Consider the following 70,770-nt stretch of genomic DNA (forward strand, 5'->3'; position numbering starts at 1 on the left):
AACAATTTGAAATCTGCCAGTTATCCCTCCACAACAATTAATGAAGCTGGCACCTCAAGGAAAAAATAAATAAATAAAATGCAGTGTCATTTTTATCCTAAGCTCATTTTAACTTGTTTTAAAATAGAACAATAACATATCACAGCACAATTAACGATTTCTCTGAAGACAAGACAGAAATAAATGCTACATAATCTGGCAAAACACACATTTTTAGTTCTAAATAATGACGAAGTGCATGTTTGAATTTGAAATGCTCTTCGCTCTCGGTACTGTAAACGTTAAACTAGCGGTGTAGAAAAGTCCTGGCTAGCTGAGTTTTCCTCGTCGTTGACGGAAGCTGACTAAACAGATCTGTCGGCAACATTAACAGGAGTGAAGAAATTACCTATTTTAGGTATATACTTTAAATTTTCTATGTTTCTGATGTCCTTTCCTTTTTTAATTTCCGCTTCGCGCTCCCACTTGGCTTCTCCATGACGTAACCCGCTCCGGCGTAATATTTGACCCGCGTCATGCGGACTGACCAATGAGGAGAGGGTCTTAACTTGAGGCCCTCTCTTCATTGGTCAGTCCGCATGAGACTGACTCTCAACCGCTCTCAACTCATGTTCAAACAAAGTCATAGGCAACGCAGCGTATCTCTGTGCAGCGCAAAAGCCCGTGTTGACAGTTTGTTTTATAAAGCAGGGAGATTACCAGATACAGTATTTTGCTCGTGCCCTTGCTGCCCTGGGCCCTTTAGAGCTCTTGGGCCCCTGGGCAATTGCCCAGTTGCCCGTATGGTTAATCCGGCCCTGGGGGTGCTCCGATCACGATCGGCCGATCGTCAATGCGCATCTCGTCAGTAAAGCTGGTTCTCTAATCAGCAGTAAATTCCCTCAGGTGCATGATTTCACATAGAGCAGATGTTACTACACAGAGCCGTTGTTAACTGAGAAGATGCACAAATAAACGCTGAAAAAGAAGTGGATCGCAGTTTTTCGAATAATTTTATATGTGCTCAATAAGAAAATCTATAAGAAATGAAGACAATTGTAAGAAAAATAGTTGTATTCAATAAGAAAAAAAAATCTATTTCTTACATTGTAAGAAAGTTCATAAGAAATGTAATGTTATAGAAATGTAATTTCTGTGAAAACCAGATGACATCCAACAGTACAGCAAATGCTAATGTAAGTCATCAGTCCATGGTGTGCAACTATGTAAACATTTACTGTGGTGTTGATTGCAAATGAATGATTGTCCGTTGTGTTTATTCACAGTCTTCTTTCTCAGTGGATGTTAGTTCAGTGTTTACAGTTCTGGAATTACTTTTTGTAAAGCAGTTTCTCCTCTGAATGTTCTCCTTTGAGAGTTTTTGTAAAAGTGATGTGTGATCTCAGCAGTGTCGGCTGGGGTGTGGCTGTGAATTAAAACAATTTTGGCATTTCTGTGTTCCATGTAACACTAAAATGTCACACCAACGGTTGCTGTGATGCAGAAATGAGATTCTCAATGCTGATCTTGTTCATTCACAGCCTTCTTCATCAGTGAACTCAGAAGCTGAAGTGATCTACAGCTCTGTGAAAATATACCCAAGGCTGTGAGTTCTTAACAAGAGGTGCTACTTCTGCTCCCTCTAAATGAAGTTATGAAAAAATGAAAGTCAATCATGGTTAATTAATAGTAAATCTACTTTACAGTTTCAGTTTTAAACAGTGTGAAGTTTTGGTGCTTAACATATGTACCTATAGATGTAAGTGTGACAGTGTTCTTTTTAAAAAAATATACTGTAAGCTAGTTGCCAATACTGTGAAAACAAAATAATTCAAGCCTTACAGTATGTAGTTATGAAGTACATTTTTTAAGCACATCTGCATATTACAGGTATATTCCAAAAATTAATTCATGACCAATCAACACTTGTATTCATTTTTTAAATCCAAATTAGGGCCACATAGCCTAACGTTTAGGCTTACATATAGTTAATTTATATTTTTGTTAGTTGTCATTTTAATTATTTTATTTTTGTAATTGAATTTTAAAAAAATTATTCATTTTAATTGTGCATTGTAAAAAGCCAATGCATGAAATTGTTTATATAGTTTGTATTGTTTTCTTAATGTTATCCACATTTTGTTTGTGGCGCCACCTGCTGGTGAATTTTAACCCCCAATGCAAGAGCGACATCATTTTTGTGCATTTCAATACATTTTTACAAAAAATTAAAAAAAATATATATTTTTCAAAACACACAATTAGTCCAGCTTTTATGATCTCTAAACATGTCCAAGAATTGTGGTATTGTCAATGTCACTTTTTAAAGGCGTCATATGATGCAATCTATTTTTTTCCTTACTCTTTGGATTGTTACAAGCTCTTGGTGCATGAAGAATATCTGTAAAGTTACAAAGAATAAAGTCTCAAATCCAAAGAGATCTTCTTCAAACACGCCTCCACATCTCTATGTCACTATGTGGAAATATTTATGTAATGCAGCCCAAATGTTCACGCAAAGAAAGAAGGCATGGTTTCAGTAACCAGAGTTAGTGTTGAAGTAGCCATGTCAGGAGATGCTGTGGGTATCTAGGTGAAAGCAAAATCACTTTATTTGGCCTTCTGAAAGTAGATGCATTTAGGAATCTTTAAGATTACTTACAAAAGAAAAGCAACGCATTTTATGTAAGACCGTTTCGTGAACCTAGGAGAGGAGGTCATCATATGACGCTTTGATGCGAGACCCCCCAAGTGAATGCAGGTAAAATAAATAAATAAATAATAATAATAATAGATATCACCCCACTTCTTTAGTCGATTGATTACATTAAGAATTACAGACATTTTTGGAAAAACTACTTTAGAGTCCTGTTATATTCGTTCTCATTTAACTCTGAATTCATTCATTTTTAATGTCCATTTATAAGTGTAGGCTATGGGATGTTTAACCGCAGCTCGCCCTGTAACATGTTTCTTTATCGCTTTAATGTGCCAAAAACTTTAAGCAGTCCAGCCTATATACTAAATTACACTATACAGTCAAATATAATTAATATCAACCATAGACAGAATTCTTACTTTTTTTTTTTTCTTTTTTTTTTTTTTTTTGGCATTCTTGCGCCTTTGTTACGTCACAATTCTATTTAGAACGTGTTGACTATTTAAAGGCGTGAAAATCGCTTATTTTGTAGATTGAAGTTTAGGAGTAGGACTATCCCATTATTATCGAGTCTCAAACGCTTTTATAATGGGAAATTCAAGTTTACGACCACAAACAGCGATTGATAAGGAGTCTGGGCACGAGCCCTGTGTGTTACTCAAATACACCTCCAACACGGCGGAGAACCATCAGACTCATCCGCACGATGAGGTTCCTGTTGGGGCTTCTGCCGCTGAGATTGATGGAGGGAGAGAGGCGAAAAAGAGGAAGAAGAGTTTCTGGAAGTGGCCCGCTCTCCGCTTGTTTCGCCGAGGAAATGCAAAATACGACCTGGCCCAGGCTGAGAAGAACTACCGGGAACCGGGATCATGTGGGAGATTTACCGATGGTACAATCAGATAAAGATGTTCGGATGAAGTATTGTTCAATTAATGTTTGATTATAAAAATAAAAAAAATCGTCAAAAACACTGTTACAACAATGCTGTCATTAGAGTAACAGTTTAAATATCATATATGAAAATGTAAAATATTTTTGACCAGAGCATGTGATAATAACTTTATAAGGTGTCATTACCAAACCTGTCAATATGTTAGAATTTTAACAAATCCATTTACGTTGATTATTAAAAAAGTTTCATTTAACATATGAAGTAAAAAAAACTTAAATCTTAAACCTAAATCAAGGACCACCCAAATTTTTATGCTCATTTATTTGATTTTATTCATATAATTGCTCCAGCTTCCGAAGTCTGGCCTGCTGCTGAGGAACAGCTGGAGCAGGATGTGCTGGAACCGGGTAAGAAGAATGAACCTATGAGAATTGCAAAATGTTGTTGTAAATTATATAATAATATAATAATTAAATAAAATAGTATTTTATATTACATAAAATTGTTTCTTTTAATAGATGACATTCGTAGGCGTTATAAAATCGGTGAGAAGCTGGGTCAAGGACGATTTGGCTTTGTGTGCCAGGGGAGTCGCTGCAAGGATGGACTTGAGGTCTTCTTATTTATTTATTTTTTACTTTTAAAACATTGCTTTTCTGTTCAGGACTCATGGCTGGAGTGATATGGCCTCTGTGCACATGCTTATTGTTACATTTTGTTTTGTTGATCAGGTGGCTGTGAAGTTTTCAGTGAAGGGACCGAATATGCCATATATCAGAGTGGTGGGTAATTATAATAAATTCATGGTAATCACAGATTACAAATGAGTTTTGATCAGACAAACTGTTTTGATTTTTGGACTGTAAGTTATTATTTGGGAAGCCATCTCAGTGTCATTTTCTTTCTTTTAGCCTGGTCATCCTGAAAGCCTCCCGATGGAAATTGGCCTGATGCTCATGGCCAATACTGGCCCCAACGTTCCTCAAGTCATTAAACCTGCTGGACTGGCAGGACGACACAGACCATTACATCATGGTCATGGAGCGGCCTTCACCTTGCATGGACCTGTCTAGCTTCATCAAGCTCCACGGAGGAAGCCTCGATGAAGCAATGGCACGACAAGTCATGCAACAGGTGATTGATGCTGCTATCGTTTGCAGCAAGCGCGGTGTCTTCCATCGGGACATCAAACTGGAGAACCTGCTGCTGAACCGGGACACCATGGAAGTTAAATTGATTGACTTCAAGTGTGCTGCGCTTATGAAGAAATTTGCCTACGAATTATTTTGTGGTGTGTGTTTGAACATCTTGTGTAATCAACTCTGCAATGCATCCTGTATATAGTCAACATGTTGTGAAAGTGCATTAAATAACAGACAACATCTCTTTCCTCCAGGCACAAGAGCATACTGTCCACCAGAGGTCAATGTGAAGGGCAGGTACCATGCAAAACCGATGACGGTGTGGTCATTGGGTGTCCTACTGTTTAAAATGGTGTGCGGATATTATCCCACAGACCTCGACCTGCACTTGATCAGTGAGAAAAACTGGACCAGACCTGAGCTGTCAAGAGGTGAGATTTTCATCAAAGAACAAAGGAGGACAATTTGTGTTCTAAATCACACAAAAGTATTTAGAAAGTAATCAATAAATAATCAAACGTCTCTCTCATCTTTTTGCACAGAATGCTGCCAGATGATTTGCGCTTGTCTGGAGCCTGAGCCACAGCAGAGACTCAATCTGGAGAAGATGCGTCTCCATGACTGGTTTAAGGTACTGAGCCTAAGATTAGCTTTTTTGTTTTGTTTTGTTTTTCATTTTTGGTTTTATCATAGAGTCACCATAAACAAAACAATGAAAAAAAAAAACATAATGTGTTTAGACAAATAATGCTGATTTATCATTTGTTTCAGGTCCTGGAGTAAGACCACAAGAACATCAGAAGACAACTCCTGTCACAACCTTATTGACAATTTTACAACAAATAATTATTTTTATATGTGCACAATAAGAAAATCTATAAGAAAGTATATTCAATAAGAAAAAAAAAATCTATAAAAAATTAAGACTATTGTAAGAAAGTTCATAAGAAATGTAATGTTATAGAAATGTAAGCTATTTGTTTGCATGTTATTTAAAGATTGTAAGAAAATTCATAAAATATAATAAATATTGTAATAATTTCTATAAAAGTTTAAGGAGTTTTATTAGAAAATGTATTTATAATAAATTTATATTGCACTGTTCCTTTGTGGCTCCTGTAAAAGTCATTTCTATCTCTTTTGTATCTGCTATGGCCCTGTGCTCAGGCCGACTATCTACTGCCATCTTTAACAATTCAAAATGATTTCATTTAATGAAATGAGCTGAGATATTTAAAAACTATACGTTACACAATTGTAATATGTTCACCTAGAGATCAACGCTCCCTGAGCAGCAGTTTTGTTGTTGTTGTTTTCAGAATGTCTTGTTGTTGTGCATGTCTACCATGTTTAGTGAATATTATACATTGTATTCGCAAGATTAGTCATTATGGGTCACACTCAAAAGTCTTATGAGCCTATATCCCCACATCTGGTAGATTTCAGCAGAATTCAGGTTCTGCAGAGTCTCTGTCTCCCTCTTTTGGTGATTTTTTTGGATGTTACAGTCCTGTAATGGGCAAATGATGTGGGTTGAGCTACTTAGTGGAGGCAGGTGTTTCAGGTTAATTAGAAACTATAAAAATCCTCAGATTCAGGAGGAGGGTGTGAAAAGATTTTGTCTGCTTGTCCTGATGAAAGCATGAGAGTAGCATTATTAAGAGAGTTGGATTGTGTGTTTCTGAAGAACAAAAGCATGAAAAGGCAAAGTGGGAGAAAATGCTTCCCTTTGTTCTTTTGAATTTTTATTTCTTTCCATTCTCCTTTGAGAGTTCAAAGACCCAATCTCTTGTGTTATATGTATTTTGGCTTTTCTTAAGCATAGAAACACTTATTTTGATGGGTCCCAAATTTCAGTGTCCTTCAGTATGAAAAGCTATCCTTTAAGTGTGTTTAATGCCAGAACAAATACATGCACCCTTTATGAACCTGACTAGTTAAAAGAAACAGTATTTCAGCATAATTTGGTTCAGTGCTGCAAATTTGTCAAATATTAAATTAATTTCAGCTACAGTATAAGCAGCTCTTTTTATTAAAATTCATTTCTGCTATAAGCAGCTCTAAAAAGGACAAGTGTCATTATTCAGTTTAAGTCAATTCAATATTGATTCAGTTTCCAATTCAATTCCAAATCAGTTTCACTGCAGTTTAATTGATGAATATTGAATATTAATGAATATTAATTCTTTTTTAAACCTGACTGATTTCTCTAAAAGGCAAATTAAGTATGTAAAAAACAGAGGTCTTGATACTGAGCCATGCAGCACTCCATTAATACAAACATTAGCCTAATTAACTGAGTAGTCCTGATCTAGGTGTTTGAAAATACTCCTAGAGAAAAAACTACTGCCATAGAAAAATAGAGAAAACAACCATTTTTGTCATTAGACTTTTGCAAAACCATGTACATGATCAGATACACTGTACATGGCCAGTTAATACTAACACACGTCATCATATTTGGACTCAGTGAATTATTTTAATATGTATCTCTAAACTTCTGTATATGTTCTGTTCTGTCCAGTTCATATTCACATCAAACAAACCTACAGTAGATACAGGTGCATCTCAGTAAATTATAATGTCTTGGAAAAGTTCACTTACTTCATTTATTCAACTCAATTTTTGAAACTCATGTATTAAATAAATTCAATGCACACAGACTGAAGTAGTTTAAGTCTTTGGTTCTTTTAATTGTGATGCTGTTGGCACATATTTAACAAAAACCCACCAATCCACTCAAGAAATTAGAATATGGTGACATGCCAATCAGCTAATCAGCTCAAAACACCTGCAAAGGTTTCCTGAGCCTTCAAAATGGTCTCTCAGTTCGGTTCACTAGGCTACACAATCATGGGGAAGACTGCTGATCTGACATTTGTCCAGAAGACAATCATTGACATCCTTCACAAGGAGGGTAAACCACAAACATCCATTGCCAAAGAAGCTGGCTGTTCACAGAGTGCTGTATCCAAGCATGTTAACAGAAAGTTGAGTGGATGGAAAAAGTGTGGAAGAAAAAGATACACAACCAACTGAGAGAACCGCAGCCTCATGAGGACTGTCAAGCAAAATCAATTCAAGAATTTGAGTGAACTTCACAAGGAATGGACTGAGGCTGGGGTCAAGGCATCAAGACGTGTCAAGGAATTTGCTGAACCACAGACAATGTCAAGGGCGTCTTTACCAGGGCGAAGGAGAGGAAGAAGTGGACTGTTGCCCATTGCTCAAAAGTCCTCTTTTCAGATGAGAGCAAGTTTTGTATTTCCTTTGGAAACCAAGGTCCTAGAGTCTGGAGGACGGGTGGAGAAGCTCATAGCCCAAGTTGCTTGAAGACCAGTGTTAAGTTTTCACAGTCTGTGATGATTTGGGGTGCAATGTCATCTGCTGGTGTTGGTCCAATGTGTGTGTGTTTTTTTTTAAATTCATTGCATCTGTTAACCAGGAAATTTTGTAGCACTTCATGCTTCCTTCTGCTGTCCAGCATTTTGAAGATGCTGATTTCATTTTCCAGCAGGTTTTGGCACCTACCCACACTGCCAAAAGCTCCATAAGTTGGTTAAATGACTATGGTGTTGCTGTGTTGACTGGCCAGCAAACTCACCAGACCTGAACCCCAGAGAGAATCTATGAGCTATTGTCAAGAGGAAGATGAGAACAAGAGACCAAACAATGCAGATGAGCTGAAGGCCACTGTCAAAGAAACCTGGGCTTCCAGACCACCTCAGCAGTGCCACAAACTGACCACCTCCATGCCACGCTGAACTGAGGCAGTAATTAAAGCAAAAGAAGCCCCTACAAAGGATTGAGTACATGTACAGTGAATGAACATATTGTACTTTCCAGAAGACCAACAATTTACTAAGTGGTATTTTTTTTTTTTATTATTATTATCGGTCTAATGGAGTATTCTAATTTGTTGAGATTGACTGTGTTTTTGTTACATGTGAGTCAAACCCATCACGATTAAAAGAACTAAAGACTTAAACTACTTCAGTCTGTGTGCATTGAATTAATTTAATACAAGAGTTTCACAACTTGAGTTGAATTACTGAAATGAACTTCTCCACAACATTCTAATTTATTGACATGCACCTATATATATATTTGATGTCCCTTTTTTATTATGAATGACGGGTCATGCCATTGTTTTGAACATGTTTGATATCTGGTATATTCTTGTGCACATTTACACAAATGCTCTTGTGTCAGACCATTACTGCAATAAGGATATGATCTAGCAGACTGTGTGCACAGAATTTGTCTGTTAGGTCTCTGCTAACTTCAGTTTTTTTACTTCAGTAAATACAGTAACAGGAACTGCCTTTTTTTATCTGGCAGGAAGTGAAATGTTCATTTCAGGTTCTGTCTTGTACTCATTCAGACCGTCACATGGCTCGTCCTCTGATTCTCTTTGGTGTTTTACTTTACACCGCAGGTAAGACACAGAAAATACATTCTACCCTGAAAAAAATGGTTTTACAGTTGTTTTTATAAACTACCCTGTTTTTCCGCTGTTGTAACTTTGTATATTTTGTTAGTTTTACATCCTAAGAACACAACAGGGTCCATAAATAGAACTGTTTAGAGTGTGGTTAAGTTTATATACAGCTGCGTAAGACGTCAATACAGAGAAAATTCAGTTTCACATAGCACAAGGACCTTTCAACAGCTTTTACAAATTTTTCAGTAACCACAAAATTGCAACACTGTTTTTTGGACATATGGGAAAAATTTCAAAAAACATTTAATAATTCAGAGAATACTTGATACATAAACCTTTATTAATTTATGTGTTTATTTGTTAGTGTTTCAGTCTGTCTTACTGAAGATCAGAATCTTTTTATATTAATATACAACAAATATTATCACATGTATAACTATTATAAATATTATCAATTATATCATAACTTTTTTAATATATATTTACAAAATGTTATTTTTTATTTGGAACCCAAAAGAATTTTGGTGGTGATAAGTGTGTGTGTGTGTGTGTGTGTGTGTGTGTGTGTGTGTGTGTGTGTTGCAGGAACTTTGAGCATGAAGACATTGGATCGTGTAACTGTAAGAGAAGGAGGAAGCATTACAATCCCCTGTCTGTATGACAATCAGTATAAACAAAACACAAAATACTGGTGTGAAGGTTATTTTTGGAATTATTGCAAAATTACAGCAAGTACAAATGCTATAGGGAAATGGACAATTACTGATTATCCAGCAGACAGTATTTTTACTGTGAAACTCCACAATCTGAAATCCTCAGACTCTGGATATTATTGGTGTGCTATTATCGGAAATCATGCAGAACCAGATGACAGAAAATATTTGTATGTAACTGTTAAAAAAGGTAAATACATTGTTTGTGGTGCATTAACATTATTTGTCAAATTTCTACCACATTATTTTGTTTAATATAGAATATTTTTGCTGTCTGCGTTCAGCTCCTGATGTGTTTGTGGTGAACAGCAGTGTATCTGGACATGAAGGTGGTGATATCAGTGTTCAGTGTTTCTACAGTTCTGGATACAAGAATGAAGTCAAACAGTGGTGCAGATATAAAGATCAGAGCTGTTACACAGTGGGGAGGACTAACACATCCCAGAATTCATCAGTCCAGATCAGTGATGATGGGAGAAAATCCTTCACTGTGCTGATGACTGGACTGAGACTCACTGATTCTGGCTGGTACTACTGCTCTGCTGGAGATCTGCAGGCTCCTGTTCAACTCCTTGTTCAGAGAGACAATGAAAGTAAAAGTATGTGTAAGTCCAGTTATACTTTGAAAGATTTTTTTCTTTTCATTTACATTAGACTTAATGCCTTTATTTATATTTGAAATGTGTTCTTTATATTTATAATATTAATTTAAATATTTTATTTATTTATTTTTGCTTTTTTTGTCTTCTGATCTCAGCTGAAAGTGATGATGCTGGTCAATTTCCGTAAGTAAATCCTAAATTTATCAAGTCAGATTGCCAGGGATATCAGTAAACATAATCTCATATTTAGTTAAAGGTAAAAATATTAACCTGATTAAAAAGCAACTTAATTACTATAATATTCACATTTTTAACCCATTCATATATTTAATTTTTTATAACAGCTCTACATGCAAAAACCAAACAGCAAGCAAAGATTCAGAGGACAGCAAGTGCTCCCCTAATGACCCGTCTGACCAGATGGACTGGATTTTTCTCCTCCTCTATACTGCTGTGCCGCTACTTCTATTACTGATGCTGGTTTTAGTAATCTGGAGGCTTGTACAAAAACACAGTCAGTTCTTACACGCATATATTTAATTAATGCACCATTTTGCTGCTAAAAGCCTCAAAATACAATTTCAAAAGATTTATCGCACCAATGTCACATTACATTGGTGAAAAATCCCATGAATATCACTTTTTTTCCCCTCTGATTTGTATTTTATTTTGAAAAGGGGAACTTTTTAGGTTTCTTGTGGTTTTATAATACATTTCTTCCTGTTTTAAGATGGGGCTTTGACCAAACGAGGACCAGACATCTGTTCAGTGGTATGTGTCTAGGCCTTAAAATGGCCATGTCTGAATAAAGACCCGTTCTCACCAAGACGAAAGAAGTTCACACCACAACTATAAAGACAACCAAGCATTGACTAAAAGGATAAAAACACATCGACAGCCAAGTTTTGCCAAGTCTGTGGTTTTAGTGTGGAATTGTGGTAATTTTAAGCTGTTGGCACTGGTTGTTTTTTAGTCTGCAGGTTAAAGCCATCTCAAACGTGAATTCAATGAAAGGGACCCCAACAGAAGGGAAAACATAGGAAAATAGAAAACTTGATTGGGCTACTTTTGATTATCAATTGGGGGATTTTCCCCCACAAACCTGGCAATCCTTAACTGCAGGCACACACTTACAATAAACAGACCGTTATTGTGCATTGGAGTGTGAACGTTAATATAGCTATCGTTCTTGGTGTTAACTGGCCTGTGCACTGTTACTTAACACTCATTCCATCTAAATAATATGTTATTGAAGTTGTGTTTTCTCGCTTTCGCAGGCAGAAGGTCAAAAGGCTGTCACGTATGACACTGTGGTCTTCAAGAAAGCAAAAAAACATGAACCAAACCAGGTTTCAATTGTAAGTAAGCATACATTGCTGATACTACTAATGCACAAAAAAAAAAAAACATATTTCTTAATGCAAGACTATGATGCAATCCATTTATACTCGAGTGGTGGTCTCATGAAATTCATCTCATTCTTTCTTTTTTCAGAGCCACTCTCCTGAACAATTTGAAGTGATCTACAGCACTCTAAACCTTCACCAATAACACATTATCTCTGGCCATTGAAATTCTGAATATTACAATCTGCAGTAATGGCATCTTCGCCTGTTTTACATCATGCAGTTTCTTTTAAAGCTGCAAAGGACGCCACGAGACAGAAAAAGAGGAACCTTCAGAACACATTTTAGAGTTTAAGTGTTGCATGTGGGTCATGGTTCACCAGATTATTATTTTGCTATTAAGATTTTTGCCACATCTTTAAAAGTGTCACCTATTTTTTGTTAAGTGGTAAAAGTTCTTCTGCTGTTCTACTTTTATTCTTAGTCAATGTGAGAAGCAAAACTGAAACATCTTTGCCACATGACAGAATGACACAATGAGTTCAGGTCAGCTTTTAGGTCAATGATTAGTTAGACCACTTCAGAGAAACCTGAAAAAATATGCTCATTTTAAATCTAATTACTTAGTATTTGTTTTTGCATAAATAACTGTTCTGTTTTGTGTTTTGAGCTACTTAATACCTTAGCATTATTATTGTTGATTGTGTAAGATTTAGTTGTAAAACTGTCATTTGTAGTTTAGAAAATATTTAATGGCTTTTCCAGTGAATGTATTATAAATGTTATTACATTAAAAAAAATCTATATGGCTCTCATTCAGTGTAATTGTATGCCATTTATCTATCCCTATATATACATATAAAGAGATAGTTAATGATATGACATTTTAGGGTTATTAGTTAACTAAAATTAATGTACTAAATGTACTAAAGTAACTCAAATTAAAACTGAAATAACAATGAATGAAAACGTTACGTATTTATCCATGTTTCCCTGAGAAGTGAACGAGACACTGTGCTCTCTAGCGGTCACTATTGGGGACATCTTCAGTGTGACTGGTGTCTGAAGCATGTTTCTAAACACAACAATAATCTTTGTTTCAATTCTTCACATGAAGCTTTCGTCTGAATCATGGCAAGACATCGAGAGGACACAGTGTGTCGTTCCCTTCTCAGGGAACCATGGTTAAGTAACCTGAGACATTCCCTTTCAAGGGAACATCGGACTGCGTCCTCTAGGGGTCGCTATTAGGAAAAGTATTCTCACGCCGCGATGCTGAGGGGAGTGCGTGCCAAGCACTATGGTGAGGACTAAATGCCAGCTCTACCAGGTCATGGGAATTATGGGTCCTGAACCGTGGGGAGCTGATGGCTGTCCCTCTTTCCTTAAAAAAGAGACAAACAAGAGCAGAGCCTTTTCATTGGAAAACACTCGCAATGCGTGCAGATTGTCCCCTCAAGGACATTGTGTGTGTGTTCTTTGTCCAAACAAAAGACGCAAAGATTATGTGTTTCATCAGGTGTCAAATAACGAGGACAAGGATCTTCTTCTTACTTCTCACTTCCTAGACGTCTTACTAGAATGCACTATTCAAACAAAACAGTTCTCCCGGCACCATTTAATACTGTGGTCACACACTGGTAATGGCGTTATAGCTTATATTATTTATGTGTTAAGATGTATGCTTCAGACACTGGTCATGCTGAATGAAGACTTCCCCCATAGCGACCGCAAGAGGATGCAGTTCAATGTTTCCTCGAAAGGGAACTATACAGAGTAATAACTAAGAACTAATATTAAGTAGAAACAAATAATCAAAAACTTGACAAAATCAACAAAATGACTAAAACTTGAACTAAAATAAAAACCAAAATATTATTATTAACTCAATTGTTAAAACTAGTAATATATCAGTGATTCTAAAATAACGCTGAATGTTTATAGTGAATCGAAAGCAGCTTTTGAAACTTGATGACAATCACACTTCCACTCTTTTCCTTTGAAAAACACTAACAAATCTCAAATAAAGGCATCATTTATTTGGATAAAATAGGTTGTAATTTGATAGACATTTGACAGAAATACATAAACTGTAGTATTGTTGAGCAGAAGCGTTACATCTTGAGATGTTCCCACAAGCTGAAATGAATGCTTTTATACAGTTTACCCTGATGTGATCACTTCAGAGGAAAAAAGCCAAGAGGAAACATTACTCACACTCTCAAAAACAATATTGTTATATGAAAGAAACTGGCATATCTATTAACTTACAAAAGCTAGCTGTGAATGTGGATTCCTGTTTGTTTGTTCACAGTGTTGTTCCAACAGAGGTCAAGAGTAGGAGAGCAAACGAGCCTCAGACTGGAAATAGATGCGACTACTTCATTTGTATCAAGTCTGTAGTGAACAAACCTTCTATCTGCTTTTGGTTCTTGTTTATACAGCAGGTTTCATTTTCTTCTGCTGCCTGCCAACCACACATAAATACACACAGGAATGCACCAGAAAGAAAGGATACTTGAAATATGTAGACAGCATTTGCAAAAAGGACATTAAGCTATTCACACTGTCTGACACATAACACTGGACACAGGGACATCCCGACAAATGCTGTTTGCTGCTGTCCTCACAGTCTCTGTCCAAGAGGTCAAACTCTCAGACTGACCTCAGACTGGATCACTTCATTTCACTGTACAAGACAAAAAATATCTATTTTTGGTAGTTTCGTGTAGCCTCTTCTTTTAAAAGAAGGTAACAGCTCTCGTTTCATAAGAATTAGCTTTCAGCAAAAACCAGCACTGTTGTAATGAAGGAATAGTTCATGCAAAAATGAAAATCCTGTCATTTATTCACCTTGATGTTGTTCCAAACAAAGGCGGCAACATAAATCATCATTATCTGTCATAGTGAGTGATGAATACTGGGTTGTTAAAAAAAAGTACGTTTAAAAAAAAATGTTTTTTAAAGAATGTCACCATGGCTGCAGTCATTTTATAAACAATCCAGTAAAAACATACTATCTTGAAACATTATTATTTAAAATAACTGTTTTCTATTTGAATATAGCATCATTACTCCACTCTTTAGTGTCACGTGATCCTTTATCATTCAAATATGCTGATTTGGTGTTCAATAAATATTTCTTATTATTATCAATGTTGAAAACAGCTGTGCTGCTTAAAAATAAATCATCATTTGTGATTCTATAAAAAAAACAATCATGCAGAAAATGCAAACGGTAACCATTTTTGGATGAACTATTCCCTAAAACCTACTGTGTGCAATCCCAGAGACGATTATATGTAATCATTCATTATAATTTCCCAAAGAAAATAAACACTGATTTATTTTTTATTTTTTATATTTCTCTGCTCATTTGGGCTTCACAATATACACGCTTAGAAAATAAAGGTTCCCAAAGGTGTTTTTGTAGCAATGCAATTGAAGAAACACTTTTGGTTCCCCAAAGAACTTTCAGTTAACAATTCTCAAATTTGTTTTTTTCTTTGTGTGAAGAAAATGTTAATAATCTAAAGAAACATTTTCCACTATAAAGAAACTTTTGTGGAATGATTGTTAAAGGGTCTTAATGGAACCATAGATGCAACAAATGTACCCTTTTTTAAAGAGTAAATCTTTCCATCGTACAAAATGGTGAATAGAGGTTCTTTATATTATCAGAATCTTCTTCACACCAAGAAAAAACTTTTTTTTTTTCATAAAACCGTTCACTGACAGGCTCTTTTGGGGAATCAAAAATAGTTTTTTCTTTTGTAGCAATACTGACTCACCCACTGACATAACTTTGGGTACCAATCGGACAACATTTTTGCAAATCCATTTGGTGACACCGAAACTACACACTGCCGCTTTTTAAGTCTGTTTTACGTTCAATGCTTTTCACCAAAAATACATTTGTGCTCTGAGAACAAAAGGAAATCCAGCAGGATAACATCCAATGGCAAGAACCTGTAAGTCTATCCAGGGATCCAGTTTAGCAGTGGATTTCATAAGCGATCTGAGTGTCAAACAGCAAGCTTTGGTTCATGAACAACCCTTCGGGATCAAGCGGAGGGCCTTCGCCTCCTTCTGCAGGAGGCCTGCGGGGTCCGATCCCTGGTGCCCGTTCTGGGGACAGCATGCACTCACTGGCTTTTAGCGTCGACCCCTGCTGGTTGCAGGACTGCGGAGAAGGCAGCACAGGTCTGGCGCGGTTTAACACATACATCTCGTGGCCACGTTCATCTCGGTACTCTTCAAGTTGAGCGAACGTGGTGGGACCGTCTGAGTAGTCGTTGACATAGAGGATACTTTCCTCTTTGCTGGCACCATATCCATCTTCCTCTTTCTGCCGTTGGCGGTGGCGACTGTAAATCATGCAGAGAAGCAACAATGCCGTCAACGCCAAAAGAGAAATTCCCACAGCGATGGCAGTCTGGGTCGCGGTTCCCAGCGCATTGAAGTCCATGCTTTCAAGTTCATAAAGCGGCTCCTGACTCACGTCCACCGAGGAAGGGTGATAGTAAGATGAGGAATGCAGTCGAGGCCAGATTTCTGAACGGGACGAAGACAAAGACACGTTTACTGACAGGTGAAAAGTCACCCGAGCCGCTCCACCAGGATTCCAGGCCTCACATTCATAGCGTCCAGCATGAGCCACCGTGATGTTGCTGAGAAACAGCATCCCGCTTCCTGTATCAGGATCGAAGCTTTCCCGGTCGCCTCCATCGTCGGTTCCTCCTCGGATCGGGCCACGACTCGCCGGCCCTCCTTTTCCACCAGGCCTGGCCGTTACCAACCTCCCACCGGTCTTGGTGTCTCCATCCATCCCGACCTCTTGCACCAGACCTCTTGGAGACAGCTGGGCTTTTCCATGGGACGCTTTCCTCCAGGTGACTTGTGGCTGTGGGTATCCAGAAGCCTGGCAGGATACACGTAAACTCTCCCCCAAACGAACCGTCAGGTGGCTGGGCTCCAGTTGCACTACGGGCGGGATACAAACAAGGCTGTTCGCAGGAACCTCGACCAGACTGAGATGGGAGAGACGCGGAGGTTCGGTGCACAGCATCCGGCGCTCAGCTGAGCTTAATAACCTCTGACCCTCTTCATTTATCCAGCCGCGCAGCCAGTGCAGAGCGCAGTCGCAGCGCCACGGGTTATCTGTAAGAGCGAATTCAATATAAGCATTATTAAATATTTATCCAAAATACTGTTGAGTAGAAATATTTTAACAAATGTAAATATCACTATGGTACGTTTGCAGGACATGCAACTCATACAACACCACAGGACTGAATTAGAGTGAAGGATAGGATCATGAATATTCATTAATTTACTTAACTGGGTAGAGCTACTAATGGAAACTTTACTTAATTGATATTCATTGGACAATCTCACCTTAGAAAAATCTAAGCAGCACATAACTTAAAGGGACAGTTCATGCAATTATGAAAATTAAGTCATTATTTGCTCAAAACAATCATGTACAATATTAGACTTTACTGACAGAATATCTTTTTTGTTCTGCATAAGAAAGAAAGTCATACAGGTTTGGAACAAATTGAGAGAAAACCCTCTTTTAGTTAAAAGTCTCTAGTTGCTGAACATAGGAGAAACAAACTAGATTTTATAGATATTACACCTACACTAGCATTTAATTTTTGGCAAAAGGTTTCTGAAAGAAGTCTCTTATAGTTGGTTGAATTATTTATAATAAAAAAAACAGCAATATTCTGAAATTTTATTAAAATTTTACATAAATGTTTTCTATTTAAATGTATTTCAAAATGTAAATTATTTATTCATTTTTAGCATTATTATTCCAGTCTTCAGTGTCAAATGATCCTTCAGAAATCACTCTGATATTTTCTATCAGTTTAATGTGTCCTTGCTGAATAAAAGTACTAATTCTTATTAAATTTTTTAAAGGTGTAAGGTGTGATTTCAGTTATTATTATTATTTGTTTTTTAGCATTGTGAATCTTTTTCTTACCTGTGACCCTCAGCACTTGCAGGCTGACGAGGGGTTTGAGTGAAGCGGGGCTCAGGGTCCTCAGGTTGTTCCTGCTCAGGTCCAGAAGAGCCAGAGAGGACAGACCCACCAGAGCTTGATCTCCCAACACCTCCACTGAATTCTCCTGCAGATGCAGCTCCTGCAACCGCTGCAATCAACAAGCGTGAATGCGGCATCATAAAAACACACTTTGTAAAGCAATCTAGCATAATGCAGACTCATCTATTTTCAGTTCTGTGTCTCCATCAAATCAGCATATTGTTGGAAAAAAAACTATTAATTTAGCCCTTTTATAAGTTTTTGTATTGATTTTCTTTCATTTCCATTTCTCTTCTACTCTCATGAAATGTGCATTTTTTGCCGAAACATTATGTAAAGGTTTTGCAAGTGTATAGAACATCAAAAAAAAAAAAAAAAAAAAAAAAATGAAACAGCAATATTGCATCAGCAACATGCTATGTGTGTATATATATATATATATATATATATATATATATATATATATATATATATATATATATATATATATATATATATTATGATTTACGATGTTAATAACTGAAAAGGTCCATTAAATTAAGTTCTTAAAATCTTGTGATATATTGCATTCAGTCCAAATAAAATGTCAACCTATGTATTTGCAAACCCCAGGCAACCAATAGTGAGCATCTGGGGCAATTTAAGGATAAAAGGTTATTGTTTTGATTGATTTTGACTAATTTATTTATTATCATGGTATTATCAAGCATTATCATGGTATTGGACATGCAAGCTAAAATATGAAGACTTGACAAAATATACAGAAACAGACATAATGGTGAAACAAGGGTAAATATTGGTGGAAGTTTGTGCAAGGTGGCAGATTTGGATGAAATGTTTGGTTTCAGTCTATGCAACGAACTTGGGGAGTTTTATCTCGACAGTTAAGCTAAGCTAAACTTAAAGTTAAAAGTATTCCTAATAACTAGGCCTAGTGGTGCTCTGATTGATCAGCTTCTTAATCACTTTGGGAAGTCTGATCCTAAGCTGCCTTCAATGCTCCTATAACCTTTTTGGGAATGTAAAAAAATGTGGAAATGTATATTTTGAAAGTCAGAATGGTGCAGACAGTCCTTCTACCTGCAGTCCCCGGAAGGTGTAGTCCTCCAGTCGGGTGATCTGGTTTCCTGCGAGGTAGAGTATGCGCAGGTGGTCCAGGCCGTGGAACACGTCAGCTGTGATCAGGTGGATGCGGTTTCCGTTAAGCGCGAGCTCCAGGAGCAGGCCCAGGTTTCTGAAGGCCCCGGCCTCCAGCGTGGAGATGCTGTTATTCTGCAGGTAGAGGTAGTGCAGCTGGCCGAGATCAGATAGATCCTGCTGACGGATCTGTCCAATAGCATTGTCCTGTAGAAAGATGGTCTGGACAGGACGCAGAGTGCACGGGCAAAACATTAGTACACTAACAAAAGAGAGAGTGACTGATGTGGCTAACTTTATAAACCACCATAAAAGAATTTGAAGCAGACAGGATTTCTTACAGATAGCTTTAAAATAGCTAGTTAAATAGATAGTTAGTCAATTCTGGGCAGACTATCTTCGAGCCTTTAACACGCAAACAAGTCAATTAGCAGCAACAGAAAGGCATTAATGGGCTTTCACAAGAGCAAAAAAGGCCTGTCTTCGCTCATTTAACTATATTAATGATGCAGCATATAACACTGATTAATTTTCTAATTGATTTCTATCAAGCTATTGACTGTGATCACGGGTCGAGCCGAAGCAAATTTCTTGTGAAGCATAGGTTACAAAGTCAATTGAGCAATTCATGTGAGACAGCTCATGAATATTCACGAGCTGCAGTAATGTTAATGATTTGACTGGAGCAGATAGAGAAATGCATACAGGGTCCACCGGGTGACGCTGGCCATGAGTCACTGATGTAGTGAATGATTCCCAGCACTATCTGGAGTCATGATCTAGAGTTTTAATCTCAGGTTTGCTGTGTTATGGGTCAAGGTGTAGATACAAATAAAAGGAGACATCATTTATCATTTAGGGTGACCGGATGACCGTGATAAAAAATTGCAAAAGTAGTACAAATATCCCTCTCTTATATATGGCAGAGATCAGATGTGACCTAGTGTGATTTAATGTAATGTTTTCATTCTCATTTTGTTTTCAAAAGTTTGTAAAGAACTAATTGTATATAAAGAAACACTGATTAATCATCATGCACAATATGAACAAAATGAATGTCAACTTTATGATAACCTGATAAATCATTGTTGAAGTTTGAAGTTTTCTCACATAAAAGCAAAATAATTTTTAAACATTTTAACATTATGACTGATCATGCTGCTCAAAAAACAATAAATAAATATTATATTTATAATTTTTCTGGTATTTATAGTTGTTATATATATTCTGATTATTAGAATATTAATAGGAAATATTATTATTTATTTATTTCAATAAAAAGAATTCAAAAATTATATTATTATTATTATTATACCAAAACCACACACAAAAATGTATTCTAATTATTTTAATGTTTATTAAAAATATAATTATTTATATTATTAATTGCTTTTTCATTAAAATATTTGTTTATGCATGTACACTGCAAAATATAATAAATGGCTAGGTTATAAAATGATGCCTTTCACTCTTAAAATTAAAGTTTTCAAAAGAGGTTTTCACAAGGATGCCAAGAAATAACCAATTTTTACTTCTAAATAAACTTTCAGTGAAAGTTTTCATTTGAGTTTCAAATTTTTCTTAGTATGAAGAACATTTTAAAAATCTAAATAACTTTTTTTTCGCACTATGAAACTTTTGTGGAATTAAAAGATTCCATTAATGTTGAATATTCTATTTTATACCAAATATGCTAATACAGAACCTTACAGATTCTATTTTTTTTTTTTTTTATAGTTTTTTTTTCTATGAGTTGGGACATGTCAAGGGACATGTTTGTCCCCAATACAGTATTTTGAAAATAAAGGACCTACAAAGATCCACAATCATTTGTGCGACTGACCTGTGTCCCGTGTGTGATGCCCTGAGGGATCTCTTTGAGCCCAATGGATCCACATTCGACTGTCAAACTATAGCAGCGGCACCCAGAAGGACAACCAATAGAAGACACGCACATCTGGGCCAACATCAGCACCAGCACCGCAGAGAGCTGAGGAGGATTCATCTCAGAAAGAACTGGGAAAACAGGAAAGAGGGAATTATAGAAAAGAGGCGGCAACACTAGGGCAAAGAGAGGAAAGAGACAAGAAGAAAGAGAGAAACGGATTGAAGTTAAACAAGCGGAACAATTTTCCAAAAGAGAAAGAGAGAGAGACCAAAAAGACAGCTAGTTGTTAAAGAGCACATGCACGTGTGAGCTAATCGTATCTGTAATGCATGAGAATCATGCTCAAGTGGATCGGAAAATTGAATCCTGTCGAGCAGAGAGGGAAGTAAGCGTAGAATCAACATATAAGGAGAGAAAATAATGTCTGAAAGATGGATAGCTCTAGCTCCTGCCTGCTGGTCCCTACTGAACTGTCTCTTAGGAAGAATCTGTGGTGAGCTTCGGTTAATTAAACATTAGGCTTGAGGTGCACATGATCGCTGCCTCCAGCATGTGTCTTCTGTGTTGAGAGAGTATGAAATACAACACCAAACACTGACCGGCGCGCTCTACACGCTTCTCCAGGGAGAGCAGATCAAACCCTCGGCCTGCTCCACTCGCCTCATCCAGTGCAAATCCCCAGCTTTTCATTAAGACATGGATTATTAGAGTTATGAACAAAGACGTGTATTTTGGCCCCCTGGTCCCAGATTTACAGCGTACTGGAGAAGATGTACTTCAGGGCTGGACTGTATAACTGTATGTACTGCTACAATTGTTAGAAAATCTACCTGGTTGTATATATTAATACATATTCTGTACATTATATAACACCTAAGATTCATATATTATGATCTTTTCTGTTAGTTTTTGTTCATAATAAAATTACATATTAAATCCTGGATATTTAATAGTCTGTACACATTTATTTCTCTTAAGCTCATTAAAGCTTGATCAAAATACAGTAACACTGTAAAATTGTGAAATATTATTACAATGTAAAAGCGCTATTTTTCTTTAGAATTTATTTTGAAATGTAATTTACTCCTGTGATTCAAAGCTGAATTTTCAGCATCATTCCTCCAGTCTTCAGTGTCACAGAAATCATTTTAATATGCTGATTTACTCAAGAAATACTTCTTATGATTAGCAATGTTGAAAATAAGTGTGCAGATTAATATTTTTTTGAAAACACTGACACTTTTTCCTAAATTCTTTGAAAAATATTCTTTGAAAAATAATTATAAAAATGAATACTTTGAAGTAAAATGTAAAAAACATCAGAAATACTGTATAAGCAGATGCATTTGTTAGATTTTTTATCATTTTACTTAACTAATACTTTTTATTAATTATTTTTATTTTTATTAATTTTAAACCTTTATATAATATATGTGTTGTATAAAAACATTTTATATAAATAAATCAAATACATAATATTACATAACAAACTGCTTACAATGACATCTGAATATCAAATATGCTCTGATTCACTGTGATTTTGTTGCTGTGTAACATTTTCAGTGTGGACAGTCAAATTACTTGTTGCTGGAAACGTAAAATGTGTTTCAAACCTGAGTTTTAATTAAATTAATGCATTTAGCAGACCTTTTTATCCAAAGCAACTTACAGTGCATTCAGGTTAAATTTTTTAACCTAACATGTGTTCCCTGGGAATTGAACCCACAACCTTTTGCAATGCTAATGCAATGCTCTACCACTGAGCCATAGGAAAACAAGGAAAAGCCAGTCAGGAAAATGTTTACCTCTCTGTACCTGCCAGCAAAACATCCTATGTGCTTTTCCGAAACTACAACTACAACTCTTTCTTTCTTTAGCTGCTGTGTTCTAGACCAAATTCAGAGAGAGAGTCAGAGCCTCATTCAAACCCTGAGAAGTCTCCCAGAACGGATCGATACAGAGTGGTTCTAGGTCATCTGTATCTGAGCGTAGAGACTCACAGACGCCTCAGATACAGGGCAGTGACTGAAGAAGATTTAGAGGTCCAAAGATCAAACGCAACATGAGGTGATTTGGAAATGCAGCTTTAAGATACGAGCTCTGAAACGAATGCATCTAGAGCACCTAAACAATGTTCAAACTTTAAATATGAAACGACATCTCATTTTAAAAAAAAGACATAATATTGCACAAAGAAAGAAAGATTGTCTCCGTGGGGACAGATAAGAAAGAATTGTTTCATTTGGCTTTGATGTTGATGTGATACATTTGGGCTGTTCTTTGCTTAAATGTGTCACTGAGTGATGAACCATGAGCAAATGTGAATATTTTATGCCTGTTGCTTAATTTAGAGAGTATTTGAGAGGACAGCGAGCTCGATTAATGCAACATGACCCACATAAGCCTTTTTATCTGCTCACAGCATGAAGGAGAAAGACAGGATAAACATCAGTAGAGAAATGACAGTCTATTCAAGTCCACTGTCCTGCACTCAAACGCTATTCTCCTGTCGCTGGAGAAAGAGAATGGAAATCACAATGGATATTCGTTCTGAATGAGTTTAGCTTTCAGCGTCTTTCTTTTGCTACGTGTGTCGCCTCACAAACATCTGCAAGCCAAAGGAAGCAGCTGTGAAGTGTTGAAAAGGCGATGTTCTGTGAGATACGGCGCTCTCTTACATGTGCGTCTGGGTTCTGAACTGATTTTGCCAGATGAGATCCTTTAAAAGCACAGGGAACATCTAGAGAGTTTAATATTTAGAAGCTCCACATTGTTTTATTGTGAGACCTTGTGCTTGGAATACACTGCATTTCCTTCCAAGAACAGCAGAGTGTGTTGAGAATGGAAAATAGAGGAATGATGGATGGGTTTTGAAGTTTCAACATATTTCATATCTCAGACAGATGGATAGATAGACAGACAGACCGACATGAAACAGGATATTCAATGAGAGAAAAATGGAGCCAGAGACTGCATTCAAATCTAAAATAAATTGAATCATGAAAAATGGGAATTAAATACCATAGGTGGTTAGAGTATGGAAAAATAAATAATTTGTGACATCGAAGATGTCAAGGTTGGACTGTTAGGATACGCCATGTGGGGAAAAAAGAACTTTTCTCCATTGATACAGTTAATTTGACTAATTTTATTTATTTTTATTTTTTAAATGCATGCAACATATAATCTTACATTTAGTAGAAAATAAAAATAATAAGAAGAAGAAAATAATAAAGTAATATAAATATAATAGAAAATAATATGTAAGGATGAATTCATTAATTAATGGGTAAGTAATTTGGCAATTATTATTAGTATTATTTTTATTATTTGCAAGCAACGTAAATCTTGCTTTTAGTAGAGGATTTAAAACTAAAATAAAACAATATGAAATCTAATAAAACAAGATAATAAAATAAAATGTATGAATTAATTAATAAATAAATTATTGACTTGAAAAACATAAAATACAATAAAAAAATAAAAAGTATGAATAAATTAGTTTATTATTATTATTATTATTATTATTATTATTATTATTATTATTATTATTATGCAACATAAATCTTGCCTCTAGTGGGGGATTTAGAAAATAAAATGTATGAATGAATGAAAGAAAGAATGAATGAATGAATGCATAAATAAATAAATAAATAAATGCTTAAACAAAAATAAACAAAAACTTCACACAACAAAATAATAATTTAATACTAAATAATTAATTAATTAATAAACATAAAATAAAAAGTCTAATTTAAAAATACTTGCAAACTTTATTTCTTATGTGGAACACACATGGAGAAATGTTATCTTTCAAGCTTCATAAAAGACAAAAAGCACCAAAAAAAGTGTCCTAAAAGTAATCCAGATGACTTGTGTGCAATATTTCAAGTCTTCCAAAGCCACTTGATTCATGATGCTTTGAGAAGCCATTACTTATATAATTATTCATTGATCCTTCCCTCCAGTGAACGGTTAAACACAGCGAGCTGGATGATTTCTCTGATTTTAGGCTCACTTAAAAAGTCATTTTGAGTGAAAAAGAGTTTCTGTGATTCACACTGTTTTGCAACAAATTCAGTCCATCAGTTTCTCAAACAACTTCAAACTAGAAAAGCAAAAGAGTGTCATTCTTCACCAGACAGCTTCTGTAGGGCTTTTCTAGATGATGAACAGCAAGAATGTCAGGTTGCTTTAGAGATATTTTCTCCAGTCATGAGCCTGGTTATAATTCAGTGTCCTCTGGATGAGCTATAAGGCCTGTACAGGTCTGACTAATACACTCTGGTTTATAGTTTGTAGTGATGCTGAATGGAGGGATGTCTGATTCTGTGAGCAGGCAGTGCTTTGTTTGCTTTTGTCTGAGAGCACCTTGGAGGGTTTAACATCTACAGTGCTGTATGTAACCGTGTAATGAGTGATTCGTGAAAAGGCACTTCTTTCAGGACTCTGGCCCTGAACGATAGCGTTTAGACAGACGACTGTCCTTTGTGCTAGGAAAGCTGTACTTTAAATGCCTGAATAAGAAAATGTGAGCTCAGTGAAGGACAATTGAATGCAAACTGTAGATCTGTTAGTTTTCTCTACTCCCTTTTCATAGTAAATCTAAGAATTAATCCCAAAAACATGAAAACCAAAAGACAACTAACTGTTAATAAAATTGCATTATACAACAATATGAAAAGGAGAAAAAACAATAAATAAAATTAAGAATATTTTTTTTATCCTATTTCATTTTAAGACCAATAAATCGTGTTTTGCATTGTGATATTATTTTAATGAATATTACTAATTGTTGTTATCAATAATGATAATTATTATTATAATGGTAGTAATAAATATGAATAATAATAAGAAATACTACTGCTATTTCTTTTAAAGGAATATCACAATTTTTCATTCAGTTTAAATTTAAACTGACAGCTTCGAGTGTTGGGACTGACCTATATCATCAATACAAATCACACCTGACACGAGCATTCATCAGCATCACCCTGCACTTGCACATCTCTAAACGAGTGAAACTGAGTCTAAATAAGAACATATGAAGTAATCAGATTCAGCGTGTCAGAAACAGACAAAAAAAGAGAAAGTGTGAGTGAGAGAGCAAACAGACAGCGATGCCCTCCGGCCGTGCCTCCAATGTTGTCATGGAAACAATAGCACAGGGCTTGGATTCTGAAGGCAAGGCCTGCAGGCAATATTACGAGCGAGAGCAGTGTTCAGCACTCAGGAACAAGACAGAGACAAAGAAACAAAGGACGAGTGAGATTAATAAAGGGGGAAAAGTGAATAAGAAGAAAGAAAGAAAGAAATACATTCATTAAATGCTTGGAATGGGCCAATTTTCATCTGCCTTGAGTCAAATATGCCATAAGCATCAGTAATATATGTAGGCTACATGATGCGGAAAATGCAAGAGAAGTAATTGTAATGTAGTAATGTAGTAATTTTGTGGTGCAATTTTGTCATTTTAGAACTTTGGGTTTGTTTGTGTGTGTGTGTGTGTGTGTCTGTGTGTGTGTTGAGACACAAAAGGATGTAAACTGTTATGCTATGCTATGTCACCTGAGTCTTGTTTCTCTGTGATTGTGTGTTTTGGTAATCATAGCAGGCGAGGGCAGTAATCAGAGATGCAAACACACTTCCACCCCATAGTCTTTTATCATTTCTCATCAGAAGTGAACTCACAGAGTCCCAGCGAGCCGCCAAACCCTCACCTACTGTCTCTGAATCAATTCAAGGCCTGTGCATTTCTGTAGCATTTGCTGGCACGTCACCAATTTACCCAGAGGCTCTGAATTTTGGATGGTCCAAATGAATAGACACATCTCCTTATTATTTAATCGCAGTAGCGTGTTCAGATGCGGTTTGCTCTGATTGATTTTTCTAGTCTCTAAGCACAGATCAATATATGTGTGTGTGTGTGTGTGTGTGTGTGTGTGTGTGTGTGTGTGTGTGTGTGTGTGTGTGTGTGTGTGTGTGTGTGTGTGTGAGCAACACTGTCCAGTGATTTTAAAAAGTTTTAAGATGCAAATCATCGGTGGGACCCTAAGATAGAATCTCATGAAAACAGGTCTAGTTTGCATCTAAACCCAAAGTCATGAGAAATAATATTTTTGCATACAGGAAATAAAGCCTATTTGGCATTGTGGCATTATTTTCATGAATCTTAAACTAAGCACATTTCCCCTGAAATTCTCATTACCATGATACATCTAGGCGTTGTTTTTTATATGTAATTCTCATTATTCTTTTTAATGACTCACATTAGATTCTTGTGACTGTAATACAGTATTTTCGTCGTACAAAACAAATTGCAGTAACAGATTTTTTTTTTATCTACACAAATTAAAGGCAGTGAAAAAAACATTATTACACAATGTAGTAAAATTATTATCATATATATATATTGAATTGTTTTGCATTGCACTCATAAAAATAAGACTTATTTGCATTACAGTAATAAGAACAAGGAGAGAAAAAATATGGACAACTTAATGTCAAAATAATGTTGTAATACTGTGATGACCTAAAGTTTTATTTAAAAAAATAAGATAAAATACCCCAAAATTATCTGACCCCTATTTATCTGATATTGTGTGATTATTTTTATGAGTATTAAATTGGTAGTAATTATAAAATTAATTATTAAATTAAGCACATTTCCTCTGAAATTCTCATTACCCTAATGTACCCAGACATTGTGCTTTGTTATTCTCATTCTGTATAATGATTCTCAATACTGTAATACAGTATTTTTATTTTTTGCATTACAGTTATAAAAAAATGAGGCTTATTTGTTCTACAGTAATGAGAACAGTAATAAAGAAAGATTAAATGAATTAGATTCTCATTACTGCTATTTTTTTCTGTGTAGGAGGAAAGCAAACTGCAGTTTTTTAATCAGCACTAAATTAAAAACAAAATAATTGCATAATGTATTATTATTATTATTATTATTATTGTATTTTCCCCCATTTTTTATTACATTTATTTGGCATTACAGTAACAAGAACTGGCACAGACCTAATTAATTGGCAAGAAAATAATGTAGTAATGCTTTAATAGATCTAAAATAAGCTTCATTTATTGCTAAATATATCAACACACACTATATTTCAGGGTCCCACGCAAAGTTCTTCATACATGTTGGGTGTTGTAGCATTACAAGGATCCACACGTGTGCAGTGCCTCACTAGCTGATTGTATCGATTGCTGCTCTGTTATTCACTGCACGCTCATGTGCGTGTGACACTGGGTGCTTCAATACTGGACTTTCAGCTTTCAGTCAGTCCAGTCAGACAAGCCTGAAAAGAGCCCAGCGTCATCACTGAATCACCTGTAGCTCAGTTTCCGGCTCTGAGCTCAATGCCATTAATAGCTGTCTGAAGAACCAGAAGGAAACTGCATCTCATCATCTAATATGCCTTTTAAACAATATTACCTACAATCCACAGCATATTTTCAAAACACTTGCTCAAAATAAATTCAGTATTAAATTGCAGTACACAGAAGTAGCTCATGCTAATACTGATCCAGAGCATGCATATATATATATAAGTAACTACTTGTTATATATATATATATATATATATATATATATATATATATATATATAAATAACAAGTAGTTACTTATTTCAGTAGTAAATAAAACAAATAGTTTATACACCAATTTTTTATTTATGTAATTAAATGTAATTTTAAACACACACACACACACACACATATATATGTGTATATATATATATATATATATATATATATATATATATATATATATATATATATATATGCAATGTTAGCTCAAAGCATGAACAGTGCAGAACAAGTTGGTGGTTTGACCAAAATTTTCTGTCCAGGCAGATAAATCAGTCTATCTCTAAATTAGGCAGTTTGTTATCTTTTCATTTTCCAGTTCCATGACAAATTTCTGACACATGGATTTCCTGTGCGCTTGTCATATTCAGAGTCTGACAGTGGCGTCTGTTGCAAAACAACAGACATATTGCATTGCATGCACTCAAACTGGCATTGTATATATGCTAGTGAGTTAGCACTAAGCCCTTACCAATGCTAGGTAGGAAGGAACATCAAAACACACAATAAGAAAGACTTGAATGCTTCGTTTGTGGAATATGTTGCTCTTTGTTTTCTTGAATCTTTTCCAAATTAGTACAAAATGATTCTTACTTATGACATCAAATAACTCATACCATATTACACATACCATATTACACATCAAGCAAATGCTTTCCTTGTCTCCTTCTCCGTGTGGATGGATGTTCACTGCACTGAATGGCCTTAATTATGCTGATTTTACAGTACTGCACAACATAGTAAAATGTTCAATATGAGAGACATATTAAAAGTGATGAATCAAAACAATAGACGCAGTGAGTGCATTTACTTCAGTTTGTTGCAGGTAGAAATACACACTGTTTTGAAAGCATGAGGAGAAACAGAAGTGCACGTGTTGTGAATTCAATTAGACAAAAGTGTTTTAAAAGTGTCAGGATGCATGTGTACCTATAGGAATAATACAGATAGAGGATCTTACCTCCAGTCCGTGGACTCGGTGCGGTGCTGTGTGCTGTGTGCGGTGCTGAAGAGCTGCGCTCGTGGTCTTTATACAGACTGAATTCAGATGCACATGAATGAAATATCAATCCACTTCTGGACGGCGAACAAAGCGGCATTTAAGCTGCGATCCGAAAGGCCACCGCTCCGTCCTGCCATCCTCACAGCAGCGATGCTGGAATATACCTCTGTCACATCACATACCGCACAAAAATACCAAATCAATATCAGCCGAGCCTGAAGCTCTTACCGATACGAGTCTAACGAAGCAAAAACACGTTTGGTTCCCCTGTAAAACAGGATAAGAAGCTTTCTCCGATTCCCTGCTTCCTATGAGCTCAGCTGAGTCGTCTCTCTCTCTCTCTCTCTCTCTCTCTCTCTCTCTCTCTCTCTCTCTCTCTCTGTCTCTCTATTGTTTGCTGATTCGTAAGGTAAGACTCGCATTATCCTTGAATCGTTCGTTCAGCGTGTTTTCTTTCAAGTCAGATTAGTGGCCTTGTATGGCGTAAACATGCTAATGTAATTGAAATAAAAATAATAAAAAATAATAATAATAATACTGTTCTTGATTATAACTGACGAATATATATATATATATATATATATATATATATATATATATATATATATATATATATATATATATATATATATATATATATATAAAATTAATTATTATTATTATTATTATTATTATTAATCTACAATTCACTTGTACGTTTTTTTTTTCTAAAAAGTTATTTGTGTTTCTGTTGTTGTTCTTTCTTTCATTTTTTTTTTTTCTTTTTTTCTGTAGCACTTGAAACGTTGTATTTTGTTCACCAGTTACTCACTGACACCTTTTCAGTCATGATTTCAGCACCAAGGACAGCGACAAACCACCAAAATACGCAGGCTTCTATACCTTTTTCTATATAAAAAAATAAAAGCACATTATTACACTGAGTAAAAAAAAAAGGTTTTGCAGTTATAAATAAGAAAATATTATTATCATTAGCTACGTTTTACAGCTTGAAAATTTCACTTTTAATTATTATGATGCTTGCTGTTTCTTTGTAATTAACTGTGAAATTTACTAGCAATTTCGGAGTGAAAATTGTTTCTACATTTTTTCAGTGTAGTAAGAATTTATCTAAGCAATATATATACAGTAGGAATAGAAAATAATCACTATAAAAAAAAATAATAAGAATAAAAACCGATCCACTGAGTTGGAAAAATGATCACCTTCTCAATTGCACACAAAGCCATCTGGCAAAACCAGCAAACGATTAGCTATGGGTTGCAAGGCAGATCTCCAAGATAAAGATGTGGACAGGTACAAGTCAGGAGATGGATACAAAATATTCCAAAGGCTTTATCAATGCTTAGGAGCACAGTGAAGTCTATTATTAAGAAGTGGAATGTATTTGGTACAACACAAACCCTCCCTGGATCAAAACATCCCTCCAAACTGGATGAAAGAGCCAGAGGAAACTGGTCAGAGAAGAGACCAAGAGGCCTGAAGCAACTCTGAAGCAGCAGCAGGAATTTACAAAGAGTGGTCATTGTGTGCATGAGACAAAAATATCAAAAACTCTCCACAAATGTGGCTTGTATGGGAGGGTTGCATGAAAAAAAATATCACTCCTCAAGAAACTGCAGTCCACAAACGCTCACCATCAAACTGAACTAAAGCAGAGCAGTTTTGCACAGAAGGGCAGCCAAATATTGCAAAGTCTAGATTTACAAAGTTAGTAGAGTCCAATTCCAACAGACTAAAGTCTATCATTAAAAAAAATGGTGGTTCAACAAAATACTGATAAAAGTGGGTGACCCTTTTTCCAACTCACCAATACGTTTATTTATTTATTTATTGGCATGTTGGTTTTATATCTTTTACTTGGATGTCATAAGTTGAACTAATCAAATATAGCTGGATAAAACAAAAACTGTGTACATCTTCATTTTAAGGCTGCAAAGCAACAAAATGTGATTCTTTTAAATGGGGTGATTATTTTCTGTACCCACTGTATGAATGTATATGCTTTACTAATAAGCAGTAATATGCATGCTAGTTAACACTGAGAATATTATGACATACTACAAGGCTGTTTAAATGCACATAAACTTGGTAATACCATGGTAATGTTCAATCACAACAAATAACTGGGAATAAATCTGCTCTTAAGAGTTAAATACAGCAGTTAAAAAATCAAGAAGTTAATGAATAGCTTACATTTTACACACAGTAGAGTAGTGGAGAGTAGTGGTACAGTATAATACAGTAGCTGACGATACATTACTGTCTTTGTCAGTGCAATGACACAAACAACACTTATATGTGGTGGGAAGGGGGTGACCCATTTGTTGTAACTGTATTGTGTGTGTATTTATGTGTGTGTTTATTTCATAGAGATAAAGACAGTGTATTGTGTCGAATAACGTATTTGTTCTTTGCTCCTGGGGTGGCTCTCATCCCCATAGCAAAGATGAATCGAGATGAATCCACCCTACTTTAATAATGCATCTGTTCCAGACTGATTATAACACAATTTATATCAGGATCAAGCATTTTCATTAATGAATGCTTCATCAGTGACAGGATCTCAGTAAATGAAACCCACATAACCCAACATCTCAATAATGGGTGTCCTCAGCTGGTGCAGTTTGTCATAAAAAAAATAAGGCCATTGTGATGTCATTTTTGTCTTAAATTCATAAAACACTGCTGCACAATGGAAGGTTGAGTTTTCAGCAAACAGGAATGGTACTCTGTCACCATGGTGATGTGATCCTGGGATGACATTAATATGGGTTTATGAGAAGGAAGAGAAACACTTTCTTTTCCCCATGCAGCTGGAGTCTTGCTTATCTGTGCACATTATCCCAGGTGGGCTCTTTTGATGGAGTTATTGTTTATAAACGGGTTGTATTAACCTCGGATAGAGAAGGAAAGAGGGGGATCGAGATGAGCTGACCCACATTCACATGCATTTGGATCTGTGTGCATTGGGGATGATGCATGCATTCTCTGAGATTGTATTGTAGTGTTTGTTTGCATTTGCTGTGCGTGTAAATACCCTCAGGGCTGTGCTGGTCCATGTCGACCCAGATCAGAGTAATTACACATCAGAGACCTGCATCTGGAGATGAGAGATTTGCTTCACCACAGACAAAATAAATACACATCGATTCATATAACTTCATTTTTGTAGACAGATTGTACCAACTGCTTATCTAAAACCAAGAGAGCTGCTTATCTGATTTGTTTTAAGACAACACACACTCCCAAGACCAAATTAGCATTCCATACTAAATTGGACAGATATTCATATCTGACCTTTGACCTCTGACAACAAAGGCATGATGTGTGGAATGGCATGATGTCTAAGAAATTGGAAATTGGAAATTCTAGACTTACCAATTTAAACGGAATGCAGCATAAGGTATGTTTATTTGACAGAAAAGAAATACTGCAAGAGGGAAAAATATATATCATTTTTTTTACTTTTATATGTACTATTATATTATTTAGTATTAAATAGATTATATATATTATATATATAATTGGGGTTGGTAAAATTTGACGTTTTTGAAAGAGTCTCTTATGCCCACTGAGGCTGCATTTATTCATCAAACGTACAGTAAAAAAAAAAAAAACATAATATTGTGAAATATTATTACAATTTAAAACAACTGTTTTCTAACTTAATATGTTTTTCCTGTGATGCAAAGCTGAATTTTCATTCATATGCTGATTTGCTGCTCAAGAATTTCTTTTTGTGATTTTTGTGCTGCTTAATATTTTTCTGGAAACTGTGGTTACACTACCATTTAAAGGGAATATAAAATACTTTTCTTCAGCAAGAAAGTGACAGCAAAGACATTTATAAAGTTACAAAAGGGTATTTCTATGCATTAAGAAAATATTGATGCTCAAGACACATTTCTTATTAATGTTGAAAATAGTTGTGTTGCTTAATATTTTTCATAAATAAAAAAATCAAATGAGCATCATTAAATAAAAAATAAACAAAAAAATAAAAATTTGTGACGTTTTAAAAATCATTACTGTAATTGTTATCAATTTAATGCATCCTTGATGAATAAAACTATTTATTTATTTTAAAAAAGTTCATACTGACCATTTGAACAATAGTTTAAATATACTCATTTGTTTAATATTTAATATTTATTCATTATGATTAAAATGTTATTTTAAGATGTTATTTTTATTTCATTAATTCATTAAACATAATTAAAAATTTACATTATCACCCAATATTTGTGCCTGTGTGTTCCAGTGCAGATACTTATTAGGATTTGAACTAGAATTCTGCCTTTGTAAATGGCAAGGATTGGCCCATTAGGTTTTAGAACTTTGTCTGTGAAAACAGTAACTATACAATCTGTTAGTGTGTAAGTGTGCATGTGAGATTGTGGATTTGTTTTGTTTCCATAGGCAGAGTGGTTTGTAGGGATTAATGTAACCCTGAATTGAGAAAGCAAACACGCTTTTACCCTGGAGAAAGAGGTGGGCCATGACTAACAGCTTTGAAGGATTACAGCATTGAAAAAAAGTCATATTATAGAAAGAAAACATGAGCATAGACAGATGTTTTCTTTTCCACTAATCTTTGGGGGTATGAGGAGGGATGAAAACAAGGGCTTTAACACGAACAGCAGAACAGAAATGCTCTATCACGCACACACGTTCAGACATCTGTCTCTTATTGTCCACTCGAGGTCGAAAAATGAGCAGATTATACTGATTAAAGGAACAGTTCACCCAAAAAATTTAATGTTGCTGAATATTTGGGGATATTTACTCTTCCTCATGTCATCCAAGATGAAGATGAGTTTTTTTTCCCAACTGGACAGATTTGGATAAATTAAGCATTTCGTCACTTGCTCACCAATGGATGCTCTGCAGTGAATGGGTTCCGTCAGAATGAGAGTCCAAACATCTGATAAAAACATCACAATAATCCACAAGTAATCCACTCCAGTCTAGTCCGTGTCTTGTAAAGTGAAAAGCTGCATGTTTGTAAGAAACAAATACATCATTAAGACATTTTTAACTTCAAAATATGCAGTCCATAATCCCTAATATTGCTATCTAGAGTGAAAAAGCCATTTGGTCTGAATCAGGATGCACAAATCAAGCACTGTTAACAAGTGATAAAACAGTCCAAAACAGTTAAAAGCAAATATGTTGGTGGATTTTGCACCATGCATGCAGCTTTTCACTTCACAAGACATTAACTGATGGACTGGAGTGGTGTGGATTACTCGTGCATTATTATCATGTTTTTATCCGCTGTTTGGACTCTCATTCTGACGGCACCCATTTACTGCACAGGATCTATTGGTGAGCAAGTGATGAAATTCTACATTTCTCAAAATATGTTCAGAAGAAGAGACAAACCCATCTACATCTTGGGTGGCCCAAGGGTGAGTAAATGACACACACATTTTCACTTCAATGTGAACTAATCCTTTAATGTTGTGTGCTTTCATCTGTGTGTAGCCATATTTCACATATCGGTCATCAAATGAATGTCCTTTACAACTCTCAAACTCTCAAACACTCACAACCCATCAACACAGTCGTCTGATAAAAAATACTCCTTATTGCCTTTCAGCAGTGATCCCTCAATAGACTCATTAATATTTCAGAAACACATTGCACCACAATCGATACATTTCCATTAGTGTGATGGACGACTGTTTTTCAAATGCTCTCCTGTCACAACAGAATCACGGGATGCCGTTTTATGAGACACAGAAGTGTCATGACTAATGCTTTACTCTTGATACAATGTCTGTCTTCCTGGAATTTCAGACCATTTAACTTTAGCCGATTATTCACATTCAGACACACTGCAGGGCTATTATTTTCACATTAAAGCTTTGATGAATTCATGTGGTAATGCTGTATGTGAAAGGAGTACGGGGGAAGATGGCTACAGTAATTTTCCATCTCTTTCAGATGTTCTGAAGGCCTGTTCATCCCTCTCCGTCACTGACAATGCCAAACTCAATCTCCTATAATTCATCATTCATATTGACTTACAGGACTTCTCAGAGGACACAAACTGCAGCCAAAGCAGGAAGCAATCCAGCAGATATAAAAACTTGAATTCATAAAAAGAAAAGGAACCTTTAAAACATGCTAATGTTATGCATCCCACATGCTCCATTAATTAAATATGAAACACACAAACAGCCTGCTATCGTTTTTATATAAACATTCATTCACAACATGAATCCTGTGAGAATCTTATTAAACAAATGCAAATCTGCTCATGCTGGCATTTCTAGATAGTAGGTGTACCCAAATTTGAGAAGCTTCTAATTAATGTCAGCATCAAAACATTATATTAACATCATAGACATACTGCTATACTACTCATACTAGTATGCAGTATAATCACTATACATGCAGAATTTTTTTTAAAGAAAAAATATATGGGATACTAAATTTGCCCGAAAGCAGCACAGGGATATTAATGCAATATTCCACAATATAATGTAATAAATGTAATTGTTGGTAGAACTATAATAAATACCTCAATCTCTTTGATTCATTATCTGAAAAGATTTTACTCAAATTTAGAATTAAACAATTCTTTCAGAAAATGGAAATAGCTATATATATAATTCATTATTTGTTATCTATAAATTATTTTTAATTACTAATTTATATATATATATGTGCATATTTTATATATTTATTAAAATATATAATCAATTACAAATATTATATATAGTTATATAATTATAGAAATTATAATCAATATGATATTTATTTTTGTTATTAGGAAAATTGTATTTATTAAACTAAATGGAGTAACTCAAAACCCAGTTTTGCTCATTTTCAAGCAGCCTTACAGAGGCTTATTTAGAATCTGTAAAGATTTTAAAAAATCGAAAAGCGCAAAGAACTGTCTTTGCTAAATGAATGCAACATATTTGTGATGCCCATTAATTTGTTTTCTTTACCTTTTAAGTTCTATTTTTGTTATTTTATATAAAATTTTAATTACAAAATGTGTACATTTAAGAAATAATGTCGAAATTGCTGTTGAATCCTGTCATTTCGAACGTTCTTACGTGACGTCATATTAAGGGGGCGTGTCATCGCGCGTTCAGCCAGCGTGCGTACAGACGTAAAACAGCAACTGGAACAACAGAGTGGACATGTAAGTACCGAGTTTGACACTTTCACAGCTCTTAATTTAGTGTCCGACAGCAGTCCAACTTATCGTTAGTTGTAAATGCGAAACTTAAACAGATCAACTATGTTAAACTGTTGAAGATTTTGAATTAAAATTCGTAAACTTAAAAGTAGACTTGAATGAGTTTATCTTTTTGTTGTTGTTGTAGTCTATTTATAATTTCCCCTCAATGTTGTCAGATACTGGAAATACGTTTATAAAAAGCAGCCCCCCAAAAAAATCACTCGTTTAAACGTGTTAACAAACCAGCCTAACTAGTTCTACTTGAACGAGGCTTGTAACAAAACCCAGAAAATCTCAGAACCACAGAAATGACATGCAAACAATCTTACATGCAGCACAGAAAGATATTGTTATTTAGAAATAAACTGACATCTCAGGTTGTTTTAACACGTGAGATACTGAAAAATAACATGCCACTTTCAATAATAAAATAAAAATGCTGTTTAAAAAATGGTTAAGATCAAATGCCGTTGTTCACTATCGCGGATCAGTTTCTCATGCATATATCTGATAAGACTTTTAAGACCAAGTAATGAACATTTGAGGAGTAAACTGAATGAACGCAATACATGTCAATATGGTCTCTAAATGTAAAAGTCTTGTATTAGCAATGCTTCAATGTGTGAACCAACTTCCCACAGATACTTCCCTCCAATACTTTACTTCAAATAAATAAATAACTTTTGGGTTTAATAACCACTTAAATATGGAAATATTATTTTTTTACTGTACATTATGATCACACTGCAAATAAGCAATGTTCTTTATCAGTATTTTTGTCTTGTTTTCATTGCAAATATTCAAAGATTCTTATATCAAGATACATTCACCTTAGAAGCAACTTGACATAAAATAAGAGCTTAATTCAAAGGGAAAACAAGTTTTCATACTCCACTGACAGATATTTGTTCTTGGTCTAATCATAAACCCACTTCATTGTGTTTAATTTCTCAAAAAACAAGACCTCATATGTTCACTTTGTAAATGTATCTTGACTTAAGGATGTTTAGATATTTGTATTAGAAACCAGGCAAAAATATATATATATTTATTTTTTGCAATGTATGCAACATTTAATGCCATGACTTTACGATTTTAAAACTGGTCTGAATTAAGACCTCTTTAGGCCTTAATAAAGATCTCTTGTATATTCTGGCTTAAACCTTACTTCTGTATATTGCAGGGAGGACATACTGCTGTGGATTGTGGGGGTGCTGTTACTCCTGTTCTGCAGTCTGGATGTGTGGTATTATTTACGGGTAGTGGTTGTGCTGGTTAGGGCCTGGTTCCTCTCACCCGTATTTGACATCACAGCAGAGCAGACCGCTAGCGGACGAGTCGTTCTTCATGACATTGACCTTTGCCACATGAACAATGCACGCTACCTACGCGAGTGTGACTTTGCTCGTTTCTCTCTGTACTCCCGCAATGGGGTGTTCAAGGCTTTAAGAGCTCTAGGGGCCACCGTGGTCGTTGGGGCAACTACCATCCGCTATAGACGGCCTCTGTGTGTCGGTGAGGCCTTTGAGATTCGCAGTCGAATCATTACTTGGGATGAGAAGTCATTTTATCTGGAGCAGAGGTTTGTGTCTTGTAAAGATGGGATGGTGTCGGCTGTTATGTTCTGCAAACAGAATGTCCTTCGAAGCAGTCCGGACAAGATCCTGCAACACCTGTGCAAGAGAAAGGTAAGCATCTGTCATAGATTTACCAACTCTTTTAACTCTCTGGTGGTCTTTTGCCATGTTAGACTGTTTTGAATTTTTACATTTGTGAACTTTATTTGAATGGTACCAAACTTTTGACATTTGTGGCACTATATAAACACACATTTTTTGGACATGATTCAGAAATCATGTCCAAAATATTATATATAGTCGTCTTAAAAAATGTGAATATACAGAAAATTAATTTTTTGGTAGGGGTGTTCAATCTACAAATCAGACTCAGTGAAGTAGTTTTTGAAAATGTCTAAATATAAATCCAAATGCAGCTTTATAAAAGTAATTAACTATGTCTGAAAATATTCTTATAAGCATATAGTGAACATACAGCCCCATGTAAACACTATATTAGTTATTAATAATATTAATATTAATGTTAGTCTTTTCTAATATTTTTGTTATTTAATGTAGAAATATTATTTCACAACAATAATGTTATCATTCTACATGTTGTTCCAATCTAATATTAATTACCTTTAAAAAAAAAAAAAAAAAAAAAAAAAACACTGAATCCTGACATTTCTGAACTGATTTTCTAGGTTGAAGTGCCAGAATTTCCCGAAGACCTGCAGCACTGGATCAATTTCATCTCAGCCAGCAGTAAAGCCCTCCGGGGGGAAAGTCAGCTCGATGATAAAAAGAACGAATGACAGCTCACTGCCTTAAATGACCTCTCAAACACTGGTTTACAAACAAGAACACACTGAGGCACATTCAGGAATGTCTCAGGTGTTTGCATACTCCAATTCAGAATTAAACTGTGAGCTCTGCTGTAATCTAGAAGCCTGATTCATGCTGCATTATAAAGTGTGTATACTGTAAGATTGCAAATATGTAGAAATACTTTCTTAAAAACAATGGATGAACAAAAGAGAAAATAATATTTTCTGTTGTATTACTGCCACTGACTGGACTGGAGTGTTTAGAATTACTACATAGAGAAACACAACAATAATAATAAATAAATTTTATTATTACCACTTATTTAGTATCTGTACTTTAAATTCTATTTCCTGTTATTCTGGGATAAATATGTATATTTTTATTTTTGACTGGCCTAATATGAATTATAATTGCTACTTAGTGTTAATGCTTAAATGGCATTCAAAATATGACAGCCAAAACATAAATACATTAATACATTTGAAACAATTACAACCTAATGCATAATAGTTTGTCTTGGAAACGATGATGGCGTCACGCCGCTCGTCTGGCGTCCTGCTGACGTAGTCACGTAGACACGTTAAACCAATCGGAGCGCAGTTTTTCTCTGCGGAAGTGCGTGAAGCCGGTTTTTCGGGTGTCAATCGCGTGAGTAGCAAGAATAACTCATTTGACAAGATTATGATTATGTACACTAATAAATGCACGTCGTTTATCAATTTACATGTATTAAAACTCAAACCTGTCTTCTTGGGATACGTGTCGTTGCACGGCCTTGTCTGATCTAGAAGTGAGATCTGATATTTAATCGAAATGTTGATTTTTGATTCATTTCCAATATGAATGAATGATGTGACATCATATAGCGAGCTTATATAATTCTCCAAACAGATGCAGTAATGTTCTGCGTGTTGTTTTGTAGTCGGGTCACTGCTGTTAATACAGTAGAAATTCAATAAGCCCAGTTCTGTGTCTCCACGTGATCTATATGAATTATTAATGATGTGTATAATTAATCATCTTCACTGTGTGACAGAATCATGCTGCTGTGGATTCTGTCCGGCTCTCTGGTTCTGTTCAGCAGTTTTGACGTTTGGTACTTTCTGAGAGGCTCGTGGATGGTGATCAAATCCTGGTTCCAGGTGCCGGTTGGAGATGTTCTGGCCGAGCAGGTCGTTCACGGACGGGTTCTCCTCCACGACCTGGACTTTATGTGCCACATGAATAACGCCCGCTATCTTCGCGAGTGCGACTTCGCCCGGTACGCGCACTGCACCCGGAACGGGCTCTTCCTGGCCGCGCGCGCGCTCGACGCCACCATGCTGGTGGGAGCCACGACCATCCGCTACAGACGCTCGCTGGCGCTCGGCGAGGCGTTCGAGCTGCGCACGCGGATCGTGGCGTGGGATGAGAAGTCCTTCTACCTGGAGCAGAGGTTCGTATCCAAGTCTGACGGGTTCGTGTCTGCTGTCATGCTGTGCAGGCAGAATGTTATTCGCGGAAATCCACAGAAGATCTTGGAACACCTTTGCAAGAAAAAGGTATGCATTTATTTATTTCAACTTTTTTAAATATTATTTTTTATTATTTTTGCTTTTTACATATTTTTTGGACTACCAAATATTCGCATTGTCATGCCTGGGACCCCATTCGGAAATTTTAAAGTCATTTATATATTTTCATGTATAAAGACCCAATTTATACTGTGAAAAAAAACAATATTACAAATAAAAATATGTAAAATATTAGTATATTAGTTTGGAAATATCTTGTAGGAATGCACATTATTATTATATTTTCATTATTATATTTCTACTCACTATAGTACTGTACTATTAGATGTATTATTTATTTATTTTTGAATTATTTAAATAATAAAATTAATAGCTTTCATTTACTTATTTATAATTTTTTCTTAATTTTATATATATTTTTTGGATCCACAAATATGTTCATCCTAAAATTTAAACAGCAATTATATATATATATATATATATATATATATATATATATATATATATATAATTTGTTTTATTTATTTTTTATTTTTTATGGTATAAAGACACAATTTATACAGTGAAAATGTTATATTATAAATATATTTAAGATATAATTTGGATTTTTTACAATTTATTATTCTACATTATTATATTATTTTCACTAAAATACTGTACTGATTGTTGTATTATCTATTTAAATTGAATGTTTTAATATTTAATTTAATTATGTATATGTACTTATTTATTTTGTTAATTATTAGTAGAGGTATTACTGTTAATATTCTTATTAATTAATTCATTATTTTTGACCCTGTGAAGACCAAATTAATAAAATAAAAAATGTATATTAATAATATATGTATATGTAAAATATTTAGTTTCTATTACATTTTTCTACCAAGTGTAGTACTGTACTGTTGGGTATATTTATTTATTTTCTTCATATTTATTTATTATGAATTACATTACCATTTAGTCATTTAGCAGATGCTTTTATACAAAGTGACTTCAAATGAGGACAATGGAAGCAATCAAAATGAATGCATTTATTAAATACTTCACTGTTTTCCTCTAAAATGTGTATCCCCTAACATGCATACCATGGTAATACTGTGCTTTTTGGATATATATATATTATGGTAATACCATGACACTCCTTGGCTTACCATGAATATTGCACTCATTTCAAGACTCTTTGGTAATACCATATTGTTAGACACATAATATGGTAATACCGTGAGCTTCTTAGAAGTATGTTCCTGCTGGACTAACATACAATATATCCCATGTGTCTGTGTAATTTGAAGGTGGATTGCCCTGAGATTTCAGAGGATCTTCAGCACTGGATCAGTTTCATCTCTGCTAGCAGTCAGGCTCTGAGAGCAGAGAGTGGTCTGGACGACAAGAACAAATGATAAATTCAAAGACTTTACCGTAAGCCTTCCTTCTGCATGTAAGTTTCCCGTGATGCTAACCTTATCTTCTCTCTAAATGTTGGGTTTTCTGATCCAGAACCTGCGGCTGTTGGCAGCTTCAGTGTTTACTCCACTACACCAGCCCTTCATGTATTTATTTAAAAGTATTACAACATCATTATTGTACTTAAAAAATCCATTCCAGAAGCTGCAAGAAATATGACTGACAAACCACTGAGCATGAATCTCTGTTGAGAAACAGAGTGCATGAACGAATGTTGAAAGCTTGACTCCACTGACTTGAACGCTAGAGGCTTTTGAACGCTCCTATGACCAAATATGCACATGAACGTAACAAAAATCACTTCGAAGGGATTTGCACTGAGTATATTAATATTATAAATGATAGATGAGTTCTGAGCAGTGAATTCAAACAAGTGTGTTGTTTTATCATATCAAAACTGGATTTGTTGTGCTGGTCAGAAATGTTGATGTAGTTATTTATTCCACTTTAAAACTGAAATGGTTTTATTATTGTTATTTATGAAAAGGGAACATGTATTTATTAAAGTACATTTTTCTGACATTTGCATAATTTCTTTGAAAAGAGTCTGTATGTAAAATAATTTAAGCACCTGTGATGAAACATGAAGACTTGCGTTATAAAATAAAATACTTCATTATAAATAATGCTTGTATGTTTCTGAGTTATTAGAAGCATTCGTTTATAACCAGTGTTAATGAATCTGGATCATGTGAGAGCTGCAATACTGCCATCTAGTGTGAAAACACTGACATATCCCACTCTTTAACTGGAAAGATTAATTAAAACTGGACACGGATTGAAGAAGGGCATTATATTTGGTTTGTCCCTGGTTTGAATCAGTGGCATCAGGGCTGGAGCTCACAAGAACAACATGATTTGAGATGAAAAATATCTGACAGATTCAGTAAAAATCTCACTGGTTTATTTGAACAAAATATTTTGTATTCGTTTTATATAATTTAATTATTTAGTTAGTTACTTATTTCCAAAGTTTAAAATAGAATTTGAGTTCAGTGATTTTGTTTGGACTGTGGATATGTAATCTTTGGTTCTAAATGCAGACAAGGTATTTCTAAAATATTTAAATATTTATAAACTTTGTATATATATTAATGCTGTAAAACAATTAATCACGATTAATCACATCCTAAATAAAAGTTTTTGTTTACATAACGTGTGTGTTCTGTATATATTTATTATGCATATATAAATACACACACACACATGTATATATTGTGAAAATATTTACATATTTATATTCATATATATTATTAAACTATATATATATTTAATATATAAACATAACATATTTTTCTGAAATATATACGTGCATGTGTGTGTATATTTATGTATACATAATAAATATACACAGACATACATATATTATGTAAACAACTTTTATTTTGGATGCTATTAATCGTGATTAATCATTCGACAGCACTGATATATATGTTAATTATGTAATTTATTTACATTTTTATAAAAAAATGTTTCATATATAGTTAATACAATAATATTATACTTCAAATATTTTAAATACTATGTGATTTATTTATATTAAACAACAAATGTTTATTAAAATGTTTTATTTACTTATATATAATTTTTTTACATGTATAAATATATAATTTAAAATTGTGTTTATGTATATATATGTTTAATATAACTTATGAAGTAATATAAACTTACATTTTATAAATATAATTTTAAATTTAATGTTGTTGTTGTTTTTTTCTATTTAATTATTATTTATTTTTGTGCCGGTTTTGGGGTGACATATGACCTCATTTTTTGTGAGCAGCACTAATTCTTGCCAGAACACTTAACACTCAAGCGAGTTGAACACCACTGCAGGCAGCTCAGTGTTTTCTGACATGCTCAGATGTAGTGCAGAGCAGCTCTTCAGCCCCTCCCCCTCCTGTTAGACTCTGTGGTCACATGACTCACTTCCTGCATAAACAAAGCCTGGGTTTCATTCTGCCTCTGGGTTGGACGGCAAGAAACCTTTTAAAATGGCGCAAGCTGGGGTTTTCCTGGAGCACGACCAGTTCAACTGTTCAATATGTCTTGATGTCTTAAAGGACCCTGTGACTATCCCATGTGGACACAGTTATTGTAAAGGCTGCATTAAGGGCTACTGGGACCAGGACGACTGTCTGGGGATCTATGGCTGTCCTCAGTGTAGGCAGAGCTTCGCTCCCAGACCCATGCTGGGCAGGAACACAATGCTGGCAGATGTGGTGGAGAAACTGAAGAAGACAGGTCTCAACCCTGGACCGACAGACTCTGACCCGACCCAAGCCGAACCCGGGGATGTGGAGTGTGATGTTTGCTCTGGGACAAAAAACAAAGCCTTTAAATCCTGCCTGGTGTGTCTGGTGTCTTACTGCGAGACCCACCTACAACCCCACTACGAGTCTCCTGCCTTTCAGAAACACAAGCTGGTTTCTCCTTCAAAGACGATACAAGAACAGCTCTGCTCTCGCCATGAGAAGCTCCTGGAGGTGTTCTGCCGCACAGATCAGCAGTGCATTTGTTATCTTTGTTTGACAGATGAACACAAAGGACATGACACTGCTCTAGCTACAACAGAGATGAATGAGAAAAAGGTAATGTTGTAGACCCTTTCTAGAGTGTGCGTTTCGTGTTTGAGTCAGTAAAAACATGACATGTTGTGTAACCTGTGTATGTCTTCCCAGAATGCTCTGGGGGAGATGCAGAGGGTTTCCCAGCAGAGGATTCAGGAGAAAGAGAAGGAGCTGGCCGACCTGAGAGAGGCTACACAGATACTCACTGTGAGTGTGACACCTGTGTCTGTGTGTGTGTGTGTGTGCGTGTAACAAAGTCAGCAACTTTCTATTCATCAAATTATCACAAGAAAAAATATAGAATGGTTTCCAGAAAAACATAAATAATAAGCTTTCTTGAGCAGCAAATCATCATTTTAGAATGATTCCTGAAGGATCATGTGACTCTGAAGACTGGAGGAATGATGCGTTGCATTGAATACATTGCATTTTAAAATATATTACAGTGGAAAACAGTTATTTTAAATTGTAATAATATTTAACAGTTAACTTTTTAATCAAATAAATGTGAACATATATGATAAAAAGATATCAAAATCTAGAAAAAACAACATTACCTTTTACATTACAACAATTTTTTTCTTCACTTTTCTCTTTTAAAACTCTTGCTAATAATTGAAATCACAGCTGCCAATATATATCTCGAGTAAAATGGGCCATTTTCAATAACATAACCAATGTTTAAAGTAAACTTTTTTTTTATTTTATTTTTTTTATAAATTTAAAAATACAAATACATTTCTATAAGATAACCAAAGTCCTTGTCATGTCTATATCTCCTAGACCTGGGTTAGACTGACTTCTTCACCTTGTATTTTATAGGGTTATTTTTTCCAAAAGCATGAATCTTACAAAAAAATGTCAAATAAAATGACTTATTTACATTTTAAATCAGTATGAATCAGTATGACACTTGCACTCCTATGCAAGTGTCATACTGATTTATTCCATCTTTGACTCTGACCCTGACAAAGGTCTCAGTAATTCAGCATGGTCTCACGGCTAAGGCTGTATAAAGATTTCTGAATAGCTGTTTTTGCTCTTTAGTTTCAGTGAATGCTCTGCTTGGATTGATTGAGTTCTGAAGGTTTGAGCACGTCTGCAAAGCACTTCAAACTCCTACTTCAAAGGAGCAATCAAATGCCGATTAGAACCTCTTCAAAGTAGAAGTCACGCTTTATGATTTCACTTTTGTCTCCTCTCAGCTCTCTGCGCAGACGGCCCTCGAGGAGAGCGAGCGCATCTTCACACAGCTGGTGTGCTCCATAGAGCGCCGGCGCACTGAAGTGACAGAGCTGATCCGGGGTCAGGAGAGGGCGGCAGCGAGCCAAGCTGAAGCACTCCTTCAACAACTGGAGCAGGAGATAACAGAGCTGAAGAAAAGACACACTGAATTAGGAGAGCTCTCGCAAACCGAGGACCATATCGCCTTCCTTCAGGTAATGCTACTGGTTCTTATCCAAAGTCTCTGGGGGATCCTGAGGTTAAGTGATTTGATTAAAGACTCTGTGGTGATTAGTTTTATGAAGCACATTTTCTGAGCTTTGAGTTTAATCAGTGTTTTGGTGAAGCGTTCAATCCACTACTGTTCAGTTTCCACATTTGTAGTAATAGTTCACCAAGAGATGAAAAGTGTCATTATTTCCTCACCTTGATGTTGCTTCAAACTTGTTTCAAACTCAAACCTGAACTGTAGTTTAAAACATCAAAGGGGGACACGGAACTGAGATTGCATCAGTTTCTGCCTTTGTGAACTGAAACCACTATCAGGAGTTGCATACCATTTTTGATTCATTAAAGTTTCAAGACACACCACTGCCTACAGCTAACATCTTTGCCGTTTGATAATTCTGTCTCGTTCAGAACTGCAGGTCTCTGTGCGCTCAGCCTGTGCCTGTGCCTGACTTGCCAAACTTTACCTCTGACCCAAACTTTGGGAGCATGATGACGGCACTAACTGAGTTCCAGGCTCTCCTCGAGGACGTCTGCCATGGAGGATTTGTCAGCATCTCAGAGAAAGGTGAACAGATTTGCATTCTGAGACCTTTCAAGCCATTTAGGAGTGAGTCAGTATTTCATTCTAACTGTCCCGTTCTGGTTTGCAGTGAATGATGTGACTATTATTCAGAGCAACAAACCAAAGACAGATTCAGAGTCCAATGCAGGTAGGAGTCCATAAAATAAAAAGTGCATTAAATCAAGTCTTGCGTATACAATCGGTTTTAAAACACAGTGAGCATTTTTGGTTATGATGAATCTTTTAGCGATAAATTGTGCTTAACTTTTTTTTAAGGATTCTTTAAGAAATAGTAAGATTTTAAGAACAATGTTTATTTTTATTTGAAAAATATTTTTGTTAAAAGGCTTTACTTTTTTTACTTTTTCAATTGAATGTATCTTCGCTGTATAAAGGTACACATTTCTGAAGAAAAAAAAAATTATTCTAAATAAAATTGTATATTATAAAATATAAATAATTTACACTAAAAGTGTGTGTGTGTGTGTAAGCCTAAATGTTTGAACAGTAATGTGTAGTATGTTGCTTAAAATGCTCACTTCGTTTGGAACAGAGCCTTGGCTCAAGATATGTACATGATTTTTTATATTAATCTAATAAAATAATGTTAATTCTTCATTGATTTAAAGGAGGGGTGAAATGCTCGTTTTCACTCAATATCCTGTTAATCTTGAGTACCTATAGAGTAGTACTGCATCCTTCATAACTCCAAAAAGTCTTTAGTTTTATTATATCCATAAGAGAAAGATAGTCTGTACTCATTTTTCCTGAAAAAACACGACCGGCTGGAGGCGTGACGTGTGGGCGGAGCTAAAGAATCACGAGCGCCAGTAAGCTTTTGCGTTGAGAGCGTCTGGAAGCTGTGACATTACCGTGAGGGAAAACCCATCATCCAAAACAAACCATGGCTAACAGTCAGATTCAGCCGTTTATTTATGATCCAGAATCAGATCCCGAGGCTGAAACTGAACGAGAGCAGCAGCAGCAATGACTCGCTCCGAGCGGGACTCGAACCCGTGTCTCCGATGGGAGGGGACGCACTAACAAAGAGGCAGAGATATTTGAAGCAGTTTTACTCACCGCCTGCGGTTCCAACACACGATCTTGACCCTTTTTCGTTGGGATTGCATCATCCTTAAGAAATAAACGATACACAAATCCGGCGTCAAACTGGGCCTTGTTTGTAAAACAAGCATCTTCGAAATGCAGGGAACAAACACAAACACTTGCACAACTCCGTTGATGCTCTGTAAAAATAAACTCCATCCACTGGTCCTTTAATGCTGTTTTTTTGGTAATCTGTGCAGGGTTTTCTTGCCCTGGCAACCAAAAACACACTCCTTTTGTGACATTTCGCGACGCTCTCGCTCTGATCAGTGAAATGTCTGTGCTGCTCAGCCTCGCTGTACGGGAGTGCGCACTCTTCCGGCAGAAGTGCCTTAAGACCCATATAAGGAAATTCCGCTCCATCTAACGTCACACAGAGCCATACTCGAAAAATACTTTCCGAAACTTGTGACAAACCGGAAGTACAAAAATACTCCTTCAAAAATACTCCTTCAAACGTACACTTCATTTTTGAAACTTTGTCCATGTTTAGCATGGGAATCCAACTCTTTAACAGTGTAAAAAACTCAGTATGCATGAAATAGCATTTCACCCCCCCTTTAATTGTTTTCAATTATGTGTGAAGAAGCTTGCAGTGCACTGCTAACAGGATTCATTGTTTATTTGATAGCTTCAGCACCGGTCTTTGCTCGGCCTGTACAGAATCCTTTCACCATTAGCGTCCCGTCAATCAGTGTGTTTCCTTTCTCCTCATTTGGTGAGTATCAGGAAACGCTTTTATTGGATACTTTAAAAAATGTCAGCAAAAATACGGCTCACTGTTATGTAAATATGAATGAATTTTCCATATAGAGGTGTATTTTTCACAAAAAAAATAAAAATAAAAATAAAATAATAAATATATATATATATATATATATATATATATATATATATATATATATATATAATACAATTAAATGCATTGTGTAGTGTTTTAGGGTCAAAGGAAATGTCTGTAAATATAGCACACAATGTACTTGTTACTTCGTGTAGAATGTTGACCATCTCTGAGACTTGTTGTTTTTGCATACAGTAAATCATTGTTTTCTCATATTCTCTGTGCTCTTCAGGATCCAGAACAACTGGTCCTCGTCAGAAACTACAGCCGCGCAGGAGACGAAGGTAGCCTTAAAACCATCCTGAGAAACCCCTGATCAGAGCTCGGTCAAGAGGCCAATATCAGTGTGTGGTAGTTTTTTTTTTTTAGAGCATTTCTATGGTAAATGACAAAAACAAAAAACTGTAAAGCTATATTTACCACAATCTTTTATTACTAAATAAGACAGAAATGTAAATGCAGATGCGTTTCAGTGTCTACTGTCCAAGTCTCAAAGCTATTATCTTTAAACTTATGTTAATCTTTATATCTTACAATGACCGATGTGTTAGGAGTGATTGTTGCAATATTGTGCGATCAAAACTTTACAAAATAATTACCTGTTGATTAAGCTATGATTGTAGTATTTTCTTAAGTATTAATCATACACATTATATAGAGTGTTATACTGGTGTAAAGTATACTAATGTTTTATTCACTGATGATGTCCATCTATTCACAGATGTTCATTTTAGCTTTATACTGTATGTTTGAAATGTAAACAAACAAAAAAGATGTAGGATGTTAAATACTTATTTTTCATATCATGAAAAATAAAGTTTCTGCCAAACAGTTTGATGGCTCTGTTCATTTACTATATATATATATATATATATATATATATAAAAAAATCATTGTGGCTTATTATTATGACTCAGTATCTCAATTTTATACTTGTCATAATTATAACTTTTTGACGTTTCTTAGTCTCTCAGACTTTAGACTTTTTCAGAATTTAAATATTTAGAATGTCTACATTTAGACTTTATAACTTTTACTTTATGACTGAAGATCTGACTCATTGAAATCTGTTTCACGATTTTAGACTTTTCAGTTCATATTCTTCTACTGTATTCGTTTTCATATAGACTTTTTACATCATAATATCTTAACTTTTACTTATAACTTAGTAACTCACAATCCTTCACAAACTCAATGAATCCACCAGAGCAGCTAAAATACAATAATAACAATATAAAAGGTTTAAATCAACATATGACTCAATGAACTGCAAGTTCTGTTATTAATGCAGAAATATAAATGTTTTTATGCTCTACAACCAAGAAACCAAGATTTCCTTTCATCTGTAGATTATATCTCACCCTCATGTCTTTGTTCAGGTTCTTATTTTTCTTTTATATCTAACCTGTGCCTTCTAGCAATTTAAAAAAATTGGTAAATGTAGGCAATTCAATACAATGACAAGGAAATACCAAATGTTTACTTAAAAATTAAAAGATAATAGTTGAATTGCATGTAACTTCATGGCTTTCGTGGCACTTGCTATATGAACAATAAACAAATATGGGATATGACTGGAATATGCAAAATGGTCTTAAAATAAGTCACATTTGCAATCTAAAATGCCTACTATATGAATCTAAAATGTTTAAATAATGATAAACAATAGCGAAAGCAGACTTACCTTTTTACTTTTAGTGCACAACGTGTTTTTCAAATTGGTGGAGATCATCACATATCATATTGAAAGTAGCAGGTGCGTGATCATGCTTTACACGCAACATACATTCTTTGCATAAAAGCAAAAAGTGAACTCCTGTTCTTGTTTGTGATTGGCTGCTCCAGGCTGTTGCGGCCTGTAACCCGATAAGCTTCTACTGTACCTGCATTAGAGTCACTCCCAGTTTATACACAACACTATTGTGTGGTTCTCTTTGTCCTGCCTTGGTGACCACCTTTCAGTTCCCTAACTTCTAACCAAACACATGCAGGAAAAATGGCAGGAACGAATATCTCTGTGGATAAGGACCAGTTCTGTTGCTCAGTGTGCTTGGAAGTGCTATGGGAGCCCGTCACAATTCCTTGCGGACACAGCTATTGTATGGAGTGCATTAAAGGTTACTGGAGGAAATGTGAACTGAAAGCCGAATTCAGCTGCCCTCAGTGCAGACGCACCTTTAGCCCCAGACCTGCTCTGGCTAGAAACACCATACTGGCTGATATCGTGGAGAAACTGAGGAGAACCAGCATTCAAGAGGCTGGTGAGAAAGCAGCAGATGTCGAATGTGACGTTTGCACCGGGAAGAAACATCAAGCGGTTAGGTTTTGTGTCAAATGTCAGACGTTTTACTGTGAGATGCACCTGAAACCTCACAATGAAAGGAATCGTGGCAGGATGCATCCACTTTCTGAAGTTACAAAACAACTGCAGAAAAGAATCTGTTCACGTCACAATAAACTGCGGGATTTTTACTGTCGCACAGACCAACAAAGCATTTGTAGTTTGTGCTTCAAAGATGGACACAAGGGTCACAGTGTGGTGTCTGTGATGGAGGAGAGGATGGAAAAACAGGTAACAAATACTGTAGAGAAATCTGTGAAGTAGAGCTCAAAGATGGCAGAATTCTCACATGCATGGTTTTCAAACAGAAACATCTTGAGGAAGCATGGAAAAAGTCAAAACTGAGGTGTAAGGAACGAGAAAAGGAACTCCGAGATATTGTAAAATACGTCAAGGTAGGTCTTGTAGTAGAAAGCATCATGAAATTAGTTTAAATAAATTTTAATTTGTGTTTTTAGCTTGTCCTGAATCACTAGGGTACACCTATAATAAGTGTTTATATTCTGACTATTTAGATTGCTTCGGGGGTACCACGGCGGAGTAACCCAGTACCTTTTTGATTCTTCATAGACATAAACAGAGAGAAGTAGTTCCGGCTACAATGTTCTTCCGCAAGACGCAAGCAGTTCTGTTTATTAACCGCTAGAGCGTCAAAAGTTACCTACTGCAGCTTTAATGTTTACTTCAACAAAATGGTACAAATCTTTCCTACGAGACCACCAAAAAAAAACCTAAAAAAACACTGTACACGACCGGAATAAGAATAAATAAAGAATAAATAAAAATACAAAAACAGAGCATATTTGTACAATCTAAAAATCAGCCATGATGCAAGGGGAAAAAGCACACAGCTACGAAGGGGTTAAATTCTAAAACATCAAGAGTGCAGAAGAATAGGTGTGACTGTAACACACAGAGTAAACCTTTGCAAATCAGCATTTTAGCAAAACATTGACAAAAAGTAATCATTGATCATGTATAAATATATATCCAAATGCAAAGCCTAATAAAATTCAGTAATTAATTTACTAGATCAAAAAGTGATTTTGATATTCTGTTTTGGATATATATAAATTGCCTTTAACACCTGAACAATAAAGACATTATGTTTTGTGTCTTCCAGTGCACTGTAGATAAATATCACCTCATCCATTTTTTTTTCTGTTGTATCAAGTAATCTGTTATGGTCTGAGAAACCACTGCAACGATTCAATGTGTGAGTGAACAGCTTTAAATTAAATCAAAACAAATCACAAATGACCTTCTTGACCGATTATTCATTCTAAAACAGAAAACACTACATGATTGCTTCTGTATTATCAGGACAAATGATTATCAAGTCGGTATATGGTAATAACCGCCATTAAACAAAGATTTATCAGTTATATACTGCTCTTGTTAACCTTCTAATCTTACATTCTGGGGCTAATCAATGGGAAGTCCCTCGCATTCACAGAAAATGGCTTTGCTAAATAAGGTGATATAGCCTCCGTTTATATAGTATTTTCAAATACTATCTGTTTCTAACCTAAATATTGTATGAATGCTTAAAATAAAAGGAAATAAATACATTTTAGATATAATAAATACACTTGAGATAAATGATGTTTAGTAGCCTACCTTCAAAACACAAAATATGCATGAATTATGATAGTGTAAAAATATATCACATTAGTTCATGGTATATTCAGTCTTTTTTAGAGTGGCGAACAGTACATGTGTGACCCGACCAGTTTTTAGATAAAATGTCCTTTCTGTCACTGCTCCAGCGCTCAGCACAAGCGGTTGAGGATGACAGTGAAAAGATCTTCACCAGACTGCTGCGCTCCGTCGAAAGGAAGCATTTGGAGGTGAAAGAGCTGATCAGAGGTGAGGAGAGGACAGCTCTCGAACAGACAGAGAAGCTTCTAGAACGACTGAATCAACAGATAGTTGAACACCGGAGAGGAGAGGCCGAGCTAGAGGCGCTCTCAAACACTGAGGATCATATCCATTTCCTGCAGGTGAAGTCCTTGGTTTGAAATATGAACTGAACTGGGTTATTTGTGCTGAAGGTTACGAAACTATAACACTATGGGAACCACAAGGCCATGGCGTGGCATTCTCTTTGTTTAGGCTCTATAGGGGAATAAAGAGGTGTGGGTTTGCTTACTTTCTGTTCACTAACATGCTAGTTTTACCTGTTTGACTCACCTGTGCAGAACTATAAGACGCTCTGTGCTCCTCCTGACGCCGGGGGTCGGCCCAGCATTGACGTCCATCCGTACTTCTCTTTACTGATATTGAGAAAAGCTCTCACAGAGCTGAGAGATAAAGTCAACGAGGTCTGTGACAGAGAATCAACCAAGATCGCAGAATTAGGCGAGTACAGAAACAGATTCACAGGGTAGCTGACTATGGTGGACTTACATGCATGAAGGAATTTTGAACTGATTTGAAAATAAACATTTTAATAAATGACAAGTAACTAGAATTTTTTAAAAATATTATATATATATATATATATATATATATATATATAAAAATTACGCAAAATCATGTATTTTACAATTAAATCAAATTAAATGTCCAAAATTCTCACTACAAAATATAGTTAACATAAAAACAAAAGAAACGTAATCTATCACAAATGACTTTTGTGATATAATACATTTTGAATGAAGGTCATTTTTTATTTTTAAGTTAAACATAACAAAATGTAAAATTAAAATTGTAATTGTTAACTTTTTTTTTTTTTTTTTGCTTAGTCTGCTCTTTATGGTGGTCTTGGTCGCTAAAATACATTAAGGAAATAAAGGTTTTTTAACAGATTTGGGGAATAAAAGTTAATAAATCACTTTTTTCACTTCACAAAATATCATGCAAATTAAATGATAAAGAAAAACAAAATGGTTATTTATATATATATATATATATATATATATATATATATATATATATATATATATATATATATACACACACACACACACACACATAATAATAATCCAATAATCTAAAATTATTACAATATCTGCATGAAACTCAATTGATTCCTTGGTTTTTAAATGACATTCCTAGTCCTCCACAGCAGACACCTGCTTAGAATCAGGATATAAACAGCAGCGGTTGAAGCTCAAATGGCTGTTGACAGCTGATACCCTTATATTTACAGTTGATGAAGAGCACAATCAGTCAGCTGAAAACTCCTTGAGCTGTCCGTTGAACACTGATACAAGTACGGACACTCACATCCCTCCCAGCGAGTGAGTCTTATGAAATTTAATCGAAACATTGGTGACCAGCTTTGGAGAATTTAACCTTTCTTCATTTAAAGAGATAGGAGCTTTATTTGCATGACTCAAATTGTTGGCAGAAAGGCGTTTAAAAGACCATGTGAAATGTCTTGCCTTAAAGTGACATCTTGTCTCTTTCAGACTGATGTGATTTGACGTAGACCAAACACCGCCAACTCTTTCCTCCGTCTTTCTGGAGACACTGCAGAGGTCACGACCGACCACGAGCTGCAGCCGATCATCCAGAGCGCTTCATCAGCTGGACTCAAGTCTTCTGCCCGAAGGTCTCTCTGGACGTGGATACTGGGAGGTGAAGGAGTTTCTATTGCTACTTCCTACAGAACTGGAGGGAATATAGACCAAGAACTGGGATGCAACTCAAATCATAGAGCGTAGATTTCTCTGATTCTGTTTGTTCCGGCACAATAAGTTTAGTGTTGAAATACACGATCCAGTACTACACATAGGTGTGTATCTCATCACAGAGCTTTAACTCTGGCATTTTATTGCATTTCTCTGGCAGAAGATACCATGACTTTTGCTGAATCGAGAGTAAACCACTTTCACACAGTCTCTCTCTCCTGGTTTCTGGGTTGGACTTGGATCTACTTTAAAAACTCTGTCGGACTTTAAGCTTTTCAGCTTAGTTACACATTGTGCTCTCATTTTGTTTAAATGAACAGTTCACCCAAAAATCAAAAGGATGTCATTCGCTCACCTTGTTGCATTTGTGTTTTTCTCCTGTGGCTTGTTGTAGAGCCCATGCAACATTATAAAAAGCAGTGCTTTGACCTCAATATATCTTTTTGATGGAATGACCATTTTCATTTTTGCATGAACTTACCATTTAAATAAAAAAGTGACAATATAATAGAAACAAGTGAAAACAGAACATGAATAAAGAGCACAAATAAAAGACAGTCAACAGTGAGTTGGTTCATGTGGCTGAACAGTTTATTGGTAACTGTGTGATATAAAAGCAGCAGTAACCCAGTGAGAAATGGAGATGAAGATGAGAGGCTCAGATCTTGTTAAAGGCAGCAATGTCAACACTCTGGACCTACAACATAATGAGGAACAAGTGAAGTATTGGTCAGTATATAATGTAATCAAAGTGTGCATCTAAAAAAAAAAAAAAAACTTATCCGTTCAGATTTCACCTAACCATGATAAATTATTTTATTTTAATGAATATATGCAATGTTTTTTGGTCATTGTGATAATTTTCATTTTAATAATTTAATTTATTCTTGTATTAATTTTATTACGGTTACTGTATTACTGTAAAACACACATTTGCAAATATTAATACATCAATATAAAATAAGTTTTTTACATTGCAATATAAAATAATTTTAATTAAAAATATATTTAAAACTTATTTTTTAAATCTAGTTTATATAATACAATTTAATATATAACATTAATATAAGTGTTTTAGGTCTTTATTTTGAAAGCAATTGTTCATTTGTCCTCAATTTATCCTCCATTTTATAAAAATTACCATTATGCAATAAATTAAGTGTTTATACATATAGCGTTTTACTGACATATTTACAATATTATGGATATACAATATACAAATATATACAGGTTTTGCTTTTAAATGTACTGTATATAATGCACAAATAAAGCCTATATTTAAGACCAATTTTTTTTTTTTTTTGCAACAGTATTTTATATATATATATATATATATATATATATATATATATATATATATATATATATATATATATATATATATATATATATATATATATATATATATATATATATATATATATATATAATTATTTTAAGCCAGTTCTTTATTTTCAGGATTAAAGTAATTATGATTTAATGCAAAAGTACAATGTGATGAATGGAAACTGAAAGCTAAAAACGTAAAAAATAAAAAATAAAATAAAATAAAAAAAAAGTACAATATTTGAAGACATTTAATTTTCTTTATACAAAATAAAACATGTATTTTGAATGTGGGGAGAAACGTGACCAGATCTTATTCTCAAATTCAGCAAAAAATATACTGAACTTACGTAGTCCTCATATTTGGTGATCTCCTCTTCCAGAATGTCTGTTCCCACTTTATCGTCTTCTACGACACAGTTGATCTGCAGCTTTTTGATGCCATAGCCGACAGGAACCAGTTTAGAAGCTCCCCACAGGAGGCCATCCATCTGTATGGAGCGCACACACTCTTCCAGCTTGGACATGTCCGTCTCATCGTCCCACTGATCAATAAAGAACATATTAGAAACAGAGGAATTATCCTCGACACTTTAAAGATTGTGAGTGCTTAAGGTCTCGTACAGGTTTGACGTCCAGCAGGATGGAGGATTTGGCGATGAGGGCTGGTTTTTTGGATTTCCTCTGGGCGTATTCCTTCACCCTCTCTGCTTTGATACGCTCTGCCTCCTCATCTTCCTCATCACTGCCAAAGAGGTCAATGTCGTCATCGTCGTCGTCAGCGCCATTATGTTCCTCAACCTTGGGCTTCTGGACAGGAGCAGTCTTCAGATAAAACAATATGCAGGTTATGAATGACTGAATTTGTTTAATGCACAAACATTGACTTTATGAGGGCAGGATTTCACATCTACCTTGGTAAAAGTAACAGTCTTTGAAGCCGGCCCTTGGCTCTTCTCCAGCACAGCCATTCTGGACTCCAGTTTGGACAGAACTGCTCTCAGATCATCCACCACTGGAAAATTAACAGCTCTATTAATCTCACACTGATCACGAGCAGCTTCAACACAGAGTAACAAACTGGATTTTCAGCCAAAACGCAGTCAATCTCTGGGTCTGTTTCAAACTATAGCATGCTGGCAGAAAATGAATGAATAAATAAATAAATTTAAATTAATAAATAAATAAAATTGAATTAAAGTCTGGGGGAAAGGGTTCAAAAACAAACCTAAAAAAAAAAACCAACATAAATTAATACTGATAATATATATAAATATATAAATAAGTCAATTTAAAATGTAACTATCATAGTATTGAGATACTACTTTATTCAGTTTCAATTTCAGTGTTCTAATAATTTAGTTCTTTATTTTTTGACATGTCTATATAGATTTTATTAATTTTATTTTCAGTTTTATTTTGTAACATTACATGTATTTTATCAAATTTACATATTTTCTGTACTTTTTCACATTTTCTAGCAGACAAAATACTATAGAGCTGATAACTAGAGATACTCAAAAGAAATGTAAGAAAGCGTTTACAAATATACAAGGAATCATTTTTGCCACTAAAATCCAATGAACATATCAAAGTCTCACTTGGAAAAAAAAAACCTTGCCATTTTATTATATTGCGGCATGTGAGAAGAGATGAATCGTATAGTGAAATCCTACATGTTAAGCACATTTCTCAACTGTGCTGTTTTTATGCACGTGGCCACACTGGATCGCCATCATTTATTATGGCTTATTTCACTGACAAGTGTCAACAAACACCCATCAAGTCTTCAAATCAAGGACTGTGAAATTGCTGTCTAGGTAGGCAACTCATTTGATTTTGGAACAGCCATCACATCGGTCTCTTCTCATACGTACCTTTGTACAGATTCTTGTTTTCCAGTTCCAGACTCTTCATACGAGAGACCAGCTCACTCTGATCCTCAGACTTGCTGGCATTCTGACTCTGCAAAGCAGATGGAGGACAACTGAACCTTAGTGAACTACATCTCATAAAGGACTGACTGTTAAAACAAAAAAAAACCACACCATGCAGGGCTGTGACTGCAGACATGCCAAATAAAAGATTTGTCACCTGTAACTAAATAGAAATCATGTGGATGCACTTATAGCATGATATGTTGGAAACACTAAAATAACATTTTACTACATGAATGTGCATGCATTTTACTTAAACGCTTAAACTTTACATGAATGCATGAAAACTGTCATGCATTATGTCTGTACTCTTATAAAACATCTGTTTTGTAAGTGTCAAGCAGTAATGTGTATATGATCCACACTGCTCCAGGCTCAATTGACATGCTTTCATTTAGACCACCCCACAGCACTTACGGTCTTCCTCTCCCGCGTTTTTTGAGTGCGAGTGTGCCCTTTATTACTCTGCAGAGCGGTCTTCGCCTGAGAGATTCACATTTAACCACCACAACCACAAACAAATCAAAGAAAGAGACAGGGATAAAATACTATAACAGCAAGAGAGTTTTGCTCTATTAAAATTCAAAGAAAGGAAGTGATCATAGAAAACATGAATGCATGCATTACATGGCTTTTTTCTTCTTCACTTTAAATTGGTCTTTTAATGACCTTCATGTTGCTGAGACCTATATTTGTGCAACTGTGCACAACTCTTTTCAAGGACAAGAAAACCCCAAAATTAAACTTTGCTTAACATGATCATGCACATGGCCATCCAAGAAGTAGAAGACAGTTTCTTCATTAAAACAAATTTGGCAACATTTTGCTTTGCATCTCTTTCACACCAATGGATCCTCTGCAGTGAATGGGTGCCATCAGAATGAGAGTCCAAAAAAACATCACAATAATCCACACCACTCCAGTCCATCAGTTAATGTCTTGTGAAACAAAGCTGCATGTTTGTAAGAAACAAATACATCAATGACTTGTCCTGTATATTACAATATTATGGACTTGTATTTTAGCCAGAAGCAACAGCTTAAGAGTTAAATAATGTAATGTAATTGATGATTGGAGTGGTGTGGATTATTGTGATGGTTTTATCAGCTGTTTGGATTCTCATTCTGACGGCACCCATTCACTGCAGAGGACCCATTGGTGAGCAAGTGATGCAATGCTACATTTCTCCAAATCTGTTCTGATGAAGAAACACACTTCTACATCTTCAATGGCATGGGGTAGGTACATTTACAGCAAATTTTCATTTTAGGGTGAACTAAAGATATGTTTACAGTTTCTCAAAATCCAAATAAAAAAAAATGCAAGCACACATTTGCTGTGTATTCATACATAAAAGCACAAAGCATAAACACACTAACATCGTCAGGCAACTGCACAGCAACCTGCTTCCTTCTTACAACATTAACGCTGATAGATGAAAAAAGACTGAGTGTAGCACACACAATGCAAAAAGCACAGGCACAAACATAACCAAAGATGTCATGCTGGGAAGGAGATCAAGCTAGACCTACTTGCACGACAAGACCGTTTGCTACAGTGAATTTAGGTGAACACAATATTTGACGTCATCTCTGATTCTGAGTCAATGCATTAGAGTTTTCTGAAGTGTCTAGTAAGCATATGCTTTGGAGATAAGGAAGGTGTCAATTATAACAGCTGACAGAGGAATCAAAAAGTGCAGCATCATTGAGAAGAGACCGTGGGAGCTTCTGTCTGTTTTGGGAAATTTATGGAGCAGTTTAAGAAATCTGTAAAATAAGTTAAAATATTGACAAGCAAAGTCTTCAAAAATAGTGCAGCAAACAGAAATTATTTTTAATTGGTCCTATCGATGTACCAACTTTTTTGCCCAAAAGAAACGAAATGTTTTGGAAAAAGCAAAATTAAAATATTTTTACATTCATTATTAGTTTTCAAATGTAAAGGTCCATTCAAAACTATTAACATGCAGCATAATGCAAACTTTTATCAGTTTCCAAGAAATACATTGATAATTTAGGTGTTTTAGTGAAAATTAAATGTATTTTTTTACAAAATACAGCTCACTGCCATTAGATCTGGAAAATACATTCTATTGCAATGTCTTTGCTGCTGACAATATAAAATTAGAGAATATAGTGTATATTGCAATGAAGTTAAAATATTAAATTTGACGTTTTTGTAGGAAACAGCATTATCTGTATAATTATTTTTTATTTCATAGAAGTACTTAATTTGGGCGATCAATGGCCCAATATTAGCAAATATAATACATATGATGTAATATGTTTTGAACGCACAACAACAAAAGCTCAGTTTTCTAAAACAGTTTCTGTTTGTTAGAGTTTCCATAGTATAATTAACTCAACCAATGGCATATGTTTATGTATGTATGTATGCGTGTATATATTCAGGTTTATGTTTAAATTCAAAACTTCAAAACGAATTAATCCACCAAATCTCCCGCCCTTCCAAATCCTTACACGGTTCATAAATCGTGTACATGGGTTAATAATCTACATGTACAGTTTGTTAATCCATAACTACAGCTGATTTTATTTCTCCCTGCCAGGGGCACAGACGGGGTTCTGTAAACATGCTAAAATAGCACTGGGATATTTTTGGAGTGGGAGTGTTTGTACTGTAGCTCCAGTCTTGACGATCAGCAGCTGAACTAAAAACTATCCTGTCAATTTTCACTTCCAACTTGGTCATAGCGTCATGAAGTGGAATTAAATAAGCCCTTCAAATTGGTCCCATGCAGGACTAGCGTCAATAATAACTTCACAAGACGATTACAGTACCGATTCAGTTGCTCCAAAAATGAGTTGAGATTATGATTTCTTTCATATTTCGGAGGCAGTACTCACTCCGGCTAGGGATTGCTGGATATTCTGTCGGGCTTTAGCAATGTCCTGCAGGATGGCACTAGCATCTTTCTCCTAGAAGGGTACAGCGGGTTAAAAAGGCCCAAAAAAAAAAACAGCAAGAGGCTGTGAGTGAGCATTCAAGCAAGCAAACAGGTGCATAGAGAAGCGCTGTCAGTGCAGACTATTAAGCATATGAGTGAAAAGAAAACAGACACTTGGAAAAATAGATGATAGATGGACATACAGCAGCTGAGTAAACAGGAACTCATGCCTCACCAGGAGGAATCAGTCACCCTCATTCATCAAGACATTTACTGGTTTGTGTGAAAAGCCAAACTGAGGAAGATTTTTTAGACTTTCAACTTATGCTTTGCTGTCGGTCTGTACCTGAGGTGTCTGAGGGATGCCGTTCATGCCCTCGTAGAAGCGTCTCTCAGCCTCATTGTATCTGGACTTGTCAAACCAGATGTTCTCCTGGGCAAGTCCTTGAAGTCCACTCATTGTGATGCTTAGAACACAAAAAGATGTGAGCGTTAGAATTAAACATATAGGTTTAGAAAGACTCAAGTACAAAAAAAAAAAAAAAAAAATTCAAATGCAAGTCTAATGATTATTTTATATATATATATATATATATATATATATATATATATATATATATATATATAATTAATTCAAGACAAAAAAAAAAAAATGCAAAAAGCATTAAAACATAAAGCAAGCACAAATCAAGCCAAGCACCATCCATATGTGCAACATGTATCAATACATCCTTTTCAGTATTTTCACAACTTATGGCAATTTATTAGTTTCAGAACCATTTAGTTTTTATTAGTTCTACTGAATTTGGATTTTTTTCCCCCTTACAATTTAAAAAGTATTCAGAATCATTACTAGAGTTTTTACTGCATTCAAGCTTTTCTCGTTAAAAAAAAGTTAACAACTTAAGTTATTTGTGGATTAATGCTTATTGGAGACGCGGACCGTTTCAAACGATTCAGTTCGATTTGGTGAACTGGTTCAAGAACAACCGGTTAAACCGAATGATTTGTTCGCGAACCGGACATCACTACTCTGCCAATGCTGAATAAAGTCGTAGTTTTTGTTATTTTTGGACCAAAATGTATTGGCGATGCTTCAACAAATTCTAACTGACCCTCTGATGTTACATGGACTACTTTGAAGATTTTTTATTACCTCTCGACAGTATACCGTACATACATTTTCAATGGAGGGACAGAAAGCTCTTGGACTAAATCTAAAATATCTTAAACTGTGTTACGAAGCTGAACGGAGATCTTACGGGTTTGGAACGACATGAGGGTGAGTCATTTATGACAATTTTCATTTTTGGGTGAACTAACCCTTTAACTTTAGCAGCCGTGATGGACAATAACTAGTTAAATACAGCTAATGCAAGTAATTTTACTGTTGTTGTTTTTATCCTAAAACAAGGAACATATGCCATAACAATAAACAAACAAGCAATGAAAAGAAATCAGACAAACAATATAATATACTGGCAAAATGGGAATAAGTATTGCAACTAATGTACCTACCTAAACCAACCTATCATCAGTTTATACAAATATCTATACTTCTCCTTAATATACTGTACATTTCCACACAATGAACCACCAGTGTGTAAAATCTACTGTGAGATGCATTGCATTTTGTATTCAAGTATGTGAAAGACCTTATTGTGAAAAAAGCCTTCATTAATCTATTTGTTATGATCTAATTTAATTCTTGCCATGAACAGATCAAACAGACCTTTACTGTCAAAGTCAGAATCAGTTGTTCAGAATCATAAATTAAAGACTGCAAATGATCAATAGTAAACCCTGTATATCTAAACACCAACTTCAAGATGCAGGAAAAAAAGTAGTAATGTTTTCCAGGTCTCGCATTCACATGGATTTTGTAGAATGGTTATTTGGACTGAAGTCCATTCAACCACTAAAACTAAATTATAATTTTTTGCTAACACGGGTTGCAGACTGTTACGAACCTCAAGTGAAGGGTCCAGAGGAGAAGGTTTTCAACCATAATAATTATAATAAAACCACTTCGGGTTGAAAAAACAAAGGAAACTTATCTTCTGTATATATGGTGTTTTATTTTACCCATTGAGTTAACCCAAATACATAATAGATACCAAGAACTACAACGATGGAAAGAAAGAGCATACACATTACTCTTTACCACCCTCTCTCCACCGAGAGAGTAAACCCCAAACACGAGGATCAAACGCTACTGCAGGAACTCCACGAACGCCCCTTCAGTATCACCCAGCTCTAGGAAGCTGTATCCAGCTAGATGTCTGCTCTCCATCCACTCCACTCACTTCTGCCGGTTCTCTTCCCTTTATACCAGCTCTCGCACTCCTGCTGATGGCCAACAGGTGTTCCTCTAATTGATTACAAACTAAAAGACAGGTGTGCACACAGAACCTGTGAAAGACAAAAGAAACAGCAGTACATCTAGACAGACAGACACAAACACACACACCTGACCTAAGGGACGTAACACTCCCCCCCATAAATTCAAACTAGAAGTTTGACTGAGTTACTTCACCCACGTGACAAGGCGTCGGCTATCACATTGTCAGCTCCCTTCTTATGATGGATCTCCAAGTTGTAACCCTGCACCAACAAAGCCCACCTCATCAGTCGTTGGTTGTGGTTATACATTTGAGACAAGAAAACCAGAGGGTTATGATCTGTAAATACAACAACTGGAGAGGGGTTATAACCAACATAGACTTCAAAATGTTGCAAAGCGAGCAGCAATGCAAGGGTCTCTTTCTCTATAGTAGAGTAGTTCAGTTGATGTTTCTTAAATTTGACAGAGAAGTAGCTAACCGGATGACAAACATCTCCTTCTCCATCCTGCAACAACACAGCACCAGCGCCGGTAGCACTAGCATCAACTTCAAGCTTAAAGGGGAGAGAGAAATTTGGCGCAGCCAGGACAGGGGCAGAACAGAGGAGAGATTTTACGGCTTCAAAAGCATGTTGACAATAGTCCGTCCACACAAACGGGACAGCGGGACTACATAAACTAGTCAGGGGGACAATGACTACTGAGAAGTTTCTGCAAAAACATCTGTAATATCTAGCCATACCAAGAAAACGACGGAGCTCACGTCTAGTCTTGGGGGCTGGATATGCTAGCACAGCGGTAACCTTGGCGTCAACAGGACAGACCTGGCCATGGCCCACCTGTTTCCCCAAGTACGTCACGGTGGCCTTTCCAAACTCACACTTTGCCAAGTTTAATGTCAGTGATGCCACCGCCAACCTCTGAAACACCTCTGCCAAAATCGACATGTGACTGGTCCAGTCGTCCGTGTACACTACCACATCATCTAGGTAGACATTACAGTTTGGTACAGTCCCTAATACCATCCACATCATGCGTTGGAACGTTGCCGGTGCATTTCTCAACCCAAAGGCCATAACCGTATACTGCATGAAGTGATCAGGAGTAACAAACGCAGAGATATCCGATGCCCGAGGGGTTAGTGGCACCTGCCAGTACCCCTTCAGTAGATCTAACTTAGTGATGTACTCCGCGGGACCAATACTATCAATGCAGTCTTCCATCCTGGGCAAAGGGAACGAGTCTGGGACTGTCACTGCATTTACCTTACGAAAATCTGTGCAGAACCGTAGTGTACCATCAGATTTAAGAGTAAGTAAACATGGGGAACTCCATGGGCTACAACTAGATCTAGCCAACCCATTTCGTATTAAATAGTCAACTTCCTCTTTCATCATCTCTCTCTTAACCAGTGGGCAACGATAGGCATGCTGCTTTATTGGGGCCGCTGTCCCAATGTTGATATCGTGCTGTATTACAGTGGTTTGGGACGGCACATCGCTAAACAGAGAGAGATGAGAAGTTATTAACAACATTACATCGTCACGTTTCTCCGGAGAAAGGTATGACAAATATGCCTCTAGGTCAGACAAGAGCTTCGAATTGGGCAACCTGCCACCCTGATGACCTTCACCAAGCCCTGCTAACCCATCGTCAAGCTCCCCCCCGTCACAAACCAAGGAAGCAATGGTGTTGCCTAGAGCAACAGTCTCCGGAGTGTCTTCCTGCTTCTCCTGAACCACGTCTCTGAAGTAATAGGGCTTCAACATATTAATGTGACAAAGACGTTTCTTTCTTTTACGGTCAGGGGTGAGAATGATGTAATCAGTTTCCGACACTTTGCTATCCACCACATAGGGTCCTGAAAAACGTGCTGTAAGGGCAGTGCCGAGCACAGGCAATAACACCAACACTTGTTCACCTGGTTTAAATTGCCGTTCAACCACTTTTCTGTCAAACCGCTGCTTCATGCATTCTTGTGACTGAGCCAAAGCTCTCTTTGCCAAGGAGGTGGCACAGTGCAACCGCTCTCGGATCTGCGATACAAAATCCAATACATTAACTTTCGGCAAGGAGCAAGACACCAACTGCTCCTTCAACACCTTAAGTGGTCCTCGCACGCTATGTCCGAACACAAGTTCAGTCGGACTGAACCCCAAAGACTCTTGTTTAGCATTACGAACAGCAAAAAGCACATACGGCACACCTTCATCCCAATCTCTTTCTGTATCAAAACAGAATTTCTTTAGCGTGGATTTAAGCGTCTGATGCCAACGCTCAATTGCACCTTGTGATTCAGGGTGATAAGCACTCGACACAGAATGTGAAATTCCCAGCGCTTTCAACGTCTGACGGAAAATTTTAGATAGGAAATTGGTACCTTGGTCGGTTTGTACAACCTTCGGCAATCCAAAAGTAGTAAAGAATTTAATCAGAGATTTCGTGATGGCATTAGCGGTGATGTTCCTTAATGGCACAGGCTCAGGAAAACGGGTGGACACGCACATCATAGTTAACAAAAATTGATTCCCTGACTTAGTCCTAGGCAAGGGACCAACACAATCCACAATAACATGCTCGAATGGTTCACCAACAGCCGGAATTGGATGCAGTGGCGCAGGAGGCACGACCTGGTTTGGTTTACCAACAATTTGGCATGTCCCACAAGTTTTACAATAATGTGCTACATCTGCCTTAATGCCTGGCCAGAAGAAATGCTCGAGCACACGATTGTAAGTTTTTGTGATTCCTAGATGCCCCGACCACAAATGGTCATGTGCTAACCCCAACACGTACTGACGCCATGCCGCCGGAACTACAACCTGATAAACAGTGTCACAGCCCCCACTCAGATCCTCTGCCCTCGCACACCGAGGAACCCACTTACGCATCAACACTCCATCCTCAATAAGAAAATGCTGCTGACTTGAACATCCACAAACATCATACTCAGCTGCGGCAAAACATTTTGCTAAGGTGAGATCACTCTTTTGTGCCTCGATAAGGACTTTGCGGGTTAACGGCAATATTTCCTTAGAGACAGTGACAGAGTGAGTAACTCTTACAGGACTCTTCTTGAGACTGTTCTCTGCTTCCCCACTAGAGGACAGCTGGTCCTCCCTAAACACAGAGGAAAAAAGTGAATCTGCGAGATCCACCCCTTGGGCCTTCTTACGAACCTGTGCCCTAGTCAATACACTGACTGAAAACACTTTAGGGTGCTTCTGAACCAACTCATCAGGTTCAGTTTCAGAGATAGGAGTATCCACCACCTCTAGGTCTGGATAAACTTTTCCGCCAGCAATGTCATTTCCCATGATAAAGTCTACACCATCAACAGGAAAACGAGCCCGAACCGCAACAGGAAAGAAACCAGATGCCAACTTAGACTGCAGATGAATGGAATGTAAAGGAGCCGGCACAAAACTCATCCCTATCCCTCGAACTACAGTGCTCACGGCACAAGCAGACTGAGGAGTCAATGGTAATACACTAGCCAGGATGAAGGAGCGTGAGCCACCTGTGTCTCTCAACACTGTGACCGGACACTGATCCTCAGGTTTCCCTGTGAGGGATACCAGTCCCTTGGAAATAAATGGCTTAAAGCATTCATCAGGTTCTTTCAAAACAAGCTGACCACCACAGGTAGATACAGTTTTAATCAACCCAACTCCTTTTGGTGATTTAGAAACTGGAGACTGAGGCTTTCGTTTATACAGAACACAGTCTGCAATAAGATGATCGGATTTATTACAATAAAAACAACGTTTGTCGCCCTGTGCCCCTGAGCTAGTACGAATGCTCTGAGGGTTACTAGGCTTCTTTCCAGTATCATCATGAGAGAACGAGTACTGTCTGACGGAAGTGTTCTTGTGTGTCAATGCGAACTCATCAGCAAGCGTAGCAGCCTGCTGCAGCGTGGTTACTTTCTGTTCATTGAGATAAACAACAATCTTCTCAGACACACAGTTCTTAAATGCTTCCAAAAGCATCAACTCGCGAACTGAAGAGAAATCATTGACTTTACATGCAGCACACCATCGATCAAACAAAATCCCTTGTTCTCTAGCAAAATTAATGTATGTCTGGCCTAGCCCCTTTCTAAGAGCCCTAAAACGTTGCCTATACGCCTCAGGCACTAACTCATACACCCCCAAAATAGCGCTCTTAACTTTTTCATAGGAGCGGCTGTCTTGCACAGACAACGATGAGCAAGCCTCCTGAGCCCTCCCTGACAGTTTACACTGTAACAGGATGACCCACACATCTTTTGGCCAATTCAGGGCAACAGCAATGCGCTCAAATGCAGTGAAATAGCTCTCAATGTCGGTTTCACGGAAAACAGGGACCAGAGAAATATGTTTACTCACATCAAAGTTACTAGTAGTATTGGATCCCGATGACACCGTACTGTCCAACGTGGCTGGAAAATGCGCTGACCGTAACTCCAACTCACGCATTCTTATAGCTGTTTCTGCCTCCAACTTCTTTAACTCCACCACCCTGGTCGACTCAACCTCTATCTTTTTAAGCTCAATCTCCCTCCTAAACTGATGCTCACGTTCATGCTCCTCCCTCTCCAACTGGAGCCGAGCCAAACGAACCTTCAGCCGCGTGTCCCCTCCAGAAGTAGGAGAGGACTCCGCGGACAATGGATAATACTTTGGCAGAGTGAACTGCTTACCCTCGTCACCCTTTGCACTGGGCGGATCTGCCACATCAGGTGCCATGGCCACTTCCTTTACCACCGTACCAGATTGGTTCACTGCTGCCCCGACAGACAAATCTGATGAACCAAAGACACCATTCTGCACCAACCCATCAGTCACAGCTGCTCGCAACTCCGCTTTTACCAGGGAGCTAGACACAGAAAGACCATAATGTTTAACAATAGCAAACAAGTCAGTTTTCTTACATACCTCCAGCTGCTCTAGTGTAGGGTTTGCTACAAACTCTTCTAAACTAAACACAGCCATCCTTACCACAATATCTACCTGGCTGAAACAAATTAAAATGCTAACACTAACCAATAGTGCAACAAATGTAGACACGCCCAAGAAAAAAGAAACAGATTGCATGGGTTACACAGTAAAACGGTCACACACCAGCTTCCACAAAGGAATAACCCACCCCCAGGACCTGCCTACCCAAAACTTAGCCTAATCTGTCTTCTGGGGCTTGCCGGGCTCGAGGCGACTTTAAAGGCAAACTTCGGCGGCCGGAGCCCCGAAAACCTACCCCCGACAGGGATCTCGTCCCCACCCAGGATTCGCCCCGAAAATAATAAAGGAAAAATAACAACCAAGTGCCTGATGGAAAGACTGCAGAACAGCCTAGCTAGACACTTCTAACTAGCTGGGGAAAGGGTCTGGAAAGACTGGACAGTGAAACCCCACACAAAACAATTTCAACACCAAACGATAACTATTTACAACTTTGTTCCATGCAACCCGAAGTGTTTAGAAAGCCAGATCTCGGACGAGCCCCCAAATTGTTACGAACCTCAAGTGAAGGGTCCAGAGGAGAAGGTTTTCAACCATAATAATTATAATAAAACCACTTCGGGTTGAAAAAACAAAGGAAACTTATCTTCTGTATATATGGTGTTTTATTTTACCCATTGAGTTAACCCAAATACATAATAGATACCAAGAACTACAACGATGGAAAGAAAGAGCATACACATTACTCTTTACCACCCTCTCTCCACCGAGAGAGTAAACCCCAAACACGAGGATCAAACGCTACTGCAGGAACTCCACGAACGCCCCTTCAGTATCACCCAGCTCTAGGAAGCTGTATCCAGCTAGATGTCTGCTCTCCATCCACTCCACTCACTTCTGCCGGTTCTCTTCCCTTTATACCAGCTCTCGCACTCCTGCTGATGGCCAACAGGTGTTCCTCTAATTGATTACAAACTAAAAGACAGGTGTGCACACAGAACCTGTGAAAGACAAAAGAAACAGCAGTACATCTAGACAGACAGACACAAACACACACACCTGACCTAAGGGACGTAACACAGACAATGGGACAGATTTTGCGTACCAAAGCCCTTGGATTAGTTTCACACAGATCAACTTTCACCCACCAGCCAATGGTGACACGAACCAGGCTGAGGCTTTTGAAAGGTCTTTTTTTTTTTTTTTTTATAAAATCCACAAACAACTCACAAAAACACACCGTTAAATAAATGAGAAGGCAGTTCCTTAAAGTTAATTGTCCCATGCCCCTAAACTAGCCATACTTGTCCCTTTTCTGAGGGGCACGTTCAGTCTCCGAGAAGACCCTCTTCCTGCTACTTTTTGGGAGCTGCCGATCGGGTTCAGACGAGGAGCGCTGGTGGGTTGAACCCCGGTGCTGTTGACGTGATGCATAAGAACGGGTGTACGTTTGGTTCTCCTCCTCTTGCAGTTGTTGCGCACCGTTGCGTTTAGCCCTGAAGACAAGGGTGCGGGGAATTCGATCTTTTGGGGAAGATGAAACCAGAGGTGTCCCAGTCCCTGCGCTCAACAAGGTTTGATAAGCATCATCTGCTTGCTCGTATACGCTGCGGTTGAACCAAACCTTCTCTCCTCTAACGCCCTGTGAGGTCCGATCATGACACAAAAGACCTTTTTCTTCAGGACCCTGATTTTCAGACCGGGACAAACGAGTGTTTTTCCTCTTTCCGTCATTTGAATTCGGCAGATTCCTTGTCTGTTCGTGTTTAGTTTCTTCTTTGCCTCGAGACCCCCGCTGGTTCTCCATTCTCTAGCTCATTCACAGCATATAAGGAAAAAAATAAAAATAGGCAGATGCTGAAAAATTAGTCTAAGCTGATGTTGGACACAGTAAACGAGGACAGAGAAGGAAACAACTAAGCGCATCCAGAAGGCCTGCAAAACAGCCAGTCTATATCAGCAGAAGGCTAATATTTCTCGAGGGAAATATTCCAATAGGGATTCATCAATGGAACCAATGAAACAAATGGAAGTTTTGAATTAAGACATTGTCAAATTTTGTCAATTTTAAACATGCAGTCTGGTCAAAGATAACAATTAGAGATGTAACAAGGCTTGCCTAATGATATGTGATGATTCAAGTCGGTTGAGATGATAAACAAAACCTGATATAATTGGAGCTGAGGTTTAGATGAATGGAACATTAAAGGGGAACTTCAGAAAAGGTATAGGCCTGGATGGTATTTTCTAGAGGTCGACCGAAATTGGATTCTGCCAATACCGATAGCTAGGTAACAGTAATAATAAATGTTGAAATTACCACACTCTAATAGGGCCCAAATCTTTTTTTTTATTGTTTCCTAAATTCCATTTTATTTCTTTCCAAATTCCTTTATTTAATTTTTCTGGATTCTGTTTTTTTTTTCCATTTTAATTTTACTCCACTCCTTTTTAATAGTTAAATAAAAGTTTATTAATCTTAAAGTAATAATGCTTGCTTAAATTTCAGCAATAGTAGTAGGCTATGTACATTCTACTGAACAACAGACTTCAAAATCGGACTTTTATTTTGACAGGCTGCAAAATAAATGAATTCCTTTACAATTCTGTGCATGTGATATGATGCTTCTGCTCAATTCAAATGGTCAAATGCTCATGAAGTGACTCTCAAAGCAATTTTGGAGATGTTCTTCATGTGTTTTCGTCCTCATTTAGAGACATCAGACGCTGAAATCACTGCATGCGTCGCACGCTAAACTGTGAATTCC

At 36.3% G+C, this 70,770-nt stretch overlaps 8 protein-coding genes across 20 annotated transcripts in view; 6 read left to right on the plus strand and 2 right to left on the minus strand.

The window, feature by feature from the left end:
* Positions 1-4,530: 4,530 nt before the first annotated feature.
* LOC113112940 (serine/threonine-protein kinase pim-2-like) lies at positions 4,531-5,513 on the plus strand. The gene is made up of 4 exons (XM_026278885.1): positions 4,531-4,821; positions 4,927-5,103; positions 5,215-5,303; positions 5,444-5,513. Exons 1-4 carry the CDS (start codon positions 4,563-4,565, stop codon positions 5,453-5,455), a joined length of 537 nt encoding a protein of 178 aa, XP_026134670.1. The 5' UTR covers positions 4,531-4,562; the 3' UTR covers positions 5,456-5,513.
* Positions 5,514-9,023: 3,510 nt separating this feature from the next.
* On the plus strand, positions 9,024-12,581 carry LOC113112897 (CMRF35-like molecule 1). Of its 2 annotated transcripts, none has more exons than XM_026278817.1 (8): positions 9,024-9,110; positions 9,702-10,019; positions 10,114-10,434; positions 10,587-10,614; positions 10,776-10,945; positions 11,162-11,202; positions 11,709-11,789; positions 11,926-12,581. In XM_026278817.1, the coding sequence occupies exons 1-8, from the start codon at positions 9,065-9,067 to the stop codon at positions 11,980-11,982; spliced, it is 1,062 nt and encodes a 353-aa protein (XP_026134602.1). In that variant the 5' UTR covers positions 9,024-9,064; the 3' UTR covers positions 11,983-12,581. The 2 variants fall into 2 exon arrangements, with proteins under 2 accessions (XP_026134602.1, XP_026134609.1); XM_026278824.1 differs by having other exon boundaries at positions 10,114-10,428.
* A 2,385-nt stretch (positions 12,582-14,966) lies between these two features.
* Positions 14,967-29,898, minus strand: LOC113112957 (leucine-rich repeat-containing protein 24-like). Its single transcript, XM_026278949.1, has 5 exons — positions 29,417-29,898; positions 20,810-20,982; positions 18,910-19,188; positions 17,770-17,938; positions 14,967-16,937 (listed from the first exon to the last, which is right to left on the minus strand). The coding sequence occupies exons 1-5, from the start codon at positions 29,553-29,555 to the stop codon at positions 15,772-15,774; spliced, it is 1,926 nt and encodes a 641-aa protein (XP_026134734.1). The 5' UTR covers positions 29,556-29,898; the 3' UTR covers positions 14,967-15,771.
* Positions 29,899-36,563: 6,665 nt separating this feature from the next.
* LOC113112961 (protein THEM6-like) lies at positions 36,564-39,366 on the plus strand. Its single transcript, XM_026278963.1, has 3 exons — positions 36,564-36,623; positions 37,846-38,350; positions 38,926-39,366. Coding segments are annotated over exons 1-3 (618 nt in total). The 5' UTR covers positions 36,564-36,621; the 3' UTR covers positions 39,037-39,366.
* Positions 39,367-39,552: 186 nt separating this feature from the next.
* Positions 39,553-42,653, plus strand: LOC113112967 (protein THEM6). Of its 2 annotated transcripts, none has more exons than XM_026278988.1 (3): positions 39,553-39,839; positions 40,086-40,590; positions 41,856-42,653. In XM_026278988.1, exons 2-3 carry the CDS (start codon positions 40,090-40,092, stop codon positions 41,961-41,963), a joined length of 609 nt encoding a protein of 202 aa, XP_026134773.1. In that variant the 5' UTR covers positions 39,553-39,839; positions 40,086-40,089; the 3' UTR covers positions 41,964-42,653. The 2 variants fall into 2 exon arrangements, with proteins under 2 accessions (XP_026134773.1, XP_026134763.1); XM_026278978.1 differs by having other exon boundaries at positions 39,556-39,697.
* A 1,244-nt stretch (positions 42,654-43,897) lies between these two features.
* On the plus strand, positions 43,898-49,327 carry LOC113112974 (E3 ubiquitin/ISG15 ligase TRIM25-like). The gene is made up of 7 exons (XM_026279000.1): positions 43,898-44,618; positions 44,709-44,804; positions 45,803-46,036; positions 46,461-46,617; positions 46,703-46,762; positions 48,353-48,439; positions 48,795-49,327. The coding sequence occupies exons 1-7, from the start codon at positions 44,022-44,024 to the stop codon at positions 48,848-48,850; spliced, it is 1,287 nt and encodes a 428-aa protein (XP_026134785.1). The 5' UTR covers positions 43,898-44,021; the 3' UTR covers positions 48,851-49,327.
* Positions 49,328-50,467: 1,140 nt separating this feature from the next.
* Positions 50,468-53,320, plus strand: LOC113113017 (E3 ubiquitin/ISG15 ligase TRIM25-like). The gene is made up of 4 exons (XM_026279116.1): positions 50,468-51,134; positions 51,212-51,298; positions 52,673-52,906; positions 53,105-53,320. Exons 1-4 carry the CDS (start codon positions 50,559-50,561, stop codon positions 53,291-53,293), a joined length of 1,086 nt encoding a protein of 361 aa, XP_026134901.1. The 5' UTR covers positions 50,468-50,558; the 3' UTR covers positions 53,294-53,320.
* A 1,785-nt stretch (positions 53,321-55,105) lies between these two features.
* LOC113112980 (elongation factor 1-delta-like) overlaps positions 55,106-70,770 on the minus strand; it is a 25,045-nt gene continuing 9,380 nt past the window's right edge. For 2 of the 11 annotated variants that reach the window (XM_026279015.1, XM_026279026.1), the window contains 9 exons: positions 69,307-69,812; positions 61,062-61,182; positions 60,675-60,746; positions 58,222-58,287; positions 57,745-57,832; positions 56,782-56,882; positions 56,492-56,692; positions 56,218-56,412; positions 55,106-55,238 (listed from right to left, as the gene is read on the minus strand). In XM_026279015.1, the coding sequence (XP_026134800.1) occupies positions 55,200-55,238; positions 56,218-56,412; positions 56,492-56,692; positions 56,782-56,882; positions 57,745-57,832; positions 58,222-58,287; positions 60,675-60,746; positions 61,062-61,182; positions 69,307-69,809 (1,386 nt within the window). In that variant the 5' untranslated portion in view covers positions 69,810-69,812 and the 3' untranslated portion in view covers positions 55,106-55,199. Of the gene's footprint in view, positions 55,239-56,217; positions 56,413-56,491; positions 56,693-56,781; positions 56,883-57,744; positions 57,833-58,221; positions 58,288-60,674; positions 60,747-61,061; positions 61,183-69,306; positions 69,817-70,770 lie in introns of those variants that run through there. The other 9 variants (XM_026279078.1, XM_026279069.1, XM_026279037.1 and 6 more) reach the window with 8 other exon arrangements.

Source organism: Carassius auratus, chromosome 2 (assembly GCF_003368295.1).
Source record: "Carassius auratus strain Wakin chromosome 2, ASM336829v1, whole genome shotgun sequence".
NCBI lineage: Eukaryota > Metazoa > Chordata > Actinopteri > Cypriniformes > Cyprinidae > Carassius > Carassius auratus.

Excerpts from the sequence above, each read along its gene's own strand:
- LOC113112940 (XM_026278885.1), top strand. The coding sequence starts at position 4,563 with ATGGTCATGGAGCGGCCTTCACCTTGCATGGACCTGTCTAGCTTCATC. Across the intron at positions 4,822-4,926 it reads TGCCTACGAATTATTTTGTG|GCACAAGAGCATACTGTCCA; the intron begins GTGTGTGTTTGA and ends TCTTTCCTCCAG. Across the intron at positions 5,104-5,214 it reads CAGACCTGAGCTGTCAAGAG|AATGCTGCCAGATGATTTGC; the intron begins GTGAGATTTTCA and ends CTTTTTGCACAG.
- LOC113112897 (XM_026278817.1), top strand. The coding sequence starts at position 9,065 with ATGGCTCGTCCTCTGATTCTCTTTGGTGTTTTACTTTACACCGCAG. Across the intron at positions 10,946-11,161 it reads GAGGCTTGTACAAAAACACA|ATGGGGCTTTGACCAAACGA; the intron begins GTCAGTTCTTAC and ends TCCTGTTTTAAG. Across the intron at positions 11,790-11,925 it reads AACCAAACCAGGTTTCAATT|AGCCACTCTCCTGAACAATT; the intron begins GTAAGTAAGCAT and ends TTCTTTTTTCAG.
- LOC113112957 (XM_026278949.1), bottom strand. The coding sequence starts at position 29,555 with ATGCCGCTTTGTTCGCCGTCCAGAAGTGGATTGATATTTCATTCATGT. Across the intron at positions 20,983-29,416 it reads ACCGAGTCCACGGACTGGAG|TTCTTTCTGAGATGAATCCT; the intron begins GTAAGATCCTCT and ends CTGTTTTCCCAG. Across the intron at positions 19,189-20,809 it reads GCATCACACACGGGACACAG|ACCATCTTTCTACAGGACAA; the intron begins GTCAGTCGCACA and ends CGTCCTGTCCAG.
- LOC113112961 (XM_026278963.1), top strand. Across the intron at positions 38,351-38,925 it reads AACACCTGTGCAAGAGAAAG|GTTGAAGTGCCAGAATTTCC; the intron begins GTAAGCATCTGT and ends CTGATTTTCTAG.
- LOC113112967 (XM_026278988.1), top strand. The coding sequence starts at position 40,090 with ATGCTGCTGTGGATTCTGTCCGGCTCTCTGGTTCTGTTCAGCAGTTTT. Across the intron at positions 40,591-41,855 it reads AACACCTTTGCAAGAAAAAG|GTGGATTGCCCTGAGATTTC; the intron begins GTATGCATTTAT and ends TGTAATTTGAAG.
- LOC113112974 (XM_026279000.1), top strand. The coding sequence starts at position 44,022 with ATGGCGCAAGCTGGGGTTTTCCTGGAGCACGACCAGTTCAACTGTTCA. Across the intron at positions 44,805-45,802 it reads AGGCTACACAGATACTCACT|CTCTCTGCGCAGACGGCCCT; the intron begins GTGAGTGTGACA and ends GTCTCCTCTCAG. Across the intron at positions 46,618-46,702 it reads TGTCAGCATCTCAGAGAAAG|TGAATGATGTGACTATTATT; the intron begins GTGAACAGATTT and ends TCTGGTTTGCAG.
- LOC113113017 (XM_026279116.1), top strand. The coding sequence starts at position 50,559 with ATGGCAGGAACGAATATCTCTGTGGATAAGGACCAGTTCTGTTGCTCA. Across the intron at positions 51,299-52,672 it reads ATATTGTAAAATACGTCAAG|CGCTCAGCACAAGCGGTTGA; the intron begins GTAGGTCTTGTA and ends TCACTGCTCCAG. Across the intron at positions 52,907-53,104 it reads ATCATATCCATTTCCTGCAG|AACTATAAGACGCTCTGTGC; the intron begins GTGAAGTCCTTG and ends TCACCTGTGCAG.